A 50,927-nucleotide genomic window follows, 5' to 3' on the forward strand; every position below is an offset into this window, starting at 1 on the left:
TATATGTCACTGAATATAACTGTGTGTTTTCTTCAGACTTCAGTGAAACCGTGGCGTTGGCAAACGCAAAACGACACGACTACAAGAGGAAATCAGGTCAGACCTCAGTGTGTGTGTGTGTGTGTGTGTGATGTACATTTTCCTACCATAATTCAGTGGAGCAGAGGTATTGAAGGGGTGGGGGGTCGCAGCAAAACCAACATATATTGACATTATATTTGTGTTTTTTCCAAGGGCCTTACTTCAAAGAGTACCTGTCCTGGAGTATTAACGAAGACTTTGAACTCGTCATCAAGTGCCAGGTGTGTACTTTCATGTTTTACATATAAAATACATTCCATATATTCCTGGTTCAACGTGGCGTGAGGTCAACCGTTGATGATGTCATCGACGGACTGAGCGACTGGTCGTTTGTTTTGTCGTCTCTCAGGTGACAAACACCAACAAAGACTCCTGTCTGAGCTGGTTTAAAGACGACAGGAAGCTGACCCAGGTGGTCTACGACGGGTCAACGGGGGTCAGCACTCTGACCCTCTCACAGGTAACCACTGCGGTCACACAGTTCGACTGTGTAGTTGATGGAGGTGAAGCCTGACGGTGATGCAGTTTGTCGGTTTGAAACCCAGATTTCGAAGGACGTCTCGGGTTCATACAGAGCTGTGGTGACGGATAAGAGAGGAGAAGACGTCAGCACGCTGCAGCTGCTGGGTGGAGGTGAGGCGGACATCTGTGACAGGAAGTGTGTGTGTGTCTGTGTGTGAACAATAAAACTGAGAGTAAAACTCATTTGATGTTTGTAGCTGAACAACATACGGAACTTAATGTTTTTCCGTTTTGATTTACAGAGTATGACAAGCTTCTCCAGCAGCTCAGCAGACAGTGTGGTGAGTTGGACAGATGATGGCGCTCTTCTTTGATGTGACGATGAGCTGCGTTTTTTTTTTTTTTTCAGATTAGGATGACGGCAGTGATAACAGTGATTTTAATTAACTTTGTTGTGTCAGAGAAACAGAGCAGTGTCTTATCTCTCTGTGTGTGTGTGTGCATTTGTGTGTGTGTGTGTCTCTCGGCAGCCCTGTCAGCTGGTCCACTGAACGTTGACAGCACCGCTGAAGGTTTCAGGCTGTACTGCTCACTTAAAAACAACCTGGGCCAGATAAAGACCAGCTGGTACTTCAGGTGGGTCTGGCTCCATATGTTTGGTTCAGCAGCTGAAGACAAAAAAATGTTAAAAAATGTTGGTTTTTTAACCTTAATTCATGAAATATATTGTTCAGCGTGGTAATAAATAAATCTTCAGTTTCATTGGTTCAGGCCAAAGTCGGTCAGTTTGGATTTGGAAATAAAATCCTCTCTGACGTGTAAATGATAAAAGGACATTAACAGTAGAAGTAGAAGTAAGATTCAATCAAATGTCATTTATTGTCACTATAAGCCACAAGCTGAGCTGAGACCAGAGCTGCATCTTTACCTTTTGTAGCTGTAGCGTCATTAAAAACATTGACGCTTGAACCAGTGTCGTCGGGTTTTTAGTCTTCTAGCACCATCTGCTGGAGAAGAAAAAAATGACAGTTTGAACAGTAAACCTAAAAATAAACCGTTCTTTATTCCAGCTCCCATCATTAGTAGGTTTTGACATAAAAAATGTTGTGTTTTGAATTCGTTTTTTTTTTTAATATTATTGCTGATCTAACAGGAAATAACTGTAAAAACACTGTCTGTAACCAGCACAGTGTGTCCTGGTTAAAGCCTGTAATAGACCAATCAGTTCATGAGGTCAGGGTCAGTTCAGGGGTGACTGTGTGGGTCCCCCCTTTCCCCTCCCCCCCTGCAGGGAGAAGAAGATTGACCAGGAGGTGAGGAGAAACGCTGAGAGCAGCGCAGAGATGGTCTGGATCAACATCTTCAACCCCACAGACAACGACAAAGGAAAATACACCCTGGAGATGTTTGATGGTCTGGAGACCCACAGGAGACACCTGGACCTGAGTGGACAGGGTGGGTGTGGGGGAGCGGGAGGGGGGGTTTGAATGGATATTTAACTTGGTCGTTTTAGGCGCCCTCTAGTGAAACCACAGCGACTTGTCATGTAAATATTTTTTTCCAAGAACTTCCTCTCGTGAAAAACCTTCTAACTTTCATGATCATTTCTCAGACTCTAAATAATCTTGATTTCAACTTCCCACAGTTTTTGCTGATGCTCTGCTGCAGCACCAGACGCTGAAGTAAGTCCTGACACTGAGTCTGAGTCAGTTTATAGACAGACTCGTCTCACCTCCTACTGAGGTCTACTAACTTCACCCCTGTGTTTTCTCCCCTCAGGCAGTCGGCCATTGCTGAAAAAAGTGAGTCATAAATAATGAATAGTCATAATGTTTTTTTTATTATTATTATTTTTATTTTATGTATTTATTTGTTTGGTTTCAGACCGGGCTAAGGTCAGCAGAGGTCTTCCTGATGTGGTTGCCATCAGAGAAGGAAAGGTATGTCATTGTCAAGGAATCCTGTCAATTCAAATAGTGGTGTGAGGACCACAGGTGGTACAGGCACAACCTCAGAGTGGCCCAGTTCGCCCTCATTTAGGAAAATCTGAGAGAAACTGAGTGAATTATTATTTAGTGAGTTAAGAAAAAAAATCAATATATAATATCAATAATAATTTCAAATATCATCCTACCAATAGTATCGTTGTTATCGTGATTCTGTACAATACACAGCCCTAACGTGAAACCTGTTCCAGCATGAACCACAGTTTGACTCTTCCTCCTCCTCTTCCTCCTCAGTCTCTGTGTCTGACCTGCTTCATCGAAGGAGAACCAGCTCCTCAGATCTCCTGGCTCCGTAACGACAAGGAGGTCGTTGACCCGGTCCAGTTCACCATCACCAAAGAGGCCAAACGCAGCACCATCACCATCAACAACGTCAGCCTGCAGGACTCAGGGAAGTACAGCATCTTCGTACGCAACACCTACGGCTGTGAGACGGCCAGTGTGACGGTGAGCGTGTACCGACACGGAGAGAAACCTCCGGCAAACGCGGTGGAGATGGGCTTTTAGGAGATCGGGTCTGAGAGCGTGTGAAGATGGAGGTCGGGGTTTTATTTCACTTTGAAGGTGAAGTTTGTGCTTTTGTTCATTTTATTTTGGGTTTGTCAGTATTAAGCATGGAACGTCCCTTTCCTCGCCTGTAGGTGGTGCTAGATTAACATTTGAAAGCCTCGTTTTAATGATATGCTAGTGAACAGTGAGTTTACGTATTAATGAGGAGGACATGGAGGATGCTGGTCACTGATTGGTCACTGGCTGTAAGGGACGCACACCAATAAAGACATGTAGCATGTCGTCGGTGCGCTAACAAGCAGAGTGTTTTTGCTGTGTTAGCAACAGGATGTAGCAAGTAAGGGGTCTAGGTGTGGTGTGTTACTGCGTGTTAGCACTGTGCTAACAGGACGCATTTTATTTTGAAGTGATTGGTGTTAACGTTAGTCTTTACTGAGGCAAGGCTAGGCTAGTCCTGTTAACACCCTTAGCTTAGCTTCTTTCTTGGGCTTGACATGCAAAAAATAATTTTGTGAGTTGAATTACTGCCACCTACTGGGTGTATTTTACACTGGTAAATATTTCCTGTAGAAGACGCAGAACATTTATAACTGGCTAAAGGTTCTCTGGGTTGTTCTGTAGCTAGCCTGTGCACAGAAGGGCTTTAAAGGGTTAACATTTTAAATGATTGAAAGTCATGTGACTGAACGGATGTGGCAGAGTTTTCTTTTCTTTTTTAATCAACAGTTTCTGCATCTTTTGTAAAAAGTCCAGACTTCCTGCTCAGACTGTAACTGAGCGTTGAGTCACATGACGGTTGTGTCAACTTTGATTGATCAATTCAAACACAGTTTGGAGGTTTGTGCGGCTCCTCAACAGCAACACGACGTTAGCAACATTAAAAAAAGATGATTCAACGTTTCACGTCACTGTGATGTTTTTATTCCTAACCCTCGGGCTAACGGTCGACTACGGTTGTTTGTTCAGCGAGCGCTCGCTCTAACGACCAGACCTCGTCGCAGGCCTGTGCACCAGAGGTCAGTGTTGATGGTTCTTTCAGGCAGAGATCAGTTCTCGTACCTTTGGCATCAAACAGTCCACGGTGTCATCGACCCTGGTCGGTCACAGGGTCCGTCCACACACTGAGGGAGACAAAGACCAGACCTGGGGAAAAAAAAAAGTGGTGATGAAAGTGGATGTGCCGCGTAAAAAAGTGGTGATGAAAGTGGATGTGCATCCCGCGTCCCCCGCCCCCCGGCTTTATATGTTGTATAACATGGTGTTAAAAACGTTAAAAACTGCCGTTAAAGTTCAAACTGTTTGTGTTCATGCCGATAATTCTAAACTTATCAAATAATAATGTGATTTTGAAAGAGTTTAAATGGGGGGGGGGGTTCTGACAGACCTCCTGTTACAGACCTCAGGTCTACAGTCCAGTCTTCTCTCAAGGAACAAACATTCAACGGCAATTCATAAAAGGTCGACGACTTTTAAAAATGTTAAATGAAAAAAAAATCGAGTTTGTCTGGAGCAGGTTCACTTTTTTAACCCATAAAAAATTCCATTAATACATGAATTTAAGTGGGAGGGGGTGGGGGGGGGTCACCCCACCTCCCAGCTCTGGTGTCTCTCCATCAGATTCATTCTGAAAACTAAACAAATTTGAATCCTACAATAAAATCAGACTCTTTTTTTTTTTCATCAGACATGTGACAACCAAATGGGGGTGGGGTGGGGGGGGCAGGGGGTTGGCTCACGCAGGTGTAAGTGAACTCTGGGTTGTTCAAACAGCAGCAGCCACATTGTCACGTCGTTACTTACGTGTACGTTGTACTGCAGTACTTTCCCATATAAATAGCTCGGGGGCCGTCGCTGTCGTTCTCCACTTTGTGTTGAGCTTCACACAGTCGACCTCAGCCTCCAGACCAGTGTGGTGAAGGAGATCCCAGAGCATCCAGGAGAAAACATGGACTTCAACGGAACATGGCAGGTTTACTCCCAGGAGAACTACGAGGAGTTCCTCAGGACCATGGGTGAGGAAACTCTCGAACTCTCCTCCCCCCTCTGAGTGTCAGTCTGACCTGGTTGTAGGGAGTTTGAATTCTCTGACCTCATTTCCAACAGAGCTTCCAGAAGACGTCATCAAGATGGCCAAGGACATCAAACCAGTGACGGAGATCAAGCAGAACGGCAACGACTTTGTGATCACCTCCAAGACGCCTGGGAAGACTGTGACCAACGCCTTTACCATCGGCAAGGAGGCCGAAATCACCACCATGGACGGCAAGAAGCTCAAGGTTTGTCCCTCTCTCCCCCCACACCCCCACCCTCCCTGGAAAGGTCCAAGTGATAGAAGATGATGTTCAATAATTAATGTTTAATTGACTTTAGTTTAATTGTAATTGTTTAAGTATAAATATTATTGGTCAAAGCATGAAAATCGCTCTATAAATAAATTAATATTAAATATTTTATTATTCGTGTTTTCAGTTTCATACAGTTTCCCATTATGCTGATTATTATTATTTCTATTTTAAGTAAAAAAGGTAAAAAGAAAAAATATTTGTATATACATATATTTTTTATTTTTATTGTACTTGATTTACTTTGTCTCCTCCTCTAATTCCCAGTGCACTGTCAACATGGAGAATGGCAAAATGGTCTGTAATACCGGAAAGTTCTCCCACATCCAGGAGCTGAAGGGAGGAGAAATGATCGAGGTGACTTTCACACACACACACACACATCACTAAAAATTAAATAAAAAAAATTAAAATATCAGATTAAATATATTTGTTGTGACACGTTGGTATCTCCCTCCCTCTGTCAGACACTGACCATGGGCTCGACATCTCTGATCAGGAGGAGCAGGAAGATGTAAACTCGGCCGTGAAGAAGCCGAAGTCTATTTAAATAAAAGATTTTCCCTAAAAAGAAATTCTCACTTTTGACTGTGTCACTTTTCTTTGACGTGACTTTTACATTTACAACATTTACGGCAACAAAGTCTACAGTATTTTTTACTGTGATATTTTTTACATGGATGTACAGAGACCCCTAGTGGTGGTTCGTGTGTATGAGACATGAACCCTTTTATAATCCTTTATTTACTACGTTCCATACTATAAACACTGCTACGGTGCCCCTAAAGGGACACAGGAGAAAATAAATAAATAAACGTTTCTGGTGCGCACGTAAAACATTTATTTATTTTATTTATATATTTCCTCCGTGTTCAGTTAAGGGCTCCGTTATAAAATGATTTAAAATGTATCGTAAAAATTAACACATAGATTAACACGTTGTCTTAACGCGCTGGTCATTGTGGTGATTGTTTTCATACTCCCCCGCCCTTCCCATACAATGGACTATTCCATCTTACTGCGCATGTGCAGTTGGAATTCTGGAAGACGGTAGCAAAACAAACTGTTTGGCGCGGTGTGGGAAAAAACGAAGTGAATTTATTCAGTTATAGCTGTGAAGATGGAGAGAAAACTGAGAGTTTTATCAAAACAAGAAAAGATTTCGTGACTTATTTTCACAACGATGCGAAACGTGACATAGAACTGTAGCCTTTACTGTTGTTGGAGCTCTGGACGGACTGATGATGGAGAAGCCGGACAGAAGGACTGTCAACACCGGTGAGTTTAAACTAGCGTTCACCGTTACTTTAGTCAATATTGAAGTCATGATTATTTAACGCGTCTAATACCTGACTCTGAAACCGTTGTATTGATTACGTATAAGAAACAGAAAATATATAAAACTGTTAAGTAACGTAAATAGTTCACTTCCGGAATTGACTAAATAATTTAAATAAAATGTAATACAATGGAATTTTAATGGAATATAATATGACCCAAAATAATGGATTATAAATGAAATATAGAGTGAAACGGTAAAACCAGATTTAATGACTTTCTGGGGTACACACTCCAGCCCGTAGGTGGCAGTCGTGTTACTGAAGTTAGCTTGCCCGTTGCAAATTAAGTATAGACCATATACCTGCTGTATAAATATTGAAGTAAAAAATATATGTTGATTATAATTATACCTGCTGTATAAATATTGAAGTAAAACATACATGTTGATTATAATTATCTTGTGTATATATATATACAATGCCAATTAATTAATTACAACTCATTTAACTGATGTAATAAACTAGAAAGTTACTGGAAGCTGTGTTGTTGTTGTCAGGTAAAAACCAGTTGTTCCGGTGTGAGTTAATGCCTGTTCTTTTTTTAATCCTATCACACACACAATGACAAGACTAATCTCAGGACAAACTGTTCTGAGATTAGTCGGTGTCAGCCAAACCCCAAAAAAACAAAAACATTCTCTTCTTTTAATGTTTTGTACGTTCCTCGTGTGTCAACAGCCCTGGTCATTAAAACGGCAGGTAACAATCATTCAACTCAAGTTATTACATAATTTGGCTTCTGAATCTCAGCTTTCACATTTACAAGGACTTTTCATCCTATGAGGCTTCTGAATCTCAGCTTTCACATTTATAAGGACTTTTCATCCTGGGTGTGAACTGAGCAAGATAAATGTATAATTATTTATAAGATATTACGACGGTTAACTGAAAAGATGATATAAAAGTTAAAATCTCAGTGAAAATATCTAGGAGCTTTTTAGCATTAATAAAATCAAAAAGAGACAGAAACAGAAAGTAGGGGGGGACAAGGAAAGGAATTTATTTTTTTCGGTTAAAATCTCATCAATTCAACAGTTCATACATTGTATTTTTCAAACCAATTAAGTGAAGTGGGGCCGTTTTCTTTTCTCACCGTCTTTAGTGACATCGTAACAGAGGGACAAATTCAAAGCCAATTCTTTACAAGTTTCCAAATTCAGAGGTGACGGTGCCGTACAAGGCTGTGAACAAATAAAACAAATGCACCGAGACCACATCCAGTTGACGGCTGGCGGAAGAACAGTCGTCAAGTGGAAGTGGTGCCGATGCAAACATTTGGCCATTTTTTTCGTGAAGTTTAAAAGTTTGTTTTAGCACAGGGTACAACCAAATTTTTTTTTTTTAAAAACATCACGCTTACAAACTGTAAGCACTCAGAACTCAATCCTTACATATGCAACTCTCCCAAAGATGTCAAATGTGTTGCAGTCTTTCCTAATGTGCCCTTAGCATCTTTTCCCCTACACTGCATATTACAAAACAATAAAAACATGTGCAAGATCTCTGGAAAGTCAACAGTGCAGGGTACTTCCAAATGCTAAAGGCAGATTTTTTTTTTTTAACAAAAATATTCTTCAGTATTGAAGTCAAGACACGACCTCTGCATGTCTATACATTCAGTGTTATTACTAAAAATACTTTTGTCAGGCAGACCTGAAACAGTCTGCAAATGTACATATGCTACAAGTACTTTTTACATTTCATTATTTACATGGCTCTTAAACACAACCTCCTAAAATTGTTTTGTCGTCTTAAGGCTGGCCATAAACAGGTCCAATTCTGCAAAGGGAAAGTAGATAATCCGCCTAGAGATAGTCATGAACGCCACGTTTTCTATTCATCCTGGTCTGTAACGCAAATCAAAACTGAAAAATTGTCTAATTGCAGTGCAACAAGTTTAAACCAGAGGCCGTGGCAGCAAGTGCCTGCTGATTATGGGGTGCTCTAAAAGAAACCCATCGTTCTGTAAACAAACACCAACCCTCCCGCCTCCTGATACGTCTTTACTGCCCCGTCACTTTAGGAACCGTCCTCAGCTCGACCTAACCCTGCTTGTAAATGTCTGTAGCCAACAGGACCTTGGTGTGACTTTGGGGGGGAAAAAAACCCAAACATTTTCCCTCAACTCAGCCAAGTCCTCTTCCGCATATTAAAGCTACAACACATTCAAGAATAGACCGAGACCTGAGGAGGATCAACAGTGCTGTGTGGAATCAGTGACCCTGGGGAACTCCAACCCATTCACCACTCTCTCCATGTCGACGTGGCAGTGACAAAAATGCCAAAAAGTCACAAAAATGCTTTGGTTACACAACATCTCAACCATAACAAAAAGGAACTGTACAAAACAATTTCAATCATGACAGTGTGTTATGGGCCCAGGACAAACCCACCTCCTATAGTGCATATGCGCACAGCGCAATAAAAAGGGTACAGGAGATGAGCCCCCCCGGCCCGTGTGCTATGGTCTATAATTACCCTTCAGCATGGGCTTCATTGACCTGTCTTTACTGGCTACAGCTGTAATCTTCATTAAGATCATATTTCCCTGCAGAATTGCAGCTGAAGTTTTTTTTAAACCCAAACAAGGAATGAAACCTAAAAGGTACATGTCAATAAAAACAAACAAAAACTCCTCTCTCCACAACAACGGACCATAAAAACGATGGAAACCTCCCTACCTGTGATGAGCCTTTGTTTGGGAAAAAAAAACTTCACCCACTGTTTTCACAGCCAACTTAGAAAAGAACAAAACAAAATGACAAAAGAATATCCAGTTTATCGTTAATCACAGACTCCGTTGGAGAAATCACCAACCAATAAGGCTGCAGTGCTGTAAAAGCGCGTCTTGCTGTGGGTTAAGATTTAAAATGTTGGAAAATAGTGTCTTGAATTTATGGAACAGAAACTTAAAAAATGAATTTGGTGACAACCTGTAATAATCTGGTACTAACTACAGCACTGCAGCTTTCCTGGTCGACTGACAACTTCAAGAGGAGAACCAGCTTAGGCATCGTCTTGTTAAAGGATCTCGTGTGATACTTCTCAGGCCTGTACTTTGAGGAGGCTCTTGAGCTGGAAGGCCATCATCTCCCGGTTATCACAGGAACCCATCGGGAAAGACACCCAGTGACTGGGCGGTTTGGGCAACACGCTGGGCGAGGGTGGCTCGCTGAATTTAGGCCCGGCGTAGCTTGGACTTCCCTGGGCGGCAAGCAGTGTGTTCAGGTGAGACACCGCACCCCCCCAGTCCTGATCATAGTTGGTGGCAAAACGGACAGAAGCCTTCTTCTCTGCAGACGCGGCCTGCCACGCCTCAGGCGACCTGTGGTGGGCCATGCCCTTGTCGCCCCGGCGATGGTTAATATGGTGTAGACCTCCTGCAGACGCTGCTGCTGCGGTTGTTGTTCCATTCTGGTCACGGCTTCTCTGCTTAGCCCGGCCCAGCTGATGGTTCTTCTTTGGAAGCGGGCGCTCTGTGTTGGAAGCTGGAATGTTGTACCTTTCTCCACCGCCCATAATGCTTTTATACTGTGTGTCACCTACATAATAATGAAAACATGTCATTAACTGCGTGCTATTGTAATGCAGAGATGTGTGCCATCTGCAGATGGTACACTGTGCCATGGGTGATCGGACTTTACGCAACAGCAGAGGGCTACGTGCAGAGAGACCAGACAGTGCAGAGCGGCCCCTCCCCCATCCACACAGCCTTGAGAAAAACACGGCCGACCCTCTCACCTCTTTGTTGTCAAAAAGTTGGTTGAGCAGGAGTCCTCCTTTAAACGTTCACCTCCGATGGGGCCCCAGGTCCTCGAAGTAGTTTTCTGTCTACTTCTCACTGCACTTATGTGTCCAGCAGGGTCTGAGGTTTTCATGTGCCAATGAGCGTTGTTTACTCGTGCAGCCGAGCTGAACATCAACTCACCTCGGCTCACGGTGCTCCAAGAAGCCTCAAAACTAAAGAAAGAAAAACGATTCTTATCATTTTTCCGTCTCAAACAGACCATTTAGCAAATATTTAATGTCGGTGTTTTTCTTTTCAAAGTGCGTCATCACATCGTAATCCGCAATTAGGTTAAAATACTTTCAATTTATAAACACAAAACTCGCTTATTACTGACGCACTTCACAAGTTCGCAGTATTGTAACTAAAAAATCGCGGCTGTGACGCAGTACTACCACCAGAGATAATTATAATACTGTAATGTCGGTGGTAAAGTCGGTGGTGTGTTATTACGTGCACGACATCGTATCATAAATAGTGTTTGCTTATGATATCGAATAATAATCACATATAGAAAGATTTGTCGAAATAGGTCACTCGCCTTTGGCAAGAAACCAAAACAAAGAAAGGCTGCGCTCAATATGGCGACGAGAGACGAATGACGGTGGCTCTTACCGACTTCTTCAGATTTGGTGGTGAACGCCGCTCCGCCGGAGAAACCGCGACAATCAGATGGAAAATGTGTCGCCAGGGACACCAGGGGAAAAAAAGCAAGTTATAATCCCAACAAACTCGTCTTCCTCGACGAGTGAATTATGATGAGTAGAATTTGCCGTGTGGAGAAGACAATTCTCCCTCTGTCCGCCAGAATTGCAACAAAATGGAATCTACGACAGGGCTATGTAGCTCGCCCTAGCCCAGATCTGACCAATCAGATGCGAGGTGCTAACCGAACAACCAATCAACGAAGACACGGACAAACGCGTCCACGCCTGTTGCCAGACCGATGACGTCAATGGCGGAACTAAACCCCCCTCTCCTTTGTTGGGGTATTTCCTAAGATGTTAGAAAAGAAGACGAAAACAACGAGTTTCGACCAATAATGACTCGAATCTGTTTTTAACTTAGCGTTTACCGAACTTACATTCGACGCGTATCTTCGACGGTGTAGGTTCGCTGTTACGCAATATCACTAACCTTCAATAGAAGTAAATTAACGCAATCCACAGCCTTTAACTTTTTTTATATCTGTGTTGGATTTTGTCAAGGTTTTTTTTGTTGTTGGTTTTTTGTAGTTGTCTGTTTTGTTAACAGTCGAAGAACAGCTGCAACAGGCTGTGGTTCACAACAACGTTTGTCTGTGAACAGCCCTGCCCCCATCCTCACACTTCCTTACCGATAAAACCACCACCCAACCCTTTACTGAAACCGTTCTCTGGGCACTCGACTCACATTTTTCATATACATTTTTTGAAGTATGTTCAAACATATACACTCCAGTCGTAGTTTTACGTGTTTATCATGTATATAGTATAGTATGTAGTGTATTGTTTTGTTATTTTTGATGGAGTTCCAACAAAAACAGTACAGTAAGCCCTGGTTCTGTTGTGACCAACAGCAGAGCTTATATATAAAGTAGTCAGAATAGGTGTACCTGGGTTATAATAAAGACACAAGATATTTACCAATGTAAAAATTCGAGAGAGATGCGGAGATAAATAAGTAAAAAAAAGGTAAATGTAAACATTAAGGCCTCACAAACATCTTAAACTACAACATTCTTGAAGACGTTGTACACAAATATTGTAGTGTTTGTTTAGTTTTGTCATCAAAGCCTCAGAGTAAAAGTAAAATGTGTCGAAGAATGCTCTACTTTGTCTGAGGTGAAGGTAGAGTGATGAGGCTATTAGTAAAATGTGTCGAAGAATGCTCTACTGTGTCTGAGGTGAAGGTAGAGTGATGTAACATTTTCATGATTTTAGGAAGTTTGAGGCTATCGTTGCTCATCTCGACACCAGTTCTTCAAACTTCCTTATATTCATGAAAATTGTACATTTTTACTCAAATAAATTTGCTGCTCTGGCGTTTTTTAAATTCCAACGTCACACGTTACACGGAGTTACTTGTTGTTAACAACTATGAGCCATTAATTCCAAACAAAGTCCACTGTCAATGTTACCTTCTCCTGTATCAGTGTAAGGAGTGACACAACAAGGCAAACTCTACACGTCAGCCAATGGTCTCAGCTGAAGGCCATGGGAGGACACTCCCCACAGCAGCTCTTCTGGAGGGGGGGCCGGACCTGTTTAAAGTCAACTATGTATGGAAAGTAGGTCACACAGACGTCTGACATATATCTCCTTATATGACCGGTCTGATAGACATAAAATATAAACACAGTGATTGTAAATATGAAGGCCTCCTGTGGAAATGGATCCTAATGTTGACGAAATCACTGATAGTTTGTTAGTTTCTTCTGTTTACAACAGTCACTTTAATAGTAAAAAAAAACCCACACATGTGCAGAGCCAAATATACAAATATCATTTTAGAATATGTCAGGATTTGAATCTAAAGAGTTGAATAAAAATATATAAATAAATACAAAAAAAACTTTTATTGTTTCCCAGAAACAAATGGTCCAGAGCAGATGGTTGGAGACCCCTTTTTAAGCACAGTTTTTTAGTACGTTTTATTACAGCACTCAGTCTTTATGGTGGAGCCCTGACAGTTTCGACTCACGTCGATCAGATTCTACTGCCCTCTCCTGGCCACTGCTGTCTTTACATCACGCCTCAGACACTGGGCCTTTCTCATGTTTTCTGTTGTTGCTTTTTTGGTTCATTTAAATATACATTTTGAGTTGTTGTCACTTTGGGTTTTTCTGTCTACAACTCCGAGAGTATCAATGAATCATTTTACATCCAGGAATTTCATTTTATTTTGTGTGTATTTTTTGTTGTTCTGTAAATGAGGGAGAGTCTGATTGATGGTTTCTACCTAATACCTTTTAAGACAACGCGATTGACTGTTGTGTTGTGATTTGATTTCATGCTGAAACTGTGCTGTGTAACAGTGTGACGCAACAATAGTAATTGGCGGTTTTCAATCTGCTTGTTTTTTTTCCCCTGTTGTTTTGTCTGTTGTGTTTCACCTCGACAGGCAGTGACAAGAAGAAAATCACATTGAAGCTGCACAGTCTGCTGGTAATCATATCTCCCGACTCCTGGCCGACTGAACCTGTTGCAGTAAAAAAAACAACAAAGACCCTGCAGCCCCAGTCTGAGGAGGTTGATGTGTTTACTGTCCATTCAAAAATCAAATCTGTATGCTGCAGCAAAAAAAATAGTTTGTTATATTTTTCTTGTTCCATTTACTGCCACTCTGCTGTTTCTAAATTGAAAGTCTAAAATAGATTCTTAATTTGTTCTCCAATGCCCTGAGAATGTAGACTGTGACCTGGTTTTACTGGTAAACCAACAATGTTCATGTTGATATAATTGCAAATTTGGAGTTTTTGAAAAAAACGAAATTACATTTAGGGTGAGGGGGGGTGAGCCATGAACACCTGAGGGCAAAATGTTCCTCTTCACAGTAACCAAGGATCGGTTCTGGACCGCCTGATGTCCTCCTATAACCTTCCCGTCTAAGTATCGTCCAATCAAATACATTCAAACAAAAATACACAACACAACAGAAGTCTGTGGCTCAATCAGAGGTCCGGGGAGCAGAAAAAGTAGCAGGTGGTCAAGGCCCTGGCCAACCCCAGTGAAGGCCTGTGTAACTGTATTTTAAAGACATCCTTGTACTGCGAGTACTCCGGGAGAAAAATATTTTTGGAGCTGGTATGTGTTGTAAAAAGTAGTTAAGTAAAGTATTTAACAGGCTAAAAAAAAAAAAACTGTCATCAGTGCAACTGGGTAATTCTCCGTTTCAACACCAGTGGTGAATATTGCCCCTCCTCTCTCTCTCTTTCTCTCTCTCTCTCCCTCTCTCTCTCACCCTTCTACTTATGTCTAGTCTCCGCTCTGATCATGCAGCTGCACTGTGGGTAAACAGACGACAGGAACTAAGGCCACAGGACAGCAGACAGGTACTTGAAGTTGCAAATAATTTGAGGTAAGTTTTATTATTTGTTTGTTGTGTATATTTGTTTTAATAACATAAACAAATACATATGTATTACTGTAGTATCGTTAGCTGTGACTGGAGGAGTTGGTGATATTTTAAAATCCTCTGGCAGGCTACCAGCCGTTGCTTCATCCATTTGTACATCAACCAGTGGTGACAGACAGAAATGTCTGTTCTGTTTTGGTGTTCACTGTGAACAATGTTGCTGCTAGTTTGATTTCTTAAAAAAAAAAGCATTCTTCTGAGATTAAGGTTGCATGGATTTTAAGATTCAAATCAAAAAGTCTGTCAATCAACCAAAAAAAAAAACCCAAACAATTTGAAACATTTTGTCTACAGTAAATAAACCTGGTCCTGGATGAAAAAAATATATGCTGTGAATTTAAGCTGTGAATTTATCCACTGTTGGACAAACAAAGAACTTAATAAGATTAAACAACATTTATTTATATTTTCAGCTGAATTTCTAAAGCAATGAACACACTCAACAGTTAAAAAAAACTTTAAAAAGAAATTTATATTATAGTGTTGTACAGATTCATCATTACTTTATTCCAGTCTTTATTCCAGTTTTGAACTACTGTAACTATTCCTCGTTCCTAAGTTGCCTCTGTGTGAACCAATACCAATTCCAGCAGATTCCAGCAGTGGTCGTTATTCCTTAATCTTGGAACATAATCCTACTATGGATTATAATCTATTAATTGCATACAGATGATGCACACTCTTCAGATTGTTCGACTCGGTGATGACCTTTAACGTCTCATTAATCAAACATCGCGACCTCATTTACGTCGAGTGCCAATAGAGGGCAGTATCCCTCCAATAGGATAATCGCTAAATGCAGAGTGAAATTATTGATGTGGTTTTTAAACCTCGGAGAAGCCGTGTTGACGAAAAAAAACTTAACAATATTTTGATTATATTTTCAGATGTTATGAAATATGTATGTTTATTTAAATTGCTAATTAAAAAAGAGAAGTCATTCAGTGTAGTAAGGTTACGATGTATTTTTGGAAAGGGGAAATTAAAGACTAAATTAAATGTGTGATGTGAAACACCTGAACACAACATTTGCCGTAATGCAGCTATAGCCAGCCACATCCGGTGCATCTTAATCTACCCGGCACTTTGTCACGATCATCAACTGATGTCTGAACGATCACTGTGTGTTTGCTCTCACCTCTAAATGACTCTCTGCCCAAACTAATGGATGTTGATGATCTTTTAAAGCCTGATGTTCAATATTGACAGAGATCTTCTGGGTGTCTGCTCAATCACGTTGTTCACATCCCGACGTAAAGACTCGTTCTGTAATAAATACCAGTCCAAAGGTTTTGAGGAAAATTAAAAAAACAACGTGATTTTAGGACTGAAATCCACTTTCAGTTTAAAAAATATATGTGAGATGTGGTTTTGAAGATGTTTCGTGTTTTATTTTCCTGCTCTCTGTTTTAGCTGTGAGATAATATGGAAGAACCTGAGTTTTCTACCACTCTGGGATCCACAGAGTCCCAGGAGAGATCAACGCTGACAGGTATCTTTGTTTGGTTCCCACCCTCTGCAGAATGACGTTTATAAACATTTATTTCTTTTTTTAAACTACAGTTGGATGTCGAGATGCCAGGTCACAGGTCAAGTCTTCATTGTGTGTGTTTGCCCTTGAAGCTAACAGGTGCTGGGAGAACCTTGAGTGCTACATGGTCCTGATGAAGGCGGAGAGGACGGCGATCGGTTCCATCTGTTTCCTGGCGGGTCCCGTCACCCTGCTGGAGAACACTCTGGTGTTGGCGGTGATCATGGCCACCGCCTCCCTGCGCCAACGGCCCTCCTACCTCTTCATCGGCAGCATCGCTCTGGCGGATATCTTCGCCAGCTGCTTCTTCACAATCAGCTTCCTGGACTTTCACCTCTTCAGTCGCAGCGACGGCCCCACTGCCTACCTCTTCAAGCTAGGTGGCGTCACCATGGCCTTCAGCAGTTCAGTGGGAAGCCTTCTGCTGACGGCACTTGATCGCTATCTCTGCATCTACCAGGCGTCCACCTACAAGGTGATGCTGACCAGACAGAGGGCGCTGCTGAGCCTGCTGTTCCTCTGGAGTGCCACAATCTTCATCGCTTTCTTGCCTTTAATGGGCTGGAGGTGTCCCACCGGCCTGGCCCCGCCCTGTTCACGCCTGTTCCCCTACATCAACAGGAGCTACCTGGCCTGCTGGACAACTTTCATCCTGGTGTTACTGGCTCTGATTCTGGCGGCCTACGCTCTCATCCTGTGGAAAGCTCATTGTCACGAGTCCTTCATGACCAGTCTGCGGGAAACAGCGGCGACCGGCCACAACCGCATGAGGATGGACATCCGACTCGCTCGGACCTTTGGCCTCATCCTTGTAATCCTGGTGGGCTGCTGGCTGCCGGCACTTTCTTTCATGATAGCTGACGTCTGTGTCACCCTGACACATATGCAGCAGAGAGCGTTTGCCTTTTGCAGCACGCTGTGTCTGGTTAACTCCGCCATCAACCCAATGCTATATGCCCTGCGCTGCAGAGAGCTGAAGGTGGCGCTGCTGCAGCTACTACAACGGCTGTGCGAGAGTGGGAAGTGTAAAACTAAGGAAAACCTAACCCCAACGCTGCCCTCTGCAGACGACGACAACTTCACTGCCATGTTTGAAGAAGAGCAGCAACGGTCCAGAGACACCAGACTGAACTCCATCTCTGAAATAGTTGACAATGAGCATCCGGAGTTCAGGAAATGAAGAACCTGAAGCTGGCCAGATGGACAGGGTTAATCCAATGTTTAAAAATGGCCAGATGGACAGGGTTAATCCAATGTTGGTCTTTAAAATTTTAATCAGTTTTAGTGAAATCTAACAATGCTACAGCTAGCCTACTGTCCTGTCCATCAGTGGTCCCAGACCTGCTTTGTATTTGTAAGGCCTGGTCGACCGGTACCGGTCAGTACCATGGACCCGAGTATTGTTAAGAGTCAGTAACTTTTCAAAATAAAAGCTCTTTTAGGTCTTTACTCAACACTGAAGTCTGAAGACACGTTATTTTGAGAAATTCCAGATTATCCTTAAATAAAGAAAGTAAATATAAATGACAGATTTTCTCTTTAAATGATGTACATTATTAATTCTTTCACAGTCCACTGAGGCCTGGAACCAAATGACCCACGGACCAGTACCCCTGCATGGACCCGGGGTTGAGAACCCCTGCTGTACATAGTTTACTTTGTGAACAAAACTACTGTAGAAGCAGAGTGTATGTAAATAAAAATGATTAGGCTTCGCAAATGGTTTGCTGTGTTTATTATTGTGTCATTGAATCAATTCTCAAAACTCTAGCACCAAATATGCTAAAAGCAATATAGCTTATGTAGTTTATAGATTAAAACCAATCTTTTTTTGTTATTGTTATATATGTGACCTAATTTAGATGTTCATGTTTTAAATTTAAGTGCTCTGTTTTGTGAACTTCGGGTAACTCCTCTTTGGTTAATTAGAAAATTAAATACAAGTCACTGGGACGAGATTTTTCTACGAGCTATCAAAGCTCAACGAGCACTTTGATGCTGCGGGACTTTATTCCGGGGGGACGCTGATGCTGACACCGCCTGGTGTGCACAGAGTCCCGGAGGACGATACACGTTAACAGGTCTTAGATGAACAATAACAATCGTCGTTGAGATGCATTGTCCCAGTGTTTCCAGTTTAGCTGACCACCACCACCACCACCACCAGACGTCTCGTGAACCTTACAGTTTGAGTTCAACGGAAATCGATGAAATCAACAACAGGGGTGGCCGAGGGGACAATGCATCCTGAAGACAGTAAAGGTGAACACGGAAGAAGAAAAATGTGATCGTGTTCTTTTTGTACGTTCTATTTTAAAGCATGACTTTGATGGTTATAATTGATTTTGATTCGATTTTGAAAGAAAATAAACGACGGCAGACGTGTAACACCCCCATCTGCCGCCTAATGGTACGGTCTGCTCTTCTGACGTTTTAAAAATTCAGCAGGCTGCCTTATCGGTTCGCTCTGTGCTTAGAGAAGAAAATCCGTTGTTGTGAAGAGGAAGAAAGACGCCAGACACTCGGGGAAACGAAAACCATTTGAGTGCGACTTTTAAAACCCCATTTTTGCGGGTCGTTGTTTTTCCAACATTCTCTGTTTCCTGGTTTTGTCCAGCTAAAATGGCTTGTGGAGCAACATTAAAGCGGTCGATGGAGTTCGAGGCCCTCCTCAGTCCTCAGTCTCCAAAGCGGCGACGCTGCAATCCACTACCGGGGACTCCTGGCACTCCGTCCCCGCAAAGATGCAGCCTCCGTCCCCCGGTTGACAGCCCTTCGCATTCGATGTCGCCTCCAGCCATAGGTGGCGAACACAGGCTTACACCAGGTATGGAATTAGTCTAAATTTTGACGTTTTTGCGTTTAGGGTGGGTGTCATGGGGGATGGGGGTTAGGGTGGAGTGGAATGGAATGGATAGGATAGCTAGTTCTCAGATAATGAGAATGGGGGTTGGAGGCTAACGTTAGCCGGGCTAGGCTAACGCCAGGAAGAGGATTGTTACAGAATTGCCAACGAATATAATTTCACCCGGTATGAAATCAGTTGACGCACAACATGGTGCTGTCATTGTTGGTATGTTTTTTTCAGCATCGTGTCATCTTTTTATACTTAAGTGCGTAGTCTGGTGAGTTAGCTCACTCCAGCTAATGCTAATTTGTTAATTGCAGTGTTGACGTGTTTTAATGTATCCCCTCATTCGGTTAGACCCGATACTACTTACATCGAGAAAAAGAAAAAAACCGATATACGGTGGCCGTTGTATCGGCTAAACTCGGAGCAGTTGTAGCTGTTGTGGTGGTTGTTATGGATAATTCTTCATATTCATTAAAAATGACAACAAACATTTGTACAGTAACAGAGTCAAACAATAGAACTCATCCATGCGTTTGAGACTTGGGCGACAAACTACATCCTGTTGGCTCTGCTGGCATCACGGCGGCGGGATCCCATCAGTGTTGGCTGCTAACTGGCTAATTCACCGATGCTCCAGTGCGACAGTGGTCTCGGACTTGGGGGGGTGGGTGGGTTACCATTCTGCACCATAACCACTTAGGTTCCCCGGAGTGATGGAAGGCATTGTTCGTTTTCTTTTACAGCCACGATTTTTAATGCAGCTCTGCGGTGACTAATTGATGGTGTGGGGTGGACCAGCAGATAATTATCTGGAGGACTCCGCTCCCATACAGGAGCCCTGCTGTACGGTGTTGGAGGCTCAGTATTAGCAGCATTAGTGATGCTTTACAAGAATGTAATGGCACTATTATTTTTTACATTCTTCTTTGTTTTTATTCAGCACATCTAAACCTGACACTTTTAGTCATACCTCTTACATATTTCATAGTATTCTTAGCATTTTTGCAATTCAACTGTAACCCCAACATTGTTCCCCCCCCCCCTCCTGGGGGAGCATTAAAGTGTTACTGCTTCTGATGAGTTACGTCCCCCCAATGCACCTCTGGCTTAAATGTAGGGTTTAACCTTTTTAACAACTTCACTGCCTGTGAATAAAGACAATGACACTGCACTGTCTCTCTCTTTGTCTGTGACTTCAACACCAAGATATTTGAATTGACAAAATCCCCACCATGTTGTTTCTGAGCTTCCAGTATTGTGTAGAGAAACCTCACGGTACCTGTGGAAAAAGAAAGTGAAATAAAATCTGTGAACACTCTCACGCACAGACAACACCGTCACACAGTTGGTTATGATATAAATCTCCTTCATCTTTTTACCTGGAGTCGTGTCAACACACTGTGTGTTCCTGCTGCCATGGCTGAATAACAGCGCGGTGGATTACTGTGCTGCAGACATGAGGTCCAGATACCTGGTATTTCACTCACCTTCACTCAGAAAGAGGCCCCGCTAGGGAGCAGTGCCGCGGGTCGGACATTTCTGCTGCGCTTGAGAATGTAGTTTTGTTTTCAGCAAAAGGTCAGTTGTCAGATCTGCTGCTAACGTACACCCCCATGTTTCAAAAACCGGTCAGGTTTGTGTGTTTTGTTAGCCAGGTTCAGGTGTGACAAAACACTTTTTTTTTTTGTTTTGGCTGCCAGTTTGGACTTTATGGTTGTAGTTAAATCCCTCCCTGCCCCCCAAAAAAAGACAGATGGACGTCTTTGGTCCCTGTAAATATGGTCTCCATGCACACATAAATATGGACGTCAGTTTCCAGCGTCACTGCTCACATGCTCTCATGCGTTCCTTACACGTGGTGTTGTTGCCGGGCTCCACATCTGTCCCTGATAATGTATCAAATTAGACCTGTAAGAAACACAAAGGACAGACAGAAGGCTCCGTCTGTGACCCTGACGTGGATCAGGAACTACAGTTTGGACGAGTGTTGGTCCAAATTCTGGAGCAGCTGATTGGTTTATCTGAAGAAATACCGTATCCATTCAATCCCATTTCCTGGCAATTACGATATTTGAAACCCTCAGTCGTTGAACCCACGTGATTGGATGATATGGAATGAGTCACTTTTGTTTTTCTCCTGCCCCCAGCGTCACTGCTCACACCCATGTCCAATCTATCTGGCCCATGTCCAGTTTATCTGGCCCATCTCCCGTCTATTCAGTGGTTGGCTCGTGTGTAAGCCTTTTAGCCAGGCTTTCTCCACTCTGTTTCTCTTGCCCTCACAAGTATCTTGTATGATTGATTAATTGCCCTGGCCGTGTCAGGGTCAGTGTTTCCAGGCAACACCCACTACTGGTAGTTGACAGGAACTGGAAGCGACTGGCAGTACAAAGGTTTTCTAAATTGTTGGTCTGACTGAAAAAAAAAAACCAAACCCCACAGATCAAGGATCATAAACAAGCACATCAATTAGCCAAATTAGCTTCTCCAACAAGGGGCAGGGTTTCCGTCCTCGTTGATATTGTGTGGCGTTGAGCAGCGTTACTGGGGTAAAGGTGACAATGTCGGGGTGACTGCGTCGTCTCACTCAGATCTGTCCACACGGAGACACTGTGAGACCCCATCAGAGGATCTTGACCTCTGGTGATCTGCAGTGGGTCAGCCAGAAAAGGCTTGGGGTCAGGGGTCAGGAACCATCACTGTAACTGTATAGAATTGTTTTTTATTATTATGGTCAGCCAGAAAAGGCTTGGGGTCAGGAACCAGCCCACATCATTGTAACTGTATAGAATTGTTTTTTATTATTATTTCTTAGTAATGTTTGGATCTTTTTTTTATAGTCTTTAGATAAAAACTACAGTCATCTACAGTTTGTTGTCATGTGACTACAGGTCACCGTGGTTTTAAAGCTGATTAATAAAAAAAACTGATACAGTGCTGTAGAATAATACTGTCTAGAGAAATGAAGATTGCAATATTTTATTCTATCAATATTTTCTCACACTCCTACTGTCGACACAGTTCCATTAAAACCCAAATGTTTCTAAAATGCCTGATGACTTATCATGATCCGTGACTCACGGCCTCCGTTTTTCAGCTTGGACGGAGCCTGGAGTTCTCCGACTGTCGGTCGGAGCCTGGAGTTCTCTGACTTTTTTTCTTTATCTTGTTCCTGTCTGTTCCCCCACAGAGCAAATCTTCCAGAACCTTCGACAGGAATACAGTCGGATCCAGAGGCGGCGGCAGCTGGAAGGAGCGTTCAACCAGAGTGAAGCCTGTAGCTCCAGTGACGCCCCCAGCCCCAGTTCATCCCCCCACCCTCCCAGCTCCCCCCCAGGTAAATCCACACACTGCAGGAGTAGATGCATGGTAGATGATGAGGACCAGGACGGAAATACAGACAGAGGGAAGTCTGATGGTCGAGGAGGCCTCAGGTGGTCTCCGTCAGGTGGTCTCCGTCAGGTGGTCTCCGTCAGGTGGTCTCCATCTGTTCAACACCTTCAACCTTGTTGTTACGTTGACTTCTCCAGTTTTAAACGGTGTCCTGCACTGACTTGTTTTTAGGTTTCACTTTTGTTTCCGTCTTGTCTTTGTTTTCATTTGAATTCTCAGCGTAAAATGAAAGTGAAGCCGAAAAGCCCTTCACGATCCTCTCAGCCCAGAACTCTGAAAACAGTCCCACGTCTTTGAACCACACAACGTCACCACAAAACAAAAGGCATTTTACAGAACTGTAGACTGGACACCTGGGATGATTGACAGCAGGACACACACACACATACTGTACATATAGACTCAAATATATAATTATGACAGAGACACAAACACATGACACGTGTCTCTTACTGTGCAGTAACTCAGCCGTGCAGGATATTTAAGATGCCTGTGGTCAAAGGATCAACCTCTGGTTCTCAGTCCCCGGCAGGGCCGTTGTGTCTTGGTCCTCTGCACCCTGTTTCACAGACACCGTCCAAATGCAGAGGACACTTTGTGGATGTCCATTCTCTACCACTTCACTCTTTTCAGGATTGCAGAGAAGCTGGAGCCAAATCCCAGCAGTTAACGAGTGAGGGCGGGGTCGCACCCCAGACAGTTGGAGGAATAAATGTTGTTATTGTTTATGATGACAAATTAAAGTCTTTAAGGTTAGTTTGTTACTCCATTTAAAATTATTGTATGTGTAGAGACTTTTTTTTTTTTCTCAACGCATTTTTACGCTGTGTCCACACACACAAAAAAAACCAAACCCCCACTCTTGAAATGACAGCTGCTGTGTATTTGCTGCCGCGCCTCTGCAGAGACATCGGTTCCTCAGTAACAGAGGAACTCTTTGATGTTTTGAGCCATGCTTATGCAGGAGAGCATTCATTTGGAACTGATGAAATCTGCATCACCAACTGGCCTTTGGTCCCAGACAACAGTTCTTGTTTCAGACTTCTTCTTTTTTTGTTTGCTTTGTCGTAGGCTCCTCAAGGAAGGACCAGCCCTCGTTCACGCTGAGGCAGGTCAGCTACCTGTGTGAGCGCCTGCTCAAAGACCACGAGGAGAAGATCCGGGAGGAGTACGAACAGATTCTTAACACAAAACTTGCAGGTAAAAGTCACCGCCTTCACAGTTGACGCTACATGTCCCCACACTAGCCTGTAGGTGGCACTGTACGTTATATTCATATATATTTTAATGTAGTCAATGATGTTAGACCGTTTTAACAAAAGGAAATTTTATTGTTGGATTGTCTGGAACTAAGTTTCAGGTGGTCTACTGTAAAATGATTTTTTCCTAATGTTTATTTAATTTACTTTAATAAAAAAAAACCTCAAATCTAATCTGACTTTAATTTTGATCTGATGTCTTTTTAGAACAATATGAATCTTTTGTGAAATTCACACAAGACCAGATCATGCGAAGATACGGAGCCCGACCTGCTAGTTGTAAGTCTTTTTTTTAATTTCAATTTAAAGTCATATTTGACTGCCGTCTCCCCCGCAGGGGTAAATAATCTAAGGTTGAACTAATGAGTCCTCGCCCGTTGTTTTTCCAGACGTCTCCTGAACTCTTATGGACTAAGATTCCGACTTCCTGTCACCAGACGGCTGCTCTGTCACTGGCCCCCTCCACCTTTTATTTCCCTCTCCTTCTCCATCACAATGTCGGGTGCCATGGTTTATCTTCTCTGTTTTTATTTACTTGAAAACTGTCATCGCTGGCCAAACGTCAGAATCTGAAAGAAGAAAAACAATGTTTGAGGCCTGTTCCTTTTTATTAACTTCCCCGTCTCCCCCCCCCCTCTCCCTCTGGTCTTCCTTTTTTTATATGCTCCTCCATTAAACTCCTTCTAAACGCAGACCTGAGACAAAACTGTGCCAGTGCTGTAGAAAAAGCTTGTTGGCTCAAATCGTCACTCTGTAACCTTCCAGCAGCTGTATTTAATATTTCCAGCCCCCCACCCCACTCCACCATGTTCCTGCGGCTCGTGCCCACCCACCCCTCTCCTCCTCCTCCTCCTCTTCTTCACACCTCTTTACTCGAATGTAGATTTTGAAAAAATAAATAAAAGTTCTGTGATTAACCTCTGTTGTGTAATAGACGATTTTATCAGTGTGAACAGGATGTTCAACAGACGGTTTCACCAAAACACACGTTAATATTTATTGTTATGATGGCAGAAATGTAGTGCATGAAGTTTTAAATACTGCAGTGATACTATAGGTTTGTGTGGAAGTACAACATATAACCTGTTATACCACAGAAAAACTGTCTACAATCAGGTAGTGATCATTTCAAACACGACAACATTCAGTATTTGGTATATAAAAAAATACATTTTTTATTTAGCCACTCCATGAGAGCCACATGTGGCCCCGGAGCCACAGGTTGCGGACCTCTGCTATAGAAGGTAGACTATCAAACATAATATGTAGCGGTTAGCCTGCCTGCGTGTCTTGCAAACAGAGAGAGCAGAGAGTCCTGGGTTAAATTCCCAAAGGAGACACATATCCCTAATGGCTGTCTGTGTCGGTTCCAAAGACTAAAACTGTAAATTTCCTAAATTCGGGATGAAGAATGGACCCAGTTATTATTAATGTTTAAGTGTGAGTTTTAAAATGTACTTTATTTCAATATTTATTACTATTTATATTGTTTTATTAAATAATTCAAGAGAATGAATTCAAATGTTATTTATAAGACCCGCCCCTGGAAGCTGTCACGGCTGGGGCGCCACCCTGTGGCCTTTCAACAAGCCTTCTGTTTTGCCTGATTAGGTCCATCAGTCTGAGGAGGCGCAGCTGGAGGTGGCAGAGTTAAAGATGCTAAGATTCTCTTTAGGAGTGACAAGAATGGACAGGATCAGGAATGAGGTCATTAGAGGGACAACACAGACAGGAAGGTTTGGAGAAAAAGCTAGAGTAGAAAAAAAAATTTCAAAATTTTTTTTTCCCAAAATTCTTTTTCAAAAACGAATTTTCAAAAAAAATTAAAAACAATTTTTTTTCAAAAAAAACGACACAGACAGGAAGGTTAGGAGAAAAAGACAGAGAAGCCAGATTGAGATGGTTTGGACATGTGCAGAGGAGGGACAGTGAATACATTGGTAGAAGAATGTTAGAGATGGAGCTACCAGGTAGGAGGAAGAGAGGAAGGCCAAAGAGGAGATATATGGATGCAGTGAGGGAGGACATGCAGAGAGTTGGAGTCAGAGTAGGAGATGCAGAGAACAGGGAGAGATGGAAATCAATCATTTGCTGTAGGTAGTCCTGAAAAAAAAAGGAACAAAGCCGAAAGAAAAAGAAGAAGAAGGTCCAGCAGTCTGGTTCCCACGTAGGAAATGTTGACTTTTATACCATCTAGTGGTAAGAATACGTAATGCAGAATTACAGTTACATTGTTTGGAATTACAGTTTCATTATGACATTAAACCGCAGGTGGTCGTCAACGATGCTGCGTTCACTGTCACTGGTTCTTCTCCCACCTCTTATTCAACCGTCCAAAAACATGACCAAAACCAACCAACAAACAAAAAGAAAATGTGTTTAAAATAAATGAGAAAAAAGTTTTTACATTGTTATCAAAAGCATCATATTCTATACTATTGTTTTACTGAATAAACTATACAAACATATTCTTTGACAGACACTCGTTTACATCAACAATATTTTTACATTTGTGCACAAATATATTCTATTGTACTGTAGCTTTAAACACAGCCCATATTATTTGTTTACATTCTTTGTAAAAGGACAAATGTATCCAAACTCACCCTCCTCGGTGTGAAAGACGTGTATGTGTGTGTGTGACGTCAGCCCAGGTGTGGCAGCGGCAGCCATGCAGGAAGCAGGTAGACTGTGATGGCTGCAGACGGTCGTCATTGTTCGGGGACAGCTCGGAAGACGTGTTGACTTTTTTTTGTGAGAGGCAGAGGGAAGTGGAGGAGAAGTTTGTTTGTTCAGAGGAAGGAAGTTTCCCGTATGAGAAGTAAATGCCGCGGCTATAATTATCTCCCCGCCCGCGTGTGTGTGTATGTGTGTTTTTCTTCGCTACCACGGACAGTGGGATTTTTTTTTTTATGGTTTAGACGAATCGCCCGGGAACATGGAGGATTCGCCTTAAAACTCTTATGGTCAGAGTTTTAATTTACTTTGAATCCGACGACAACGGATTTTGTGCTTCTATAGATTCAGGATCGTCCGGATTGATCTGGATTCTTCCCGCCGGTGAAGAAGGTGAGTGAACGCCGTTAAATACTACATATTTAATGTAATTAACTGGTACTATTTCAGTAGATTTGAGCGCTTTCAAACCACCATCTTTCTAGTAAACAGGAAACACTAATTGGGAACTAAACGGTATCAGACTGTGACCAACTTCTGTAGAAGACGGTGGTTTATGTCCTCATTTTAACGTTGGACTGTGTTGTTTTTACCGCCGCCATGACGTTTAGCTTTATTTCTATATGTTTGTACAGGGGCGGTCCTAGCGTAAACAGGTTCACCCACCCCTTTAACATGTTTACTACTTTTATTATTACATTAATAAAAAAAACATGTTTACTACTTTTATTATTACATCAATAAAAAAAACTTACTTTTATTTGACACATTGGCAAAAACATTGTAGTAAAAAAAATAGAAATAAGTCACAACAATATTATGTAGACACTAATACAATACTAATACTTGAAGGACGAAGAAGAAACTGCTAAACATTTGTGAAGTTTTAATTTATGGGAAAAATCAAGAAGTAAGACTGGATTTTTATTTAACTTTCTATGTGTAAAGCAGCCACAGACATTAAAAAAATAAATTATGGATGGGTTGCAATTAAAAATAACGTCATTACTTACAGGCTTGTAATCAATGAAAGTGCATCGATTGTATTTTTATCACTTTATATATTTGTCACAAAAGAGTTAAAACGTTTTTAAAATCCAATGACGACTGAATCAATGAAGTTAAACGGCAAAACTGTTTATTTTTCACCTGTTTCTCTGTACTTTTTATCAGTCTACCACATGTACAGAGTAGTATAAACCCACAGTACAATTACAGCTGTTATATTCAACGTTTAAAGACTTTTATTTCTTCTTCTGCGACCTTGTCTATAAGCGCAAATGACACTTAAAACAAATGTCATGAAAGAAGATAGATAGAATGATCGATGGGTGAATCGAATAAACAAACATTCGGGGAGTTCCCTTCGGGGAATTAAGTCGTGCTGTGACATGAAGCAGAACATTTCTGATCGCAGTGTTTATCATACTTCTCTCCGTGGTGTAGGACTCCACCGGTGATGGACAACATAGACCTAGAGCAGCAGGAGCCACTTCCTGTGGACAGAGATGGGAGACGGTTGAAGACGGACCAAACTGACGGCGCCAGGAAGCCGGGCTGCTGTGAGAGGTTCCAGCAGACTGTGTCCAAGTGGATGCTTCCAGAAGACCTACGTAGCAAGTACCTGGAACGAACCAACTGCTGTCCACCGCCCATCTTCATCATCCTCATCAGTATCGGAGAGGTGAGGAAATTCCCAATTTGTGACTCGCTTTTCCACGTTAATCACACAACAAGACAAAGTACCAGAAACAAACAACGTTCCACTGGAGCGTCGCAGTTACAAGTAACAACAAAAATAAACCCTCTTTATGGGAAATAGTTCACATCGTGACCCACTGATCCAGAGGCTCATGACATCGTGTCATATGTTGTTTACAGCATTTAAACAAACTAACGTTCGCGGAGCTTCATGGAAAAGATGCTGTGATGTTGCTTATAAACATTTGAAGATGCTTTAAATGTTTATAATTAAATGTAAAATACCGCTGCCACAGGGGGCGCCATTAAAGATATGTGTGGTTCTAGGTTGTGTTTTTATTCCTAATTTTCAGAAAGAATAACTAGTTGAAGAATATTCTTATCTGTGATTTTCTATTTTATTAAATACTAGATATTCCAGGTGACCCAATGTGAGGTCACAAACCCCAGGTTGAAAAACACTGGATTAAATAATTCCAAGGATTCCAGAAAAACTGGTTATTTATTGTCAGCCAATGAGAGATGAGTTGAGCTCTGTGTTGACCGAGCTCCTCCACATCTGTTTGGAATCGAACCTCACTCTCTCTGAACCCCGTCCATGTTGTCCAGGTTCTTGGGGACCCTCTGGGGTCACGTGTCCAAACTGACTTCCTGTTTCCTCCTCTTTTGTTTGGCTTCAGTTGGCAGTGTTCATCTACTACGCTGTGTGGAAGCCCCAGAAACAGTGGGTGACCCTGGACGAGGGCATCTGGAAAAGCCCGCTGACCTACAAGCCGGAGATGAGACAGGAAGCGTGGCGATTCTTCTCCTACATGTTTGTCCACGCTGGGTAAGAGTGGGCGGAGCCGATGATCCGGTGTTTTCAATGTGATGAAAGGTGGTCAGATGTTCATAGATGACCACAGTGACCTGGTCCTGTGGCAGAGTCAACGTCAATGTGGTTGAACCGATAACTCATGCAGGTTTTGGTTTCCAGGCCGTCAGAGTCACTGAGTCACAGCAGTTGAGTTTGGAGAATGACTTGTTATTATGGAGTCGCTGATTCCATTAGAATAAGGCAGCAGTGTGTTCTGCTGTTTTATAGGAACGGAAGTCAAAAAGTTCTAAGACAAACTAGAACGATCCTAAAAAGAACAAATCTCTTTCTCTCCATTCAAGTCTAAACCAGAGGTTCTAAACCTGTGGCTTCTCGGACAAATGTGGTTCATTAGCTTTTTTTAGCATTAGCCTAATTTAAAATCTTATTTGACCGATGACATTTTTTATATGAAAATACAGATTTTGATGGTGGTAAAAACTGCTGCAGAATTCCAGAGAACGTCTGACACCAGATCACGACCTGGTTCTTGGTCTTGGTCCAAGGTCTGAAATCCAGGTCCTTTAAATGTTCTTTCTTCTCAGATGGTTCTAGATCTAAAGCTGTGTCAATCATTTGAACTGGTTCCTTTTTGAGTTTGGTTAAAAATGTGAAACTGCAGAAACCTCCACACCAGAACAGACAGAACAATCACCCTGTCATTCTCCGCCCCCCCACAGGGTGGAGCACATCTTGGGCAACCTGCTGATGCAGCTGCTGCTGGGAATCCCACTGGAACTGGTTCATAAAGGCTTTGAAGTGGGCATGGTTTACCTTGCTGGTGTCCTTGCTGGTAAGACACCATGGTCTCCTGGTCTCCTCCCACCTCCGACTGTTCTACACCCGGACGTCTGACCTCTGCTGGTCTTCATTTGAACTTCTCTGGTTGTTTGTTTGTTCTCAGGTTCTTTGGCGAGTTCCATCTTTGATCCTCTCAGTGCGCTGGTGGGGGCCTCTGGGGGGGTGTACGCCCTGATAGGGGGCTACTTTATGAATGCAGTCGTGGTAAGAACAGTGTTAACTTTATATTTATTAGGGATGCAACGATACACTCAACTCAAGATACGATTTTATAATGATTTATTTTTTAAAACAAAATAAACTAAAATCCTTTGTATTCACTTTACGCCACCTACTGTACTAGAGTGTGTAGTGTCACGGTATGACCAGTGACTTTTTGAGATAACAGCATACTCCTTACACCTTTATGTGAGATTCATTTTTTATTTCAACTGATGATTGGTGATTTGTTACGGATTTGTACAGATTTTTAATTACATCCCTAATATTTATGTCAACATAAGTTTATAAACTTGTTTGGTCCTGGGTTTTGACAAAATTCTCTTTTTCAAGTTCACGTGTAAATTGTAACGGTTGAATTCCACAGAACTTCCGAGAAATGATTCCTCTCCTGGGAATATTTCGGATCCTTGTCATCGTCATAATAGGTATGTTCTCCTGTGGTGCTGCTGAACATTTTATACTTTATTTTGTTTAAAATATTTGTTTATTTTGTATTTTTTTCACCTAAAGTAATAATTGAACTCTGCTTCCCTTTCACAGTTGGCACAGATTTTGGCTTCGCCTTCTACAGGAGGTTCATGGCTGATGAAGCTGGAATGAGGGTACGATCGTTTCTTCTTCATAATAAAGAATAAAAATAAAAACAGATTCAAAAACATCAACATGAGGGAAAAAACTCAGTCAGTTCCCGGTGAACTTTGTTTATTATGTAATTTAAAAAAGATGATTTTTCACAATTAATTAATATATATAATTCATTACATACATTTTTTTTATTGTGTTTACAGATGAAGTGTTTCATTTATATATATTTTCCTCGTTGACATTTACACTCACTTCTACGTCTCAGGTTGACTGACTCAGATTTTTAGTTTTATTTTTTTCCCCTCAGTCCTCATTTGTTTTGGTTGTTGAATCAGTCGCTGCGTTTCGTTTGTGTTCACCACACGTGGCTAAAGCTGAGGGTTTAGTGCTGAAACAAGACCACAGGCTGAAAGTTTGAAGCTGACCTCGTCTCCTCTGACCTCAGGTGTCCTTCGTGGCTCACTTTGGAGGAATCGTGGCCGGGATGACCGTCGGCTACGTCTTCTTCAGTGCTTACAACATGAAGCTCCTGAAGGACCCACGCTTCTGGATGTGTATAGTGGGCTACGTCCTCTTTGTCCTCTTCGCGGTGCTTTTCAATATCTTTCTCTCACCGGCGCCATAGCTTTAGAACCGAGGGAGGAGCATCACAATTATTTTGTCTTACTCGTTGTTTTTTTAAAGAACAGAAAGGTTTTGTGAAACTTTGTTTGTTTTTTAGCTCAAGCAAAGAGCGCCCCCTGTAGCTTGATTGAAGTCAGTTCATTTAATGTGTCTTTAAATTCTTTTGACAAATATGAAATTTACTGTTACTGTTTTGAATTTTTGTTTTTTTTACATTGAAATGCAGTTTAATGTCCAGATCATTTTAAGGGTCAGGGATTGTTGTTGTAAACTGAAGTGTGTGTTAATCTGTGGATTTCCAGTGTTAAACATAAACTTCACCTGGTGCAGACCAACATTACATCAATGTTTTTTTAACAAAAATATTTGTGGGTTAACATGTTTTGTGCCATTCTTAGGGTCCCGTCTCACAGTTGTAGAACCACTGTTATGGAGTGATATATTTTTCTAAACTAAATCTACATCACATACAATCCACAGCTTGAAATGAGTTCCATTTACTGTAAAATAAGTCATCCATTACTAAACATTCGTGTTTAAATTGTTTACACATTTCATACCCACCTTTCTTTTTCCTTGCCTCTATAGTGCCCTCCAGTGGCTGTACCTCAGACGTACTTAAATTACTACAGCATTAAACCAAGTTGTATCTCCACGGTGTCACCTGTAACCCCCCCCCTTCACTCCCACCTGCAGGAAACTCTCCTGTTACCATGTGCAGACGTGCTGTATGAAGTTGGCCACCAGTGAGCGCTCTTCTTTATTGACACAGATTTATAGTAAATATAGTAGCGTAGAGTGAACGAGGCCTGGTGCGATTCAGAGCGGAGCAGCGGAGTATGAAATCGGACATGATGACACATTGATCATTTCGCCACAGTAGCACGCGGCGGTACGTATTGACCACGCAGACCCCGTGTCAGTTAATGACCGGTATTGACACGGTGGGAACTGTGGTCACAGCATCTCTTTCCTGTTTCCTCCTCTGGGTTCATGTAAAGTTAAACTGTGACACTGTTGTCAGTACGATCTCATACTAAGTCCTTTAATACGGTTAGTTTGATCCCAGCAGCCTGAGTCCACAAAGCATTTAGATACTGGTCCACGCCCCAGTGTTTTGGCCACCTCTGCTGTATAGTGTGGAGTCCATCCTCGGTCCGGCTGCTGAGGTCAGTGCTGGGGTTAAACCCCAGCTACAGCAGCATCAGTGGGGGCTGTGATCTGAATGCACCAGAGGCTGCTGGTATCGATCTCCTCTGGTCAGAGCTGCTCTGGCACTGGTTCCTGCAGAACGACTGGTTGGATGTTTTCGCTCGGTGTCCGACGACGACGACAACAACAACAACAATGAAGCAGCGGCAGGTGGCTGGAGTTAAGGTGGTGTACGAGGCCTCATGTGGAAGGAGCTGACAATTTTCTCCCAACTCTTTGGTGACCACTTCTGGGCCGCATGACCCGAGGAGATTTAAGTCACCACAGGCAGTCTGTCCATACTGCTGCAAGGTAAGTGAACGCCACACGGAGGTCTGCTGCTGTTTGTCTGCGCGTGTATATATTTGTATTTATGTATTTTATTTCTGTCCTGTGGTCCCAGAGGAGAGGTACTACATTTTTAGGGCAGAAAGTAATTGAGAAACACACTGCATTAGTGAGCTGCACTTCACTTCCTTCACCACCAGGCCACCACGAAATTAAATTCCATCCATCCATTTTCATCCATTTATCTGTTACCGGGTCGCGGGGGCAGCAGCCTCCACCCAAATCACATTGCATCGTACCAACCCCCATGAACCTGTACCTGAGTCCACTGGAAGGTACCAACTGCCCTAACCGGGATTCGAACTTACCCATGAGGTTAACCCTGGAGGGGAACCCACACCAATGACAGAGACATTGCCTCTGGGCCAAAGCGCCAATAGAAATTAAATGTTTGGACAATATCGGCAAAAAGTTAATAAACTGCAGGTCACCATCTTTAATTTCTCCTGTGTTTTTTTTGTTTGTTTGTTTGTTTTGTTGTCAGTCATAATGGCAGAGTGAAGATGGGGGACTGGAACTTCCTTGGGGGCATTTTGGAGGAGGTACACATCCACTCCACCATGGTGGGAAAGATCTGGCTCACCATCCTGTTCATCTTTCGTATGCTGGTCCTGGGGGTGGCGGCGGAGGACGTGTGGAACGACGAGCAGGCCGACTTCGTGTGCAACACGGAGCAGCCCGGCTGCAGGAACGTGTGCTACGACCTGGCCTTCCCCATATCGCTCATCCGCTACTGGGTGCTGCAGGTCATTTTCGTGTCCTCGCCCTCACTGGTCTACATGGGCCACGCCCTCTACAGGCTGAGAGCACTGGAGAAGGTACGGCAGAGGAAGAAGGCCCTGCTGCGGAAGGAGCTGGAGTTGGTGGACTTGGAGTTGGCCGAATCCAGGAGAAGGATCGAGCGTGAGATGAAGAGCCTGGATCAGAGGAAAGTCAACAAAGCCCCACTGAGCGGCTCCTTGCTGCGCACGTACGTGGCCCACATCGTCACTCGCTCCGTCGTGGAAGTGGCCTTCATGACGGGCCAGTATCTCCTGTATGGTTTTCACCTGAACCCGCTCTTCAGGTGCGAGCGAGATCCCTGTCCCAACGCTGTGGACTGTTATGTTTCTCGACCCACGGAGAAAAGTGTCTTCATGGTGTTCATGCAGTGCATCGCTGCCATCTCACTCTTCTTAAACGTCCTGGAGATCCTGCACCTGGGCTACAAGAACATCAAAAAGGCCATCTTGGACCTCTACCCGCACCTGAGTGATGAAAAAGATGAACTTAACGAGTACCTCGCTCAGAAATACAAAAAAGAATCCGTTTGGCAGGTGTACACAGGGGGCGCCAGAAAAGCCACACTGGCCTCCAAGGCCAGCGACTACAACCTGTTGATGGACAGGGTCCAGAACACGGTGACGTTCCCAGACCCTGTGGAATCTTTTCCCTCCGTCCCCGGGGAGCAGACCCTGCACCAGGATTCAGATGATCTCAGAGCTTCGTCTCAAAGCCCCCCAGGACAAAACGGTGGCTTTCCTGACCACCAGGCCTGTTCAACACGCTGTGACTCCTTCGCTCCCAAGCACAGAGGTGAGGACGCCTCCCAAGAGAGCGTTGACAGAGGCGTCCCCGTTTCACCAAAATGGCCACTGAAGACAAAAAATGTCGCCACCCTCCCCACGCTGTCGGAAAATGTACAGAAAACATGGATGGTTCAAGAATCTAAATTACTCACAGTGACTGAGGGGAAGAACTGTTCTTCTTCTGGGGGACCTTCATCTACCTGCGTGTGGTCAAAATCCAATGAGAAACATGGAAACCGGACTTGTAGCCCAGAGGAGTCCAGCTCAGGATCAAACGCAGCTTCCTGTCGCTGCAAAACAACGGTTTCAAGTTCCACGAGCAGCAGACGAGCTCCAGACCTGAAGATCTGACACTGACGTCACCCTGGATGTCACTGCTCCAACGGCAGCTTATAGTGGAGTTGTTGATAACTGCCCTCTGATACTTGTCTGTTGTCTTTAGGGGTAACAGTCAAATGAATAAATAAATAGAAAACAGGTGGCAAAAACAAACATGTCTTTAGATTTTCCCTCATTGTTCTACATTCACAGACTCACGGTACAAGTTTAGACTTTAGTCACCTGGTCTATTATGTCCTGGCTGCAGTGTTTGTTTACCAGGATGGTAGGTTACATTAGCTCTGGTGTCTGTACCAGGACTGTTGTAGCTAACGTTAGCTCTGGAGTCTGTACCAGGACTGTTGTAGCTAACGTCAGCTCTGGTGTCTGTACCAGGACTGTGGTAGCTAACGTTAGCTCTGGTGTCTGTACTAGGACTGTTGTAGCTAACGTTAGCTTTGGTGTCTGTAGAAGGGCTGTTGAGTTTTCCAAAGTATCACATGCTATAACGTTAGCTTTGGTATCTGTAGAAGGGCAGTTCAGGACTGTTGTAGCTAACGTTAGCCATAACTGAAGTCTTACGTACTAGAGTTTTCCAAAGTATCACATGCTGTTCAAATACATCTGAGCATATCAATTAGCCGATAACACAGAAACACAAATACTGCTGGTCCCGTGACTGATGTCCTGTTTCATTTTGACTCCCTGAGGTAATTACCAAACAATAATAAAGTCTAATAATATCTGGTCCCAGACGTCTTTAATTGACTGTGTGTTTCTGTCTTTACGTCCAGAGAGCATGGACTAGTAGAAGACAAAGAGCTACTGACCTACTGACGGAGTCAACATTCAAATTCAAACCCCTGTCCCACATTTGGTCACAATAGTAACAAGGATCACAATTTAATAAATAACAGGTGTTGGGGTTAAGAGGAATGAGATGTTTCTAATCTGTCTGGGAATATTTCACTATGAAACTTTACTGAATTACGCTGAAGGTAACAAACCAACAACAACAAAAAAAACCCCAACAAAAACAAACATGCATGTTGACGTCCTAGTTGTTCAGTAAAGAACTTTATATTTAGAATGCGTACACACTATAACTCACACAACACAAGTGACTTATTTAACAAAGAAGCTTCTGTACATTTCTGAGTTTTTTTTTTACATTTTAAGTATTTACAAGCCTTAAAAAATAAAGTTTAAATGTGTTCCAGGCCTGGATGGGACATAAACCCGTGACACTGAGGCAGCTTTGTAGTAACATTAACTCGACCAGCAGTTCTTAAACTACAGTGTTACTTGAGCTCCCTCTCGTGGTAAGCGTCTAATAATTCACAAAATCAGTTTCTTCCTCAGATGCTGGACTTGTGTCCAGATGCGGTGGTACAAGGTGACAAAATAGACAAAATAATAAAAAAACCTATTCTTATCATACACACTTCACCCTAAACTATTCAATCATGTTGTGATTCGAGATGTTGAGGTCTACTCTGGCCCTGCTCCGCCCTGCGACACAGGCTGGTAACGCCGCAGCTGCAGAGACACAGAGAAGGTTTGAGTTGTTGCCCACGACCAGGTCTAAAGACTGCTGACGTACTTCAGGTTTACTTTTTCTTTTAGCTCCTTTTTTTCCTCTGTCCGACGTTTACACCTCTGTCTCAGCTCCACGGCCTCCTGCTGCAGCTGCACAAACTCCCCTAAAGCCTGGTCACCGACGTTAAGATGCTTCTTCAGATATCTGGTCGAGTATTTGAGGCGATAATACTCAGGATATTTTGAGAAATACACAGAGAAACAGGGAGAACTACATTTGCAATTTTCTGCAGTAGAGGAGACCATGAACGCATCACTCTCTGTGTCCCAGGCAACCTGCTACCAACAACTGCGTCCCCAGGAGGCGCTAGTGTCAAAAAGGATACTCCAGAGCATCGGTGGGCCGTTCAGGTTCTTCATATAAACAAACGAGAGCTAAAAACGAACACAAATCAACAGTTAGAACACAAACATGGTTTTGGTTTAAATGTAAATCTGCCTGAACTAGGACGAAACCACACCCCCGTGTGGCTGGTATCTATTACTACTTTGGATATACAGCATTCTGTGATCACAGGTCACAGTTATAGTAAATCATACCGTACCACTTGTAAGACTGTCAACTACTCCAGTTTTCTCCAAGTATCTTCGTAACTGTTCCCTCTTGTTCTCCGAAGCCTGCCGGAAAAAAATGGGACATTTTCACTGGAATGCAAGGTTTCCAAGTCATCTAACTTAGTGTTAATATCTAATAACACTTTAATAAAGTTCTAGATTTTATCACTTCATTAAATGCGAAAAAAATACAGTACTTTATTCCAAAATCAATACAATATACCAATAATGTCAAACGGTTATTTGTTAGTTTACAGTACTTTATTCCAAAATCAATACAATTTACCAATAACATGTTAGGGAAAATGTCAAACGATTATTAGTTAGTTTACCATACATGAAATGATAATATAAAACGTTTTAAAACAAAAACAACTGCGACGGTTTCCTACGTTAGCTCGGCTAATCTGGCACAGACCCATAGGTAAGATGAGTTGACAGCAGACACACTTACCTTTTGTTGGGCCATGGTGATTATAAATGGATAAGACGACGTTTCTCCTCTGGATGAACTTTAAGTAGTTCGGTCTGTGCCGCAGTCGATACCTTTTTCAAATTGTGCTGCTCGACTGAAAAGTTAAGTTTTATTTCTTCCGTGTGGCCTTCACTGGTTCCTCGTAAAATGTGTTCAGGTTAATCAGCTATAACCGAAGAGCGGCAAAACATTTAAACTGTGAAAATAACTATCGGTAGCCACAGGGAAACCGATGTAGATATTGGAAATACTAAACACATAACTTGTATTTACTATATCGATCCACCCATCAATGTATTTATAATAATACAATAAAATGTTATTGAGAACCTCAAAATTCTCGTTTCCCTTTTTGAACAATACAGAAATACGACGTTTAGAATTACGACACTTTCGAAAGACGCTGAAAGCATCAATGGAACTGTACGGGCTCTCTGCTGCCATCGAGTGCTTATATAATAATGCAGCTGCCCAGTTTAAAATATCGCCTTTTTGAACGCTAATCAATGACTGTAATGTGGAAAATTAATCTGATGTTACTACAAAAGCTCCAAATGTCTCTAACAAACCCGGTAAGAGTTCATTTCTGCAGTTTATACGGGTGATAGGTCACAAAACAAGTCTGCGTACTAGTCAGGTGACTGGGACAAACCACTAAATGAGTGACAACCCAGTTGACCAATCACATCTGCGCTGTGGACGAGAGAGCCAATCAGAATTAAAAGGCGGGACAAAGTGGGTGAGTTTTTTTTTTAGGTAGAGGAAGTCCGAAGGAAATGTGTGGGATCACGCTCTGTGTTTTCCAGTAGTCGGGATATTAAACAAACTACTTTCACTTGGTCGGCTGTAGTTTTCGGAGCACACGGCTGTTCTTCTTATTACGTGTGTGCTGATCGATGAGTTAGGGGGGAGGGGGAAGGGGAAGCGACTGGCGTTGGGTCAAAATGTCGATTCAGTACGATGTGGAGCCGCTGGCTGACAGCTACGGGGTGGCTGACTCGTTCCCCAAAGATTTCGGTTACGGTGAAGAGGAGGAGGCCGACATCGAGGACAGTCCGTCGCCGTCCGATTCCAAACCCAGAATCCTGCTCATGGGTTTGAGGAGAAGCGGAAAATCATCGATTCAGAAGGTAGGTGAGGCGTTCAAGTGGTGGCCTTATCCTCAGTTTATCTCAAGACAGCGGTACGTTAGCCAGAAGAGCTAGCAAGTTAGTTAGCATTCGTGATGAAAGTGGAGAAAAGGAGCCAATTGAACCGACAAATGACAGGTTTCTCTGCGGCAAAGTGGGTGATGGGGTAAAACCGGTGTAGTTCTGTGAGGTCAGGGCGACTGGACCGGTTCCAGTGGTACAGTGGTTCGGTGCAGCTGCAGCAGTGAATTATTAACCAGGTGGACACAGACTTCAGGGGCATCTGTACCGATATGGGATTAGCGAACATGTGACGTGTTTGCAGGTTGTCAACATTCATGAGTGACAGTCGGCTGTGAGCAGCAGGTTTGATGGGAGTGTCACATGACAGCAGGGAGACCACACCTTTAGTTCGGCTCAGAAGTCTCTGAAATCAGTACAGAACCGGCACATTTCACCGGTTATCCAAAACAATTATAATTTTTAAAATTCTTAACAAACACGGTGTATCTGTGGCTTTATCACGATTAATCGTGATAAATCACGAAAAATCAATATACCTTTAAAGGACAAGAACACTTTTTTTATCTACATCTTTGCTGGAACAGAAAGACAAATATCGGCAGGTAGACGTCTGTGTTTTACACGTCAAAAAAACTATTGTTATTAAGTATTAGTACATTTTAGCTACATAGATTTTTGGTAGATTTTAGTGTAAACTGCGTGGTTTGTTTATTTGACAATAATGATGAAAGTTTGATTTTTCATGTCTGTTGGACATGAATTATTTTGTCACTGTTTTTACAGACAAATTCAACTCTAATTATTTTTTATAATGGCAATTATGAGTAAGTCCTAAAATCATTCTTCGTCACTTCATAATAATGTTCTTCTCTAATTGGGACTAGTACTGTACACTCATTGTTGTCCAGTCAAAAACAGGTGATTTCGATCAGTTCCGCTCCAGTGGCCTAAGTTCAACACTGTTCTTACTTTACTGCTGTGGCTTCACTGTGTCCACAAAAATGAGGAAAACGCTGAGTGTGAAAAAAGCCTGGGTTGCGTCAGACCACGGCGTCTGTCTGCTGTGGCGTGACCTTTTTTTTTTCTCTCTCTCTCATGTTTTCCACGTGATTTCTGCATGAAGAGCCAGGCCTACAGTTCATCAACACCTCAACGCCTCTGACCACATCATTTGTAGACCATGTTTTTTCTGTTGACTCAGAACAGTTGAACTTAACCTTTATGTTTGACCCTAATGTTTACATTTTATTTTAGTCTTTACATTTAATCAAATGTTAACATTTAACCGCACTCTTTAAATTTTAACCTCATCTTGGTAAAATATCTCGTACGTTTATTGCGGCCTTTTTAGAAATAATATTTAGCAGAATGCTATATTTATTTATTAATATTTTTTTCAATTCTAATCTTTGCGCCGCGGCAGTATCGTAGCCTACGTCGGTTGTTCATCTCTGAACAGGTGACCTGCTGTCACCGCCGTCTCCTTTATAATGACCCAAACTGTAATTACAGGTGGTTTTCCACAAGATGTCTCCCAATGAGACTCTGTTTCTGGAGAGCACCAACAAGATCTACAAGGACGACATCTCCAGCAGCTCCTTCGTCAACTTCCAGATTTGGGACTTCCCAGGTCAGATCGACTTCATCGACCCCACCTTCGACTATGAGATGATCTTCAGAGGAACCGGGGCGTTGATATTTGTCATCGATGCTCAGGTAAAGACCTGCCACAAGAATCCTTCCTCATTCTGCTCGGTGACAACATTTATTCACCATATAATGCATACAATCCCCTGATTATTAAAATAGATTAATAAAATGAGCTGCAATGCTGCCATCTAGTGACTTTCACTTTCATATACAGCCGTTTTTTGCCTCAAAACTATTTTTAAAGCACACATCATTTCACAGGCCACAGGCATTGTGTTATTGGGTTTTTATTATCGGAGAAAAAAGCAATAATGATTCTTACAGATATTACAGATATCGGTTGGCCGATATTATCGGACATCCCTGAAAGCACCACATTTCGACACTTGTACTTCAGGCGATCTCCTGCTCCCATCACCGTTTTACTTTGCTCTCCCCAGGACGACTACGTGGAGGCTCTGGGCCGACTCCACCTCACAGTGTCCCGGGCGTTCAGGGTCAACCCGGAGATCAACTTCGAGGTGTTCATCCACAAAGTGGACGGCCTTTCGGACGATCACAAGATCGAAACGCAGAGAGACATCCACCAGAGGGCGAACGATGATCTGGCTGATGCCAGCTTGGAGAAGCTTCATCTCAGGTGTGTGTTGTTGGAATGGTTTTAAATGCGGTCGAGGACTTTTCTGTTCTGTCTTCGTCCCAAACTGGAGGAGTTGGTCCGACTGACACTGGTGTTGATGGGAAGTTTCCCTCAGGTCTCTTTATTAACAGACTCAGACACAGACGAGGATCTGCGTTCTCTCTGTGTTCCTGTGAGATTCCACACTGACCTCCTAATGAACAAACACCGACACAGTCCTGACACCAGATACTGATGACAACAACAACAACAGCAACAACAACAATAACAATAATAATAATAATAAATATAACAATGAGAATATAATACTACTATTACTTGTGCTACTAGTAATAGTACTATCCTAATTATATTATTATTAGTGGTAGTATGCATTAATAATAATAATACTTAATATTATTAATAATAATGTTGTATTTTACCTCTTGTGTTTCAACATTTAACTCTTTTGGCCTTACAGAACTAAAGAATTCCACAAATGGAATAAAACTGGTTAAAATGTGAAAATGTCTGATAATAATTCCATTCATTTTAACTGTTGATTGTTGTTGTTGTTGTTGTTGTTGTGATGTCATACTAAGGTTCACAGGAAACAGAAACACTTGTGACCGAGATTATTAGTTGGATTAAGTGTCCAACACATCCACTAGGCTGACTGACTCGCTTTTACCTCCAAACTTCACGCAGCTTTTACCTGACGAGTATTTACGACCACTCCATCTTCGAGGCCTTCAGCAAAGTGGTGCAGAAGCTCATCCCTCAGCTGCCCACTCTGGAGAACCTCCTCAACATCTTCATTTCTGTGAGTAGACCACATCGGGCCGAGGGTCGGTGGAACACGACACAGAGTTTGTTACCGACACTGATCAAACACGACGTCACATTTACTGGTTTAAAGTTATCCTGAAAAATGTCAGAACCAGACTTGAACCCTCCTCCTAATCCTTGTCCTCCTCCTTGTCCTCCTCCTCCTCTTCTTTTTCTTCTGTCAGTCCTCCTTTTCCTCCTCCTCTTCTTTTTCTTCTGTTGTCCAGAATTCAGGGATAGAAAAGGCCTTCCTGTTCGACGTGGTCAGTAAGATCTACATCGCCACGGACAGCTCCCCCGTGGACATGCAGTCGTACGAACTGTGCTGTGACATGATCGATGTGGTCATCGACGTCTCCTGCATCTACGGGTGAGAGTTGGGTTTTACAACAGTTGTTGTCAAACTTTAACGTTAATACCTTAGTGAATATATATCATAATATATACATTACATTAAGATACAGCAGCACTGACCTACACTGTCCACAGAAGACCTCAATACCAAGAAGAGAATTATTTTTTTTCTAGACTTTCTCCCATTGTCAAATCCCTCTGTAAACCACTAGAGGGAGCCAGAGTGTAAGCGTTAATATTAATATGATCACAAAAGTTGAAAGTATTTCTGACATTGTCTATAATCAGTGCCTGATATAAACATGTTATGAAAAGCTAAATATATTTTGCTTTTCATAAACTTAAATACATTCATGTATGCACTTATATTACACTGTATTTAAGTATATGTTTTTTCTTGTCTTTCAGTTATGTTAGGATTTAGTGTTGACCTCCTGTTAGAGCCGCTGACCTCACGTCCGTGTTTTGCAGTGACAATAAAACCATTTTATTTGAGAAGTTCCATCTTTTCTCCAACATTAATTTTTTTCCGTTTCCTACTCTAGCCTGCGGGAAGACGGCAGCGGCAGCGCCTACGACAAGGAGTCGATGGCGATCATCAAACTCAACAACACGACCGTGCTGTACCTTAAAGAGGTCACAAAGTTCCTGGCCCTGGTCTGCATCCTGCGAGAAGAAAGCTTCGAGCGCAAAGGTATTTGTACAAGTACAAAGTTGTAACAAATCATTTGAAAGTGTCTCTTTAAACACAAAATATAAATATTTCAATCTCTTTAAACACAAAATATAAATATTTTAATGAGATATATTTAAAAATATATGTATGTGTATATATATGTATTTAACTTTATTGTTCAAATACACAAATAAACACTGTACATAACTTTAGTTATAATAAAGTATTTGTATATATATTTATAAATCTATATATGTATATATATTTATATGTACATATATGATTATATATAAATATATTTCAAGTTCAAATGGACAAATTAACACAAATTATTTATAGTAACTCTGATCAAACTTTGGTTTGTTTTGATCACAGACAGTATAAAGTGCACACATATATCTGTACATATAAAGTGACATATAAACATGAACCATTCTCTCCTCTTCAGGTTTGATAGACTACAACTTCCACTGTTTTAGAAAGGCCATACACGAAGTATTCGAGGTGGGCGTTTCCACGCAGCGTCCAATGGGGCCCCCGGGCGTGGGCTCGCCTTGTCATAAGGCCGTGGCACTAAACGGAACGCCGCGCAGCACCGTCTAGACACTGATTCACATTTTTTAAATAATAAAAACCGTAAAAATAGGAAAGAGGAAAAGGAACGGCAGAGAAGGACCGGGGAGCCCCACGGAGGACAGACTACAGACCGGGGGGGCCGTCTGTGGGCCCCGCCCCCCCAGACCACAGACCACACTCTGTGGCTCCCTGAGCACTGACAGGAGGAGAAGGACGCTGCAGCACTGACGGTTCTCCGACTCCTCTTCTGGTTCACACGGAGGAGGAGGTCCAGCATTTGTTCAGACCAGTGCTCCTACACCGTGACGGCTGTGAGGAACCGGGACAGAACCGGGAGTCTGACCTTTTTTTTCTTTTGGACTCGACCCACGTGGTCCAGACTGTAACACTTAGCTGCTTGTTTCTCTGTGTGAACAATGTGAAAAAAAAAACAAAAAACAAAAAAACAACCGACCATAATCCAAACCTCTGTGACTGTGGAGACAGTTTGAACCTGAACACTGATAAAAAACAACACTGATGGATGTGAACCCCTGGTCCTGGTCCTGGTCCTGGTCCACATGTGTTCATAGACGGCCTTATGTACAGAAGACGAAGCTTGGCTGCTGTTCAAGCTCTCGCTCTCTTCACTCTTTCTCTCTGTCTCTCCCCCTCCCTCCCCCACCACCACTCGGCTCATATCACCCAAACCCTGAATGCTGCCCAAAACGTACGTTTTGGATTTGTGTCAGAAGGGAAGTCTAAAAAGGGATCGAACTGTCGACATGACGTTTGGCTGTGTGTGTGTTTGTGTACGATACTGTGCAAAAGTTTGAGGTACTTTTAGAAATACACTGTATACACTCTTCTTCTTTTTGGCATCCCCTTTTTTTTTCTTTCCTTTTGACGTGTTAAACTCAAATGCAGAGAAGCAGAAGTTGTCACGGGTTGAGCACAACAGGAAACCAGTCTGTTTCTCCGGCTGATCAGGTCCGGCAACCCGACTGCCTCGCGAGTGAGGCAAGGCAGTCAGCAGCTGCGCCGCCGTGCCTGTGGTCCACGCCCCAGATGTTTTATTTTTAGAGAAAAGACCTAAAATGCTGTTCTGCAGTTTAATGTTGTTAAGGACAAAAGTAGTTCAAAAAAAAAGAAAATGGCCGCCTGAAACTTTTGCGCAGTACTGTGTGTGTGTTGATGAGTCTCTGTGTGTGTGTGTGTTTGCTCTGGTAATGGACCATTCAGAATTGTTGGTTTGTCCTATTTGCCAATTTAACTGCAGGTCGGCAGAATTATACTATTAATAAAAAAAATAATAATTTAAACGCTTTGTCAAAAATCTAAACTTTGATCGAATTTCTATTGAGCTTAATTAAAAATAAATAGAATTGATTTCTTTTAACAAAAAAATTAAAACACTGCAGGAAAAAAAGAGAGAAAATAATCAGTGATCAATAATCTGTTTTTCATGGTATGAAGAAAGTGAATTCACCTCAAACCTCGATGATGTCAAACATTTAAACCGTTTCCACTTTTTTCCACCTGCAGTTCCGTCTCAGGCCAAAAGGGTGCGTTATCTGTTCTTATTTATTCAGACTGTGATCAGCACGACCTCCCAACGACTGGATCTGTGTCAGGCCCGTGAACGTCTGTGTGTTGTCACCTTGTGTTGACCTTTGACCTTAACACTGCTCACTGTCTCAAAATCTGAGGATGTGATCGTGAAACCAATCGAGTTCAGGTTAAAAAACAGTGAAGAAGAAGAAGTAGTGAAACCAATCGAGTTCAGGTTAAAAACAGTGAAGAAGAAGAAGTTAAAAAAAAAAGACTGATTTAGCTGGTGTTTGTGTCACATGACCCCGAGGCTGACCTCTGACCTCTGCTTCACAGAGTTCTGATCTGATCACTTTATGGTCCTGGTTGTGAGGTAGCCAGACTTTGATCCACAAACTAAGAATTATCCTTTAGGAACCAGAACCCGGAATCTTGTCAACAGTTTTCATCTCTAGTCACCTGAAAATAAACATTTGCACAACAGAAGTCGTTGACTGATGATGTCATTTATCTTAAATCATTCTGTCTTAAATGAATAAAAATAAAACATTTGTTATTTATATTGTTTTATATTATTAAGAAATACTGTAGTATTCAAGTAGTAAGTATTCACATCAATAATATTACGCAGCTGTAGAGGAAATGAGCTTTTTGTTGCCAATTGAGGGCATGGACTACCGCAAGATGGCGCTGTTGGACAACCTAAGTGTTAACCCACGTTCACTTTTTCATTTTCGTTTTTTCAGCGTCGGTAAACAGTACAGTCTTGTGTCTAATTTAGAATAAAAGTCAGTTTATAGTTAGATTATATTTGATCAAAGTCATTTTATGAATGACCTTATTAGTGGTCTCCAATCACAGGGTTGCGGACCAGTGCTGGGCCGTGGGTCATATTTGCATTTTATTGACATTTTATCAGTGAGTTATCAGATCTGGAGCTCTCACCAGGAGGGGGCGGGTCCCCCCCCCACCTTGACAGTCCTCCAGTCCATCACAGGGTCACACACAGTTTTCACGTCCGTGATTGGTTGACAGTGAAATATTAACGATAGATGGAATTGAATCTTTGTCTTCTTGCTGTAGGGCAAAATCACTATCCACTCTTCCACCATGTGGTCCCCAAATTTACGACAACAGCGAAGCAGCGTTCAGTGATGCCCCCCTTTCCTCCCCTCCATAATTGTGCTAAAAATGATTTTTAAAAGTGGGTTCAGAGCGTCGCCGTGTCGTCTTGAACCCACTGTCCTCTTCAAGTATAAAATTATCAATAGTGATAATGGCCAGGCAGTAAAGGATGGGGTTGAGTCCATAAAAAAACGCCGTAAACAGCTTTTCTGTGCAAGTTATTCAGCAGTTAAGTTAAATAAGCCTCACAGCTACTGTCACGACCCATTATACGGCGGCGCGGGCGAGACAGCTAAACACCACTTCCACACAATTTAGATGCAATAAAACACTGACAGCTTTTTTATCCACTTCATTAAGCCAGTAATTTCTTCTAAAAATCTCCCGCATTAATCCTGCTGATGGTTTCCTTGCGGTTCCTCCAGCTCTCCTCCGACCGCAGCCACCCGGCTTTGATGCTCACTCAAATAGGCACTAATTTAAGATAAATTATGCATCGGCATGTACCGCAGCCATGCCAAAGAATATAAAGTGTGACACTGTGAAAGATGTAGAATTAAGGGAAAGTGTGATATCGGGACGGAGCGACGGCGACGGCCGAGGCCTGTCGACCCGAAGGTTTGATGAGGAGCGGGTCACTTCATATTAATGGGTTAAAGGAGGTTAAGATCATGAGGTTCTGAAGGTCATTTACCCTCATCATAAATCCACGTCTGTCAGACTGCGGTGTCCACCGGCTCTACAGCGACACCAGTGGAGAAGTGCAGTTTTGCTACTACAAAAAAAACAATTACAGAATTACAGTTTTTTTTATTTTTTTTATTTTTTTAGGTTAGAGCTGTTTTAAACTGCTGTTCATCCAGTGGTAGGAAATGCAACAACATGCTAACACGCTAAGACAACGGAACAGAACTACAGTGAAATAATTTAATTATGTTTTTAAAATTAAATGTTTGTCAAGCGTCTACGTGTATCATAATAATCATTAGTAATATTATTAATATTAGCGAATGAGGCTAGCACCTGTGCAGGTGAACGTGATCGTGTAAAAAAAATTGTAAACAACTGTCATAAATCAGTGTTTTAACTCGGAGGTATTTAGACGTAACTTTGATGTAAACCTGCGACACAGCCGACAGGGGGCGTCGTCCTGATGACAACAGGTGATTGTGGAACTCCTGTGGTTCAACAGGTGAGTCCGAACACGTTAATTACAAGAGAAAGTGTCGCAGTGAAAGGACAAACTCAAGATGGACGCACGAACTCCGGAGAGAAAACTGAGAAGAAAACTACTTTGTTACTTCGTTAAATGTGGGTTTTATTGGACTGGACACCGGGAGGACCCAGAACCACAGCGTGGAACCGGACGACGACGTCTCAGCAGCAACGTTCAACCCGTTAAGATGTCGACAGAGACCGGTAAGTTGACCACGCTGCTGTTCTTCTTTTTTTTCGCTGACTTTTGGCTGAAATATACGCAGTGGTTGAATTCATGTGTTAAATATTCTCGTCTTTCTGAGTCAGTGGTTCTTGTTCGGTGAATGTTTGAGAAACGGCGTTTCTCAGAAAGTGGTCGCGGACCACAGGTGTTCATTAGACGCTCTCTGGTGGTGTGTGTGTGTGAGGGCTGGTCCATAAACCCCCCCTGGTGGTGTTTGAGTTTACATGAGATTCAAAGATGTTTATATTAGCATTATGTGATTGTTTACGTTTTTTTCTCTGTTTGTTGAATTTGTTGTTTTTGTGGCAGATGTTTTGAAACACTGCCTCCCAGCGCCGCCGTGCAGGTACATGTTGTAAAATCACGTTAATGAATGTTAATGAAAGTGTACGTTTATTGATAAAATAACACTGATGATAATTAACAAACATTAATATCATATTCTATGATATAAATGACGTAAAAGAGCAGCTTTACGTCATTTATTTTGTTGTTGTTTGTTTTCTTTGTATGTCAATCAAATTGTTGTTGTTTTTTGTTGGTTGACAGTTTTACGGTAGTTTGAACGATTTACGTCATCTTTGTCTGAAGGAGTTTGTTCTAGAAGGTTCTGCTTCTCTACCGTCACTGTCGAAACAAAAACACGAAATCCTGTACAAATGTATGTTTGTGTGGAAATTGTTTTTACACAATTTGAGCAACTGCAAATCACGCTATTGTTTGTATCTGTGAAACGTATTAATATTTACTGACGTTCTGCCTTAGAAAGGATAAAAGTGGTACAAAATGGACTTGTGAACGGATGAGATTGAATGAATAAATATTTGTATATATTTAATTTAGAATGAAAAATCTATTTTTGGTTTGGTTTTCAAAGCTGTATTAATATTATTATTATTGACGGTGGTGCTAATGATCGAATACAGTCGTTAGATGGCGCTGTTGGCTGCCGTTTGAGCTCTTTGACGCTTGAGTTGTTTCTCAGGCCTCACTGATGTCGACGGTCAAAGACAGAGTATTGCAGTATTACTGAAGTAGTGAAGGCTTGGAGAGGTTTTTGTAGTTACAAAAAAAAACTGCTTTTATTTCATTTCGTTCCTTTTTTTTTTTTTAATAAAGGAGCTTCGCCAATAATGACATGGAAAAAAGATGTACTTTCACTTCCCTGTGATGTCATCATCACTTCCGCCCCCCGCCCTCCCTCCTCCTTCTCCACATTAAATGTTTTACTATTATTACTAGCAGTCATCCAGCCATTATACTCTTAATAAAACTCCGTCAGCGCTGTGCTATCTCTCTCTCTCTCCCTCTCTCTCCCCCCTTTTCCTCCCAGACATTTTATTAGCCGTGCTTATGAGGGACGAGGGGGAGATGAAGTGACTAAGTGAGACATCTGAGATAGGTGACAAATGTAATACAGACTTCATTTGTTACAGTGTAAGGAGATGCAGCTCTGGTGGGTGTAATTATACAGCGTCGACAGCAGCCTGATGCTGCTGAGATGGGCACTTTACACACACTCTGACTGTACTGTACTACAGTCTGTACACCGAGCGGCTGCTGTGGCTGCGGCTGATGAGCAGGTGTCACTTTTTTTTGATAAAGTTCCTGGTGATGTCATAAAGTGACGTGAACAATTTCAGTTAAGAATGATCGGTTTTAAAAAATATATTTGATGGCATTGAAGGCATGAACTTATTTCTCACATTTCTTGCAAACTGCAACCACTGATGCACAAACTACAGCCCAGTAGGGGGCAGGATTGCAACTAATGTCTACAATAAAAAAGATGCACAGAATTTACAGTAAGTAATAGAAGATGAGACCAATGTTTTTTTAATGTCGTACAGATTAAAACGTACAGATTTCTTTTTGTTCTTTAACTTCAACTTTTTTTGTTTATTCATGGATTCGCTGGATTCATTTTTCCAAAATTAATTTGATTGAAAAACTTTGCCTCTGTTGTCAAATACTGGAAATTGACAAATGTGATTAATGACAATTATTTACTTATAAATCTTCTAATTAATCAGACTACATTTTTGAATTTGCATCCCAGTATTTAAAGTGTTGTTTATGGATTTTTACATCAATATTGACGATGTAGTTCCTCTAACTGTCCACACGTCATTCTTATTCTTATTTTTTTATTTTTTTTTACCCCTTTTCTCCACTCAGTCACACAACACAACATAATGACTCTGGCTCTTTTTTTTTTCTTTTTCGTGCCACATAAACAAATTAACGAAGTACTTAGATCAATGGTCCGTTGTGCGATATCGGAGAAGGGGACATTTAATTCTCGCTACACAATTTTGTGACCTGCTGGAAGCGTCTGAGGATGGATGGTTGATAAGTAACTCCGTGATCTGCAGTTAAAACAAAGCAGTTTCCCTGCAGGGATCAATAGAGTTCTCCGTGATCCTGATTACAGTAGCACGCTGCAGATGAGTCTGGGGTTTGATTCCCTGGACAAACGTTCATGTGGCCATGAACAACGGACGATTCTGGAAAAAAAAGACTTTCCAACCAGATTTGCACCATCGTTTTTTTTTAAACAAATTTAATTCTTACTGATCTGTGAACAGCTTCACGGAAGGGAATGCTGCTCTTAGCTGAAGTGGTAAGACGTGCCCGGAGGGTCTCTTCTTCTCTTCTTCTCTGCCACACACTCCTCCAACTGTTGCTGTGAAGTGTGGTTTTATCCTGTGTGCTTATGGTCTCTGACTGTAGGATATGCAGAACTGTGATGTGTTGCTGCATGAGTCCACGACCAGGGAACACAGGTTGTTTGTTTCAATATAAAGTCAGTGAATTTTGGCTTTCACGACGTTTCCCATAAGGAATGAAGCTGGGGTGAGAGAGATTCAAAAGTTCCCAAAAAGTTTTGGAACTTTTTATCAACACATCCGGAACAAGGTGAGGACGAAGTCATTCGACTTAGATTACTATTGTAATCAGGGCAAAGCTTAGGTATTTTAGTGAGTTGTGCACAAACTTAAAACAATACAGAAATATATTTTATATGCAAAGTTTTTTGTGTTGGTCAGCTCCAAACCAGGAACTGAAAGTTTGAGTGAGTCTGGTATCAGTGTGGCAGGGGGGGGGGGGGGGGGGGGGGGGGGGGGGGGCAGCAGGCCGGCAGCCAGCTAATGGGAGCAGCAGTGAGCAAGAGAAGGAGAGGGAGCGCTGACAAAAGGAGCAGCGACAGATGTCATTATCTCAGCCTCATGCAGAGACAATGGAGGTGGACAACACAGGCCCCCGTCCCTCACAGATGTGTGTGTGTGTGTCTGTGTGTGTGTGTGTTGAGGAAAGACACGTGTGTAAGCAGCGAGCTTAATGAAACACGATAAACGTGGAGTGGATTATCTCCGTGGCTACAATTTCTCTGAAACACTTGTCCGAGCTCTGTGTCTCCTGGTGTGTGTGTGTGTGTCTGTGTGTGTGTGTGTATGCACATATGCAATTCCTGTGTGTGTTTGAGTCTCGGCAGCATGACGCCGTCTTGTTACACAGAGCCACGGAGACCAGTCAGCCGTCGCCTCCTCTCCAATTCATGAGAAACGCTGGAATGCACGTCACATTTGGGTCCAATTTTTTTCTTTTTCTTTTTCTCCTCCTCCTCCAGTTTCTACTCCTGGCCTTAAAAATATGCAAAACTGCCTGCACTCAGGGTCGTTCTGGACCTTTGGAGAATCAAAGAAGTGTCAGGGAGGGGTGGGGTTTAAAGTGGGGGTGCAGGGGGGGGTACATGTTAGGCAGATATGGCAA

General features: G+C 42.3%; 9 protein-coding genes across 9 annotated transcripts in view; 7 read left to right on the top strand and 2 right to left on the bottom strand.

Annotated features, from left to right (window-relative positions):
- myom3 (myomesin 3) overlaps positions 1–3,959 on the top strand; it is a 50,734-nt gene extending 46,775 nt beyond the window's left edge. The window contains exons 25-35 of the mRNA XM_025061470.1: positions 37–96; positions 235–302; positions 431–541; positions 627–714; positions 846–884; positions 1,074–1,179; positions 1,835–1,998; positions 2,189–2,225; positions 2,323–2,345; positions 2,428–2,483; positions 2,784–3,959. Of these exons, the coding sequence (XP_024917238.1) occupies positions 37–96; positions 235–302; positions 431–541; positions 627–714; positions 846–884; positions 1,074–1,179; positions 1,835–1,998; positions 2,189–2,225; positions 2,323–2,345; positions 2,428–2,483; positions 2,784–3,056 (1,025 nt within the window). The 3' untranslated portion in view covers positions 3,057–3,959. The remainder of the gene's footprint in view (positions 1–36; positions 97–234; positions 303–430; positions 542–626; positions 715–845; positions 885–1,073; positions 1,180–1,834; positions 1,999–2,188; positions 2,226–2,322; positions 2,346–2,427; positions 2,484–2,783) is intronic.
- Positions 3,960–4,904: 945 nt separating this feature from the next.
- On the top strand, positions 4,905–5,976 carry fabp10a (fatty acid binding protein 10a, liver basic). The gene is made up of 4 exons (XM_008322728.1): positions 4,905–5,071; positions 5,163–5,335; positions 5,669–5,758; positions 5,869–5,976. The coding sequence occupies exons 1-4, from the start codon at positions 5,005–5,007 to the stop codon at positions 5,917–5,919; spliced, it is 381 nt and encodes a 126-aa protein (XP_008320950.1). The 5' UTR covers positions 4,905–5,004; the 3' UTR covers positions 5,920–5,976.
- A 1,741-nt stretch (positions 5,977–7,717) lies between these two features.
- pnrc2 (proline-rich nuclear receptor coactivator 2) lies at positions 7,718–11,342 on the bottom strand. Its single transcript, XM_008322725.3, has 3 exons — positions 11,144–11,342; positions 10,483–10,701; positions 7,718–10,283 (listed from the first exon to the last, which is right to left on the bottom strand). The coding sequence occupies exon 3, from the start codon at positions 10,258–10,260 to the stop codon at positions 9,787–9,789; it is 474 nt and encodes a 157-aa protein (XP_008320947.1). The 5' UTR covers positions 10,261–10,283; positions 10,483–10,701; positions 11,144–11,342; the 3' UTR covers positions 7,718–9,786.
- A 2,743-nt stretch (positions 11,343–14,085) lies between these two features.
- On the top strand, positions 14,086–17,399 carry cnr2 (cannabinoid receptor 2). The gene is made up of 3 exons (XM_025061924.1): positions 14,086–14,587; positions 16,058–16,136; positions 16,268–17,399. The coding sequence occupies exons 2-3, from the start codon at positions 16,070–16,072 to the stop codon at positions 17,353–17,355; spliced, it is 1,155 nt and encodes a 384-aa protein (XP_024917692.1). The 5' UTR covers positions 14,086–14,587; positions 16,058–16,069; the 3' UTR covers positions 17,356–17,399.
- A 1,225-nt stretch (positions 17,400–18,624) lies between these two features.
- Positions 18,625–24,602, top strand: akirin1 (akirin 1). The gene is made up of 5 exons (XM_025061788.1): positions 18,625–19,002; positions 22,220–22,366; positions 23,494–23,622; positions 23,889–23,960; positions 24,071–24,602. Exons 1-5 carry the CDS (start codon positions 18,798–18,800, stop codon positions 24,079–24,081), a joined length of 564 nt encoding a protein of 187 aa, XP_024917556.1. The 5' UTR covers positions 18,625–18,797; the 3' UTR covers positions 24,082–24,602.
- Positions 24,603–26,281: 1,679 nt separating this feature from the next.
- rhbdl2 (rhomboid, veinlet-like 2 (Drosophila)) lies at positions 26,282–31,481 on the top strand. The gene is made up of 8 exons (XM_008322723.3): positions 26,282–26,750; positions 27,804–28,041; positions 28,739–28,887; positions 29,595–29,707; positions 29,819–29,919; positions 30,302–30,362; positions 30,478–30,539; positions 30,968–31,481. Exons 2-8 carry the CDS (start codon positions 27,817–27,819, stop codon positions 31,145–31,147), a joined length of 891 nt encoding a protein of 296 aa, XP_008320945.1. The 5' UTR covers positions 26,282–26,750; positions 27,804–27,816; the 3' UTR covers positions 31,148–31,481.
- Positions 31,482–33,080: 1,599 nt separating this feature from the next.
- On the top strand, positions 33,081–35,070 carry gja9a (gap junction protein alpha 9a). Its single transcript, XM_008322722.3, has one exon. It carries the CDS (start codon positions 33,189–33,191, stop codon positions 34,602–34,604), a length of 1,416 nt encoding a protein of 471 aa, XP_008320944.1. The 5' UTR covers positions 33,081–33,188; the 3' UTR covers positions 34,605–35,070.
- Positions 35,071–35,629: 559 nt separating this feature from the next.
- On the bottom strand, positions 35,630–37,523 carry LOC103387916 (c-Myc-binding protein). The gene is made up of 5 exons (XM_008322721.3): positions 37,180–37,523; positions 36,716–36,788; positions 36,497–36,545; positions 36,186–36,315; positions 35,630–36,110 (listed from the first exon to the last, which is right to left on the bottom strand). The coding sequence occupies exons 1-5, from the start codon at positions 37,192–37,194 to the stop codon at positions 36,063–36,065; spliced, it is 315 nt and encodes a 104-aa protein (XP_008320943.1). The 5' UTR covers positions 37,195–37,523; the 3' UTR covers positions 35,630–36,062.
- Positions 37,524–37,955: 432 nt separating this feature from the next.
- On the top strand, positions 37,956–44,804 carry rragca (Ras-related GTP binding Ca). Its single transcript, XM_008322720.3, has 7 exons — positions 37,956–38,330; positions 39,867–40,070; positions 40,445–40,644; positions 41,332–41,446; positions 41,679–41,821; positions 42,351–42,499; positions 42,930–44,804. The coding sequence occupies exons 1-7, from the start codon at positions 38,145–38,147 to the stop codon at positions 43,082–43,084; spliced, it is 1,152 nt and encodes a 383-aa protein (XP_008320942.1). The 5' UTR covers positions 37,956–38,144; the 3' UTR covers positions 43,085–44,804.
- Positions 44,805–50,927: the final 6,123 nt, after the last annotated feature.

The sequence above is a fragment of the Cynoglossus semilaevis genome, chromosome 13, assembly GCF_000523025.1.
Source record: "Cynoglossus semilaevis isolate Cse_v1.0 chromosome 13, Cse_v1.0, whole genome shotgun sequence".
NCBI classification, from domain to species: Eukaryota; Metazoa; Chordata; class Actinopteri; order Pleuronectiformes; family Cynoglossidae; genus Cynoglossus; species Cynoglossus semilaevis.

Bases quoted from the DNA above. Each gene is read 5' to 3' on its own strand.
- akirin1 (XM_025061788.1), top strand. From the start codon at position 18,798: ATGGCTTGTGGAGCAACATTAAAGCGGTCGATGGAGTTCGAGGCCCTC. The intron at 19,003-22,219 runs GTATGGAATTAG...GTTCCCCCACAG, and splicing joins CGAACACAGGCTTACACCAG to AGCAAATCTTCCAGAACCTT. The intron at 22,367-23,493 runs GTAAATCCACAC...GCTTTGTCGTAG, and splicing joins CCCTCCCAGCTCCCCCCCAG to GCTCCTCAAGGAAGGACCAG.
- fabp10a (XM_008322728.1), top strand. From the start codon at position 5,005: ATGGACTTCAACGGAACATGGCAGGTTTACTCCCAGGAGAACTACGAG. The intron at 5,072-5,162 runs GTGAGGAAACTC...CATTTCCAACAG, and splicing joins GGAGTTCCTCAGGACCATGG to AGCTTCCAGAAGACGTCATC. The intron at 5,759-5,868 runs GTGACTTTCACA...TCCCTCTGTCAG, and splicing joins AGGGAGGAGAAATGATCGAG to ACACTGACCATGGGCTCGAC.
- cnr2 (XM_025061924.1), top strand. From the start codon at position 16,070: ATGGAAGAACCTGAGTTTTCTACCACTCTGGGATCCACAGAGTCCCAG. The intron at 16,137-16,267 runs GTATCTTTGTTT...TTGCCCTTGAAG, and splicing joins GGAGAGATCAACGCTGACAG to CTAACAGGTGCTGGGAGAAC.
- rhbdl2 (XM_008322723.3), top strand. From the start codon at position 27,817: ATGGACAACATAGACCTAGAGCAGCAGGAGCCACTTCCTGTGGACAGA. The intron at 28,888-29,594 runs GTAAGAGTGGGC...GCCCCCCCACAG, and splicing joins TACATGTTTGTCCACGCTGG to GGTGGAGCACATCTTGGGCA. The intron at 29,920-30,301 runs GTAAGAACAGTG...TGAATTCCACAG, and splicing joins ACTTTATGAATGCAGTCGTG to AACTTCCGAGAAATGATTCC.
- pnrc2 (XM_008322725.3), bottom strand. From the start codon at position 10,260: ATGGGCGGTGGAGAAAGGTACAACATTCCAGCTTCCAACACAGAGCGC.
- LOC103387916 (XM_008322721.3), bottom strand. The intron at 36,546-36,715 runs GTACGGTATGAT...GTTCGTTTTTAG, and splicing joins AGTTGACAGTCTTACAAGTG to CTCTCGTTTGTTTATATGAA. The intron at 36,111-36,185 runs GTAAACCTGAAG...GTGTCTCTGCAG, and splicing joins AAAAGGAGCTAAAAGAAAAA to CTGCGGCGTTACCAGCCTGT.
- rragca (XM_008322720.3), top strand. From the start codon at position 38,145: ATGTCGATTCAGTACGATGTGGAGCCGCTGGCTGACAGCTACGGGGTG. The intron at 38,331-39,866 runs GTAGGTGAGGCG...CTGTAATTACAG, and splicing joins GAAAATCATCGATTCAGAAG to GTGGTTTTCCACAAGATGTC. The intron at 42,500-42,929 runs GTATTTGTACAA...TCTCCTCTTCAG, and splicing joins AGAAAGCTTCGAGCGCAAAG to GTTTGATAGACTACAACTTC.
- gja9a (XM_008322722.3), top strand. From the start codon at position 33,189: ATGGGGGACTGGAACTTCCTTGGGGGCATTTTGGAGGAGGTACACATC.